Consider the following 71575-nt stretch of genomic DNA (forward strand, 5'->3'; position numbering starts at 1 on the left):
CAAACAAATGGTCCACCCATGTGGCATTCTTTTAAAAATTAGGTGCACAAATCTCACTGTAAATTGAATAGAAAGAATCTCTGCTGCTATCACTGTTGATTTTTGTTGTTTTTTTTCAAGCTTTATTTTGATAGAGACAGCTGAAGAGTGACAGGAATGTGGGGAGAGCCACAGGTCAGATTCGAACTCTGGGCTTCCACAGCAAGGACCGAGCCTTCGCACATGGGGCGGCTGCTCTACCAACTGAGCTAAACGCCACCCTCACTGTTGATTTTTTTTTTTTTCAAGTACCCACAGCTGAATATAATGAGTTCATAGCTGCATTGTGAAGGCTGTTGGAGGTCAGAGAGAGTTGCATGAATAAAACTTGAAGGTCTGTAAGATTTACGGGACTCTATTTACAGAATATGGCAGAAATGGAATACAATATGCAATAATTATGTTTCATTAGTGTATAATAACCTGAAAATAAAAATCATAATACTTTTGTTACTTGAGAATGAGTCCTTAATGGTCATGCTTGTAAGCAGAAGGTGAGGCAAGGAATATTCAGTTGATTGCAGTCTGCAATGTTACTCACTAGATTCCAACAAATTTCATTAAAAGACCAAAACCTATATGACTGAACTATATCTATATAAAGATTTGTTTCTCTTGTCCAAAGCCTGATATTTCTAATTCATCTGTGCCAGAGAGCTTCATGGTTGTATACATCAATGAGCCACATCTTTATACTGTCTGACATCTGTTTTTAATCACAATAAACATGGGCACTGTAGTTTATTTTAAGTTGAACCCATACACGTGCACTCCTGTTTGAGTGCAGTTTGCTAAAAACTACAGTGCCCAGCTGTTTCAGAAAATTAATTTGCTTTTAATAAAAGTATATTTTGTAGCCTATTTTTAAATATTCCTTTATTCAATAACAAATAGGCTTGGGCCACAGATGTTGGATAGCAGTGATTTTGTTGGTCTTGGTCTTTGAAATGCTTTGGACATAACAGATAATTGCTATTATCCCACGATGACATAAAAAATGACATCATTGCTTACCTCAGTGCATTATATCAGCTTGGAGCAAATTAGACCACATCAGCAGTGATAGAGTATGACGCACGTTCTACTATGAGAATAAGTTAGTCAAGCAACTGGGATCGAGTTCACCCAGCAACTTGCGTTTTGTTGTCACTGTGACATTCAAAATAAGTGAAGTGGATACAATAGAAACACGAGGACTCTAACCAGATAATGTGACTGTCTGCACAAACAATTGTGCCACTATTAACAATCTCAGTTCTAGGTTCAGTTTCCTTGGAGGAGACCCTTGACTTCATCAGTAGAAATATATATATACGAAAAGAGAAAAGAGGAACATAAAAGCTTCCTCTGTGCTATTTTTGGACTTTCATATTGTCACAGAATGAAATGCGTCTGTCTGTGGGCAGAGTCTGAATAATACCAGTAGCCAAATTCAAATCTCTGTGGCCTATTCTCCATGTAGGGTGTGTAAGTTTTGACAGGAGCACTTTAAAAACAACTTTTAAACAGTGCGTATGTGTGTAAGTATACTGTATGTGTTCTCGTGTAGGTGTGGGGTGGTGATAATACTCTGATAAGGGGAAATTCAGTTCACTAAATGCCAGATCTTGCTATATGACAGGGGAATTCAGATTGATGTTAATGCCATCTCTTAGGAGAGAAAATGTTTACAGTAAATTTACAGTTGTGTGATTGTAAGGTTTCCACCTACAGACAGTGACACAAATGCAATGACATTCAGACACACAAGTAAAACATCTAACATAACATCAAATCTTTAAAATGTCTTTTTCCACTCACTTTGTTTTGCACTTGTGGTAGCTGGTTTGTGTCTGTGCATGGGAATCCCCATTTGTCTCCCATATCACCTTTGACTCCAACTTTGTCCTCAAATCAACTTAGCCAAAGAATGTGTGGCAGAGAGGAGAGCGTGGGAGAGAAAATCTGTGAGATGAGTCGACTTTCATTTTGTAAGAAAGTTGAACAGGTGTCTGAGGAGGAGGAGTGGTTCATGTGTGTGTGTGTGTGTGTGTGTGTGCGTGTGTGTGTGTGTGTGTGTGGTTGGAGAATGATGAGACCAGACCAGCGTGATGGAAAGCCCACCCGACTGCTAACACAAACACACCAGTGGGAGAGAATGAGAAAAGGGGCCAGGGAGGTTAAAAAAGGTGGGGGAGGAAGGCCAGAGAGGAAGAGTGTTTTGTGTCAGCTTTACAAAGATGACAACTCATCACGATGCTGATGCTGAGCAGTATTGACAGACCTAAAAGAGTGTTTACACTAGAGTCCATTATCAAGTTTATCAGCGGAGGGCTGATCCAAATTTTGTCCTCCAGACCCTCCTCCTAACTCTCCCTGCCACCTGAGCCCCAAAGAGGAGAGACTTGGCCTGGGTAGAGAAGGGTCTACGACGGGAAGGGCTAAGAATCTGGATTTTTGGAAGTGTTTCACACACTTGAGAGAAAAGAGTGGTGGTGTGTGTTTGCATCATTACCATAATTGAGAGTGACTGCTGAGAGGGCACGAATGGGGAGGTGTTGGCACTCCCCCTCTAAAATTCCCATTTGACAAATTATGTGAATGAATAAGAGGAGAGGCGAAGCTGGCTGTGCTCCAGGCTCCTGAACGATGGACGGGGTCACCCAGAGTAGATAAGGAACTTGAGTGAGTTTAGTGCTGTGGGACTGTTGGTATACTCTCACTGTTTAGGCTGCATGCCAAGCAAAACACATCCACTTTAACCGGCCTACCTCTACGGGAGACGAGCATTGGATCATGCCAAAGATGGTAGGACTATTGTGTCTTTTCTCCTTGCGTGGCTGTTTTCTCAAGCTTAAAATGTTGGGTTGTTTAGTAAGTCTTTGGCTCCTGCTCAGCGAAGCAGCCGGCGAGGCGAGGTTACTCCATGTCATTGGAATCTGTGCACAATAGACCCAAACCCCCCTTTCCTCCTACTTAGCACCAGCTTGTGAACCCCTCTGCAAGAACTCTGGTTTTATTGACCCCCACCCCCACCCCCTTCTACTCCTTTTACCCCAACATCCATCCTCACACAATTTAGGTCCCCACATGCACACAGGAGCCCTCAGTGCTGTTAAACGGCTCCCTGAAGAAGCAATATAAACATCCGTGCTCAATTCAAGGCTATGTACTTGGAATGTACCCCACCGCAACTCCTTCTTGTGAACGCTATCCCCCCCTTCACTCTCTCTCTCTCTCTCCTTATTTGTCTCTCTCTCCTCCCTCTTTAACTCTCTCACCCCCTCTCTGATTCAGTGAGGACAGTGCGTCGTTGCCATGGCAGTACAGCGGTTTAAACACGGTCACTCTCCTGGCTTTAGTGTGGGATGTTCAGTCGGCATGTTGGTGCGCACCGGCTGAACGCAGCACTGACTTGGTGCTACGCCGTGTGTGTGTGTGTGTGTGTGTGCGTGTGTTTGTAACTCAGCTCCGCGCTGTCCCGGAGTGAGACTTCACCATCAGCTGTGAGACGAGGTTCATCGCTGTAAAGTACGCTTGGACACGTCGCACACCTGCGGCTGGACGGAAATAGATGGAGGAACTTGCGCCGCAGCCGCAGTCGCCGCACTCAGCCGATTGCTTCACCTCCTCTCGTGGTCCACGGGGGAGCGCGCTCGTAAGCTGATTTAACCCGGGGGATGTGAATACCTCTCCGGGATTAGAAGGTTATTAGGTGAACGACAATGCCCCGCGGCTCGGTCCTGCACTCCCGGCTATTGTTCGTGCGGCGGTGGACGCACGGTGCCCGGTCTCCCCCGGTTCAGTAGCTGTGCTACAGCATCTGCTCCTCCTGCGCCTCCTCCTCGCTGCTTCGCTCAGGTCGCCCTCCCGGTGTGGATAGGATAATATGACTTCTTGGCTCGGGACATACGGCAGCGTCCCCCTGTGTCTCCTGCTCTGCTGCTTGGTGGTTTCTCTCTGCGCAGAAGCCTCCGGTGCCGGTGAGTGGAGGCTCATTAAGGCCAATTAGGCCTACATCATATCCCTGCAATTAGCCCACATATTTGTATCTTGTCAAGACATCACTGCGCAACATCAGCCCCCCCTGACTCCCAGGTGTCTCATGTAATGGACCCCTCCTACATCATCCCTACTGAAGAATCATCTTCATGAGCGTTTTAGGGTCATATTTCCTGTCATTATCACATGTTTTAGAAGGACTATGAAGTATTCATTCACTTTTGAATGGAAACCTGTAAACCCACAATCAGGGAGCCCACTGGAACAGCCCACAACACACCCACCTCTTGTCTGAGCATGTATTGATCAGTTATAATTAGGGGTTTAAAAGCTTCACCTATTCAGGAGATTGCCAGAGGACAGGAGTGCTAATTGGGTCACAGTGGCTTGCTGTTAGTGATGGACCTGCAGCCTTTTCTCTGTCCTATATTCCAGCCCTGTAGCTCACAGAAATGGCTCTGGAAAAATTGGATCTCAGCAGATAAATCACTTCAATGAATCATTAATCCGACTACATACAGCCCCAGGTCCTTTCTGCCCCCTTTGTCACCTCGTAATAATCTTCAGCTCATATCTTTGCTGTATTTTTCTGCTAACGCTGCATAAAAGTATTTTTGCCCTGAGTGATTTGTCACAGTGTCACTTCACATTGCTTTTGTGCACATTAAGCGTTTGCTGATTGACTCATGATTAGATGTCCTCCTTGTGCGTACGTGTGGATGTGTGAGTGTGCGCAGATGTGAGAAATGATCCATTGCACCACTCCAGCAACTCAAGCACCTGTTTCCACACTCCCAGCCATTTCTCCACCAAATGACCGGCTGATGCGTACTGGATAGCCTCATATGGGATGCTAAGTGGTGCTTCCATCATCAAAAGTGTGCATGAGATCTTTAACTATCCACAGGGGCTCGGCTGCATGGCTAATGAGTGTTGACACACACATTCTTTCATATGCTAATCACAGATTCTTCTCCTCGTCTCATTCCTTCTCCATCTTTGGCTGACTGTCTCTGTTTTCTCTGTCTTTCTTTCTCCTCCGTCTCTCCTCTTCCAGGTGACAGTGTGTGTTGGTCTCCTGGTGTCACTTCTTGTACAGAGTGTCTCAGACGTGGACCACAGTGCGCCTGGTGCTTCAAGGAGGTAGGAATGTGTGTGTTTGTCTGTGATGGAGCTAGAGAGACAGAGGGAAAAAAGAGAGAACGTGGCAGACATTCAGCAGCATTCCTCAGATGACACACACCAAAGCTTTGATGCCTCCACAGATGTGAATATAATGTGGATGTTTGAGCTTAGTGGCTTGCCCTTTGACCTATGTGAGACTGCGTGTGTTTCCATGCATGCTTTCTCATGTGTCAGCAAGAGACAGAGCCACTTTCTATCCATGTGTTTAGTCTAGGCACTCGCTCACACATATCACTGCATTTCTCTCAAAGTGTGCATCCGCCCGTCTTTCCATTCTGGGTGTCTATCTCATAAAGAGCCCACCCTGAATCAGCTTTGAGAAGCTGTAAATCTCTTCCAGAGCCATCGCCAGTCACAACACTCAAATAAATCACACGAGACAATCGACATGTGTGTGTTTACAGACTTCAGGTGCTTTCCCACCATTTAAACCCTAATCCTAACTGACATCATTAAGTGGGGCTGGGCTCACTGGTGTGTGAAAGCATTTAAACACCACCTCTCTATGCTCCTTCACACACAGAGTCAAGTAAGCAGGTACACAGCTTGTGAATATGTTTGAGGGCTTAGGGGCAAAACAGTGTAAGGAAAGTCCGGGGAAGTTGCTGTGACACTCTGGTTTTGGAGTTGTTACAGGACAAATTATACCCACAGGGACAGCCATAAATAAACCAAATTCAGTATAGTTTTCAGGTTCAGGCCGTGGTCACATATTCAGTTACTGTTACTGTTTTGTTCTTGTGCTGTTTCTGATTTAAAATTTGTAGTTATTCCAGCTAATTGAGCATTGATTTTCATTCCTTATTTGCATGATTTTGTTGGTCATGTGACACTCTTTAAATGGACTCATAGCAATCAGGCTCATGACATTATGTAAAAAGGCACATTTACTGGACTAGTGTTATGTTTCCAGTGCTAGACACAGAAAGCTGAAGTGCCAAAGGTCATTAATCCACTCCAAATCTGTAAGGCATGATGCTGTTGTACTGTTGTCGAGCAACTGGCTATTGGCAGCGGAGGGGTCATTTAGAGCAAGATTCATTCAGTGAAGTTATTCCTAAATCATATTCTAAATAAGAAAAAGCCAGTTGGAGCATCTCTTGTCTCTATCATTAGAAAGTAGATCTGGACATGGTTGAGTAAACACAAAGAGGACACCTGATATTATAAACTAATGAGTAATTTTAGGATCGCATAATATTATGGTAATGGTTTTCATCAGTGTAACTACACTGTGAATCAGTAAAACATCATAAAAATGACGAAGCGAAAGCTGAGTAATCATGAAACCGTTACAAATGTGCTATGTTGTTTTCTGAGAAATGAGCCAAAGACCTTTTAACTTTGCTCACGCTGTGCTCTACAGAGAATAGAGATTAGGAAAGTGACTCTGATGTGCTTGTGTGTGTGCTCATGCATTTATAAACTGATCCAGTGAGCAAGAGCATCTTTTTCTGTGCCTCGTTCATCTTTTTTATTTTGTTCTCTAGATCGAAAACTGCACTTAAAAAAATTACGATTAGAGGGGATGAAGGGTATTTTTCATTCATTCCTTTTTTTTTTTTACCTTGTGTGACTGACTCTAGGACTTTCTGGATGGGACGGGCCAGAGCCAGCGCTGCGACCTGCCAGTGAAGCTGCTCAGGAGGGGCTGTGAAGCGGAGTTCATGGAGCAATCAGAGATCAAGGTGGAGGTCAACGCCACCATCAGCAGCACCCAAGTGTCACCACAAGACATCAGTGTCACCCTCAGACCAGGTATGTACCGTCTAAGAATAAAATAGTGGCTCTCTGACTGATGTTTAAAATTAATTAATGATATCTTTGTGTGTGTGTGTCCAGGTTCAGAGGCCAGCATCGTAGTGGCTGTGAAGCAGCTGGAGCGTTATCCCGTGGATCTGTACTACCTGGTTGATGTATCGGCGTCTATGCAGGAGAACCTTGATCATGTAGGTGTAGCTCTCAGTGTTCCGCTCAGTGAGTCAGTGGTGAAGTATTTCACTTGTTTTTCTTTAAAGGAAAGAGAGTATTTCCAAGGCTTAAACCAAACTTTTTTTACACAAGCTTCTAGGTTGTTTTTAACATAGTTGGGGGAAAAAACAAGTCTTATAAACACAGTTACATTTGGCATGGGAATGAATTTACTTCAATAAGGAATCTCTCTGTTTTCTTCTCTGTCTTCCCCTCTTTTCATTTCTTCCTCTAATTTTTTAATCTATTCTTTCTTCTTCTCTTCCTGTGTACCGTCCTTTACCTGCCCTTGGGTTTTCCTGTGTTTTTTTTTTGTGGTGCAGCTGAAGACAGTGGGCGTGGCTCTGTCTCTTCGTATGACGGAGCACTCTTCAGACCTTTGGCTTGGTTTTGGCTCATTTGTGGACAAACCAGTCTCCCCTTACATCAACGTCCATCCCTCCAAGATCCACAACCCCTGCAGGCAAGACACAGAGTTTGCTGGCTGGATTATTGATGGCTTTTTTGTGTGTGTTCTCCATGTACTATAGCTCATTTCGTGAATTTTCTTGCTACTTTAATTTTTCTTCTTTTACTGAGACTAAAAGGGTGGTGTGGTGATCTGAGTGATTAATTGTAAATGCATTTCAGGAAGCTGCCTAATTTTGTGTGACTCAGGCAGAGATTCGTCAGTTACGAGGGGGCAACATTGTTTTGATGAAAATCTGCCCTTGGAGACTCAGACAGGCTCTTGAGGTTAATTTGTCTGGTGTTTTTTTTTCTAATGTTGCAATTAAAAACTTTCTGGACTATTTCTGTCTGTCAACAGCGATTTTGAGATCCGCTGTCGTCCAGCCCACGGCTTCCACCATGTCTTAAGCATGATGGGAAATGTGAGCGAGTTCACGCGTGTGATCAAACGTCAGCGCATCTCCGGAAACATGGACACACCTGAGGGAGGACTGGATGCTATGCTGCAAGCTGCTGTCTGCCAGGTGGGTATATACAGATTCAGATTCAGGCTCACAAATGCTAAGTGTGTGTGCAACAAAGAGAGTTACCAACAGACTTTAAGATAAGATTTTTTTTCAGTTTACTTGAATACATTCAGGAAAATGAGGTATAGGCCCAATAGTATTAGTAAGTCAGTATGCTGGTGAGAGAGGCATTCATTCTGGGAGTAGGGTAGCTCTCTAACTCAGCATTGGATAATACCACTGGAATCCCACTAAGTAATGATAACACTGCTGAGGTATGGGAGACACATACACACAGAGTTGCTTATACTATGGCTGCAGGAGGGCCGTGAGTCACGCTGTGCAGGGGTCCTGAGTAACCAGTCTGCGGGGAAACACCACAGTGGTCATAACTCTAGAAATAGACTCTCCATTATGTCAAGGCTACTTATAAGCTCACTGGGTTTCCTAAAATATACATGTGCACACATACAGAACCATGTTTTTCTCACACTCACTGACGACTCATAGACATAAAGGAGACTCTGTGACTCGTGGAACTAATGGGAACTAATGTAGTTCAGATGGGTAAAACGTTTGAATTAGCAGTTTCTTACCACATGTGTAAAGCTTTCAAATATAACGCATATTTCCCACATAAGTCTGGTGTAAATGTTGCTGACTAGTGACATAAGTGAATCAAAATGAGAAAAACAGAGCACACCAGTAAACACTTTGTCACTTATCTCTGATGAGTTCTACATCTTTCTGATTCAAACACATTACACAATGTCCTCTCTCTGTCCTTTAGAGAGCAGTAGGTTGGCGACCAGAGGCCAAGCGTCTGTTGCTCCTGATGACCGACCAGCCGTCTCACCTGGCCCTGGACAGCCGGCTGGCAGGGATCGTCACGCCCCACGATGGCCTGTGTCACCTGGAAAACAATGTCTACACAGGAAGCACTCAGATGGTGAGAGGGGCAGGAAACATGTACTGGAAAGCCAGGCTTAAAAGAGCTGAACCTTTTAACTGGGCATTCAGTGCATCTCAAAGTCCACATGGTCTTTACCTTTGGACAGAGCAACATTAAATGTTTCCCTCTGTTTCCAGTCTTTGTGCTAAGATAAGCCAGCTGGCTTCTAGCTGTAGCTTCATATTTACCATACAGAGTAATATTAACCTTCTTATCTAACTTTTATTTCCCCAACTGCACACTAATAAGGACTGTGTACTCTATTATTTGCACACACTTGGATTGTCAACCATGTATGGACATCAAAGTTGATAGTTAATCATAGATTCCAAAGGCACATTGTCATTTTAAGATCATACAACAGAAAACTGTCTACTAATAATAGAAAACTTAAGCTTGATTTGGTAGATTGTATTGAGTTTGTTGGGTGTCTCGTTTTCAGGACCATCCCAGTCTGGGTCAGTTGTCAGATAAGCTGCTGGAAAACCATATCTACTCCATCTTCGCTGTGGAGAAGCAGCAGTACCAGTGGTACCAGGTAATCTCTTCCACACAAGAGCATATAACAACATAGGCCTACAGTAAGTGAGAAAACAACAACAGAGTAGTTAAGTCAGAGATAAAACAAAAGAACATGCAACAACAACAACAACAGTAAATATATTGACATGTGTGCGTCAATGGCAACTGCTTTATCTCACCTCTAGTTTCTTTAATTTAACTATGTAATCAATCATATCGCCCCAGACAGACTTAAACCTTCCATATGACCCACCTAAAGGTTTAAGAGCATCTTGAGCCATAGAGATGTGTTAGGGGCAGTTTTTCCAACAAGGGGGAAGGGTTAAAGTTAAAAGCATTGAAGTATTTCTCTTCTTTTATCTCTGTTTGCTTCTTTAGGAGTTGGTACGCCTGCTACCCGGCTCCTTTCTGGGAAAGTTAGGCCTCTTCCAGGCTCCAAACCTTATCGAGCTGGTGGTTGATGCTTACAAGGTAAAGAGCCCTATAACTTCTTTATAACTTCTTTCTCATTTCAAATTCTGTTGTCCTCCCTTTGGTAAATATTCACCCTTTAGACAAGAAAGAGAAAGGCAGGGACAAGTGAAAGGTTAGAAAGAAGAGAGCAGGAACACAGCATGAGCTGAATTCATAAGCCCACGCAGTTATTAGCTCAAAAGTGTTGAAACATAAGTCTGCTGATCTGTTAAGGCAACATGAACACACTTTTCTGTTAGCCTTGTTTAGTCATAAAAGCTTACTTAATTCCTGTGTGCAAAAGGAAGGCCTCTAAATCAGTCACACTATTACTATTTATCTTTTGCCGAGTACACACGCTTGTAATGCAAACTTAAAATCTGAAGTTGGGAAAACAGAAGATTGGAGATGTTTTTGATCACCAAAGGCCTAACGAAACAGAAAAACACTGACAAGAACAGGAGGTTATGAAAGGGTAAGGCCTCATGTGTGTGTGTTTGTGTGTGTGTGTGTGGTTCGTTCAGTTGGCAGCAATCTAGGCTATAATCTTGCCTCAGGCACAGCACTCCATTGTTTGCTTCGAGAATCTGCCGAATCCACAGATCTGTGTGCACAACCACGCATGTGTGCAGACACATACGCAGACACACACATGCATGCATACACAAGCTGCGGAGCTCAGAACAGAAGCTGGCTTTATAATAGCTATCAGATCCCCACGGAAACCATGTGTCCTAATCAAGGGATGAATACAAAGATGCTATTTTTGGTCCCACCTCCTTGTTCCCATAAACCCCCCCATGTTTTTCAGAATGAAAGAATGGACAACAATGAGGGCTTTCTGGGGACATGTGACAACTTTAATTAATCACACTTTCCCTTTCTGTCTCTCTTACTGGCACTTGCCTCATTACTTTACATTTCGCGCAGATTATATTCATTAAAATTTTAAGCCCCCCCTGATAGCCTACTTCCTTTTCTCTCCCTCGCGACCAGTATAAGACATTGGCTTATGGAATATGTTGACCCCAGGTGTTAAACTTAATGTTGCATTTTCATCTCTTTCATCTCCTCACTACATCCAGAGGTTGTTGTCAGAGGTGGAAGTATCAGTGTCAGTGGAGGACAAGGCAGTCAGCAGGTACTGGGTGTCTGTATCACCTCTCTGTCCTGATGGATCCACCGCTAAAGGCCAGAGCTGCTCGGGAGTGCAGCCTAACCAGACGGTAACCAGCATACCTTCAGTTTCGAACTTAGCAAAATGTTAGTGTTTATGTGGGAGGATTAACTCCCAGATGTCACAGCATATTTATTGGTTGTATTGGATTACTTTGGCACATGCAAACACACTCTCCCACACACACACAACACTGAGCAAAAGATTTGGTAAATAATCTGAGTTAAGCGGATTACAGGCTGTGTTTAACAGGAAAACATTTCCATGTGATTCCCTGACATTTCTCCCCTTAAATCCTTATCTTGCCTAGCTTTTATGCAAATAGGACATTTATATTTAGAAATAGGCCGTTGGACATCCACTGCTCTCATACCTGTTCCAAGAAAAGCCACTGCAGAGATCTCTTTTCTGTAGAATTTCTGTAGCAAACCGAAGCGACCCCCTTTTGGTACTATTCAGAACATTTCCAGTACGTTTGGAAATATTGTTTTAAACTGCTGATGAGACTCCTCTCCATAACCTTTTGGGACTTGTCAAACACCAAGATGCTTATTCACTGCTCGACAGTTACTTCTTTGTACAAAGGACTTAAGTTCAGCCCTTTAATCCATGAGTGGATTTAAGTGGATTTTGGAAAGTACCCACATTTACCAGAATGGTGATAAAGATCAAGAACATAGGGCCCACATAGATTCAAAGCTTTGTTATGCACAATTTTCCACCCACACCAACAGAATAAGTCTTCAGGTTCATCATGTCTCATTTAGAACTTTATCATCTTATTATAGATTGCTATGACTAACTCTATCATCTTATTATAGATTGCTATGAGATGTAGTTTCATGTTTCATTCGTCTTTGTAGGCTACTTAGTTTCTTTGGAACTGTAGAGGCTCTCTAAGACAACAGCAGACACAGAGAAAAACAAATGTTGTTAGAGTGTCAGACATTAATCTCTGTAGTTGGTATATGTTATAGCCTGTCTTGAATGTCTGTCACCCAACAGAAATAAGCGATAACATATATTATGTATCTATAGATTTAATGTCAGGACTGGGTGATTGTAGTCTGATATGATATGTAGCTCTAACAATGTCGAATAAATCTAGCCATTTATCTACCAACAAGACTACAACCATGCTAGCAGCTCTGAGAGGTTGTGCTCAGGCACTGTGGTATACTGAGTAAATGCCAACATGCTAATGTTTGGCTTTACCATGTTCACAGTGTTAGTTTAGTCTTAGCACTAAACACAGTTTAGCTCTGCGGGTGTATTTTTGGATTAATTGAAATTTTGACCTGATGATGTAAAAAAGTCAGGGTATCACTAAAGTTATTAGGATTCATCCTCAGGGCACTATGCATGTCTGTCTATTCAATAGTAGTTTAATCTAGGCCAAAGTGATGAACCAACTAATTGACCTCCATTGCCATCCATGGAGCCACTCTGCTTTAGCATGTCTAAAAATCACTTAAACATCACTGAGATATTCCCTTATTTATCTTCCCATGCAGGTTTACTTTAACATCACTATCGGCCTACGCTCTTGTCCTGAGGATGGTGAAGATGAAGATGTAACAGTATTGGTTCGCCCTGTGGGTTACAATGAATCCACTGTTGTCAGGATCCACTCAAAATGTCGCTGCAGTTGTGGACCAACAAAGCAGTGCAATGATGACAACCAATCACCATGCAGTGGAATACAAGACAGCCCCAATCAGGAGCAGTGGCAGGGTCACGGACTAATTATGGACTCAAATAGAGATTCAAACTGGAATTGCAGGGCAGATGGGACTGATGTGGACTGCAGTGGTCGGGGAGTGTGTGAGTGTGGGAGGTGTGTGTGTGATCAGAGCAGGCTTGGGCCAATATATGGGAAATACTGCGAGATGGACGACTTCTCCTGCCCGTATGACGGTGGACTGACGTGTGGAGGTGAGGAGGGCGCTCTTCAAAAAATAATCACAAGATCAAATCAAAAAGTCATAAGATGAGTCCACATTTTTTTTCGTTTACGTCTCTAACACCCTTTTTTTCTTTCCAGGACGGGGTGTGTGTGTGTCAGGTGAGTGTGTGTGCGATGACGGCTGGACAGGCGATAGCTGTGGGTGTACCGTCTCCACAGCAAGCTGCAAATCAGCCAACGGCTTGCTTTGCAGCGGGCGGGGAAGATGTGTGTGTGGCATGTGTGTGTGTGACGACCCCCAATACTCTGGAGACTTCTGTGAGAGATGTCCTGCTTGCCAAAGCTCCTGCCAATCATACTGGTACTTGTCAGTTTTTGTTTGCTACCACAAAGCATGATGGAAACTCTTACAGAAGTGATTATAGTCAAAGCTGGCACTGATGTACTCTGTTTCTGTCTCTGTCTTTCAGGGAGTGTGTGGACTGCCACCTTTCTCATGGTTTCGCTCAAAAAGAGGCAGGACACTGCAACAGCACCTGTGCCCCATTGGTGGGCTACATGGATGATGTATCAGGTACTGCCAGTTTAATCAATAGAGACCATTTGCAGTTTTGTGGATCTGAGGAAAGTTGATGTAACAAAGGGGCTTTGATGGGTTTTAGTTATTTTTTATTAAATGTATGGACGCTATTTGGGCTTCAGCTTCTTATTTACCATTTAACTTAGATCCTAAAGAGTAACTTAGCACCTGGTTGTAAAGCAGTATCATCTTTGGTGTAAAGTTTCAAGTCTGTTGCACGTCACACCACACCACACACAACCACGCCCAACATTGATGTCATGGTGTATTTATACACTTTGGAATACACCATGACATCACTGCAGCAACATGAGTCAAAGGCTCTGGATGTCAGCAAAAACTCAATTTTCAGCTAGTGTTTAGTTGCTCTTTAAACCTGTATTAAGTATTTGATTATTTTTCGACCTTTGCAGGCAGAATGTAAACACAACACTCACCTTTTTAATATATATATATATATATAAAGCTATTAGCAAGCAGTTAGCAAATGGTTGCCTATTTACTCATCCAGCAACAACAACAACATTAGTATTCATTTGGAGTCGTGTTTCTGACTTGAATAATATAACCTCCAATATGCACTCTCCTTTTAGCTCCCCACCACCTCCTGAAAAACTGGCGTTATCAGTTAATGCTCCACAGCTAGTCCCTAACTGTGTGCTGTTTGGTGCTGGGCAGGCAGTCTACAGCAGGTTTAGCAGAGCTTTTTTTTTTTTTTTTTTTTTTTTTTGCTGAAAACAGCTGCAATAACACCTGAACTAAAATGAGCTCAAAAAGACAAAAATGCTCTGTAGAACTTATGTAGAAAGGAGGACAGACTGCAGAGTCAGGTGATAATTTTGTGGATTTTGTCACTACCTCTTTCATTGCTCATAGCAATTTGATCCATTGTTACAGCCGTATAAAAATATTGATGAGTGCAGCTTTAAGGCAGCAGCAGCGCAACACAGCAGATCTCTTGTAATTCTACTCTCATTGATTCTTTTGTTTTTAGAAATCCTGGAGGATTTTCACTGAGGTTTTGTAGCTTAACATGCCTGGACTGAACAACATCTCCCTCCCTCTGTCTCTATTCTCAGGTCAAGCAGAGGAGATGTGGATTCAGTGTATGTACATCAGTAATGACAGCTGTCGCTACCGGTTTCAAACGAGCTCCCGTTCTGGTCAGACCCAACTTCACATTAGCAAAAGACCAGGTATAATGTCAATACACACACACACACACCACACACACACACACACACACACGTAAACACATGCCTTCATTCGAGGTCACTTCCGTTGCTACCATTGCTGCACTACTGCACCCTGGTGTATTTGAGTCAGCAAGCCTGCTGTCAGTGTTACAGCTGTATTTCACATTTCCCATCTGTTCCCAGCTCACATTCTTGATTTCCACAGCCATACACACGTATGCAAAAAAAAAAAAAAAAAACCCACACGTACACTCACATACATAATTTAAAACCCACAGGTTTACACATGCCCTGGGTTACACACACACACACACACACACATTACTGCACATCCAAGTGTTACAGTTCATTCCCGCCTTCCCAATTTTTTGGAACAGCACTCCTCATTGTGCGTCCCCCCCCCCCACCTCCTCTGACCCCATCACCCCCCTCCTCCCTCCACCCAACGGGACACTCTCTTCCTGCTCACGCCCACTCCTCCCGGGTGCAGCAGGAGCCAGGTCTCCATGGTAACCCTGTTACAAAATGTCATAGCACTCTTTGGGCTCTTTGTGTTGAGCGATGAGCCCGTCATCCACACATGCTCCCCAGCAGATTCGTAGCCAGCTGACTCTTCAGTACAGCACCGCTGGCACAGCTGCCGCAGATGTGTAATTTGTTTGTGTGAAAAGTAATAAGTAATATATAAGTAGTTTAATAGTAAGTATGTTTACTCAAGTATTGTACTTAAATACAATATTTCTGCAGCGAACTTCTTATATATATATAATATAATATATATATATATAATAGTATAGTATATGTAATTATATAATATATTTATGTACATACTTTTTAATTTATACTTTGACTTCATTGGTCATTAATTATTTTTACATTGTGCATTATTAATTTAGAAAAACATATTTTTGTGATGTTGCATCCCCCGTGTGCAATACCACTGCTAAATGTGGACGGTTGTACACATTTATTTGTTCTGATTATATTATTTATGATCGAAAATATGGAGTCGACAACTTTGCTAACAGTTAAACCTCAAGCAGGAGCAACAACACAACACAAGACATAGCAGCTAGCTGATATTGCTTACTAGTCCAACAGCAAGAAGCCTAGCTCCGCAACTGTTTTTATTTCACTACTATTGTCCTTAGGCTTCTTGCTCAGTCACTGTCTTTTTCTCTTCTTAGCTTCCTCTGTCAAAGTCCCCTTAGGTGTTTTCTCCTCTGACATCATGTTCATCAGAAGTTGCTGAGCCTGGTTACATTGCCCATTTACCCAGTTTTGGTATGATAAACGGCTCCGCGCCCTGGGCCTGAAAACCTCTTCTTCCCAGTGCTCCAAAACACCTGTGGTACAAACACTAACACTCCCCTGGTGCTCGAAGCTCATAGCCCCAGCAGCTCAGCTAACAAACTGAGCTAACATGAGCTAACAGCAGCTATAGCTGGCAGCATTTTACTTTACTGTCCATCAGGCTCACTGAGAATTGATGATTGGAGTGAAGGGAACTTTTTTTTCTCCATAAAATATGATCCACTTTTACCAAAATGAGTGAAATAGTTGGTGGTGTGTGACTTAGTGCTGTGAAGTGTTACCTGGTGTCCAAAGTAACACAGTGGGAATGAAAGACACTATTCACCTAATTACACATCAATACACTATCAAAATGATTAAATGTGTTATTTATTGGTATAAAAGTTATACAATGTTGCTCAGGAACTGAATACTCAGCTGTTGCTCAGGTATGTCTATCTTTGTGAGGACTAATTTGAGTTTTGTCATTATTTTGTCTTCTTTAAATGGTGGTTTGAGGAATACGACTGGATTGGTGTCCTCAAAATTATAGAAGTAAACACCTGTCTTTCATGCAGCACTCTCGTTTCTAAACTTTTTATCCATCACAATGAAACCTTATGTTTGCGCCCACAGAGTGCGGCAGCAGCAGCAGCCGGCTGGTGGGAACATTTCTAAGTGTGTGTGCTCTGACGGTGCTGTGTGGCCTGGTGGTGGTTGCCGTGTCTCGGCTGCTGTTACAGAAGAGAGACAGGTCACCAGGGGGCACTGCTGAGGATGGAGGCTACCACTGCACCGAAAAAGTGAGCTCTCAAAAGTCAAGTATACTATATAGGCGATGATGACAGCAGGGTTTTAATTGAATGGAAGCTAATGTGTCCCCGGAGCCCTCAGAAGCATTACGGACCCCTTAAATCTTTAGAATGTTTTTGTTAATGGGTACCGTCTGCTGAAACCTGGAGTAAGAAATCTGAGTCTGCTTTTAGAGGTACAGCTGTATTTTACATTTCCTCTCAACTCCCAGCACACCATCTACAATATCCAGATTTGTGACCTTACAATGATGTACAGCACCTTCGAGAAGAAGGAAATGATGGAAATTTTAACATGGGGGGATTTTCTGGAGATATGTTTGTCTGACCTGTTTGAATTGCTTATAAGTGTTTAACTGTGTAAAAACTAATGTATCTGTTTTGGTAATATTTGAATTCAGACGTTGCAGATGTAACATGATGCTCTCAGGGGAAATCTTGTACATATTTATATTATGTGGGAGTTTTGCAAGCTGCACACACTTCCTCAACGTTTACATAATGTAACAAACACTTCTTTTTCTACCTAGTTGGATCTGCTGATATTAAAAGGGGTACTCCACTGGTTTTATAAGTCAAAGTCACTTTATTAGTCACAGTGAAAACAGCTGTATAATGTCTTCATCAAGACTGGGAAATATCAGACAGGTGACATCACTTCTTGGATGTAGTGTTGATATTGTCAATAGACAGTATTTTTAGCCCTCACAAGACCAACTTTTCAGTTATGCAAACATCTTGAGTCCTAAGCACTCACGAGATGTAAACATCCGCAACATGAAACAAAACATGCTGTTGAGTTGCATTGTGGGAAGTGTAGGATCCTGTCTTTTTGGAGAAATATAACATTTGATCTCTCATGATTCCCCACATAAGAAATGCAACGCTAAATCGAGTTTTTCTGTATACATACAATACATATCTACAAGTGTATGTGCGTCGCAGTTACTTACCGTATATTTCTGTCACCCTTCAGGACCTGTCGTACATCCCCACAACCAATGAGAAGACAGTTACTTACAGGAGGGATCGTCCACCTGACCGCTCCGTGGAGATGCACATCCAGGTTTCCAAGATGCCCCTTGGCGACCCCTGGCAGTACTAGGCAGAGGTCAAAGGTCAAGAAGAAAGTTGAGTAGAGACATATAGAAGGAGAGTCAACTTAAGGCTTCTTGTCTGCTGCATAACCTTCATAAAACTTCAACCAGCTGTATGTGGAGACTGTGATAATGGTAGATTAAACTCTGAAACCTCCATGGGATCACAATTGTAAAATGAACTGACCAAACCCTCATAGACTGTGTGACTAATGTGGCCAGTATCCTGGAGATTGATATGAAACAAAGAGCACAAATCCTCCACCTCTTTTTCCTCTGTAGCAGCAAGGAGGCTGCTCCGCAGAGTAAAGGGTGATCATTCCTCGCTTTTTAGCCATGCAGCAATTACTGCTCTAACTTATGGGTGTATGTGTGTGTGTGGTGTGTGTGTGTGAGAGAGAGAGACGGGGGGTACAGGTAGATGCATTTATCTAGGCTTCTATTTATGATTTTATAGTAAAAAAAACACTACATGTTTTAGGTTTATGTGATTGTGTGATGCTCCAAACTGTGCTTTCTCGCTGTCTTGTCTGCCCTCCTGTGGCCAGATTGAGGTATGACATGTTTTTTTTTTTTTCCCATTACTGACCTCGGCTGAATGTTCGTTGGGATTTAGTTCATCAGGCACACCAGTGACTCTGGATGCCTTTTTATTTTTTTAATCGGATTAGGTTCATAGAGATGTGTGGCATACATTGCCTTCTAGTGTTTTTCAGTGCATCTTTATTGCATTATGTTTTTGGTAACCAATCAGTTGTGTTTAGTGTTTTATAGTATGTTTTATGGCATTTTTCTATCATGATAGGTGAGAATATAGTTTCATATGATTGTCTGTTGTTAATAATATGGTTAAACTTGCACTAGAACAGTTGTTTTGCATTATACTACTGAAAACTGTGGTAGGCAGGAGAGCTTTACTGGAGGGTTTGAAATCAATGGTTTGCTATATGTTGGGCATTAGAAGGCATGTACACATTAAGAGCATTTGAAGCTAATGTAACACATCCACAACACTGGAATAACAATGGACTGAAAATTCATGTTAAAAAAAAAACAATTAACTGGAATAACTGTATGATCAAATGCCTGTACACAATGCCACTATAACAAAAAGAGTGTCTGCATGCATCTGCTGATAATCGCAGAGTCATAACTATGGAGACTGACAAGTTCAGACTGAAACTAACTCCAGTACAAAGGTACAAACCAGCTCTGAAGGTACTGAGATCAGAGGTGGACATACGCTCCTCACGCACTAGATCCTCTGGCTCCAGAGCGCCATTTGCATGGCATCTTGTGAGACTTTCGCTTGCCTTGTTCCAATCCTGTTCCTCTTTTTTTAATTGTATTTAACACACTATTGTTTACAGCAATACCTGCTCTATTTTACTGTAAGTCAGGAACACTAATTATTATTTATTGTGATTTTCTCCCCTTTTTATTTATGTATGTGGGATTTTATGATAAGGCTACTTGAGTTTCAGGTAGTGAGTACTGTTTGTGTTCATGAAGAGCGGTCTCTGTCTCTCTATAACTATGAGAATAATTCAGCAATAAAATAACAATCATCTCATGTAACTGGGCACTGAGCTCGGGGTAACAACAGCACTTTTCTTTATAGTTTTGCTGTCAATTAATGTAATTAGTTGTGTAGCATTTTCATCACAATAAAATGTGCACGTTTTTTTTTTAATTTTTTTTTTTTAAATCATTTCTTGAGTTGTTTAGTTTTTGTTCTGCACCAACAGATTTATGTTGTAGGCCACTAAAAATGTAGAAACTTTGTCGGGCCTAATGCTTGTTAATGTGATTAATTATTATTATTATTATGAAAGGGTCGACAAATATCAAGGAAGTGCAACATACAGAGGCGCATTTGTGAGCTAGCACATGCACATAGTGAAGGTTTTCATTTCAGCTGGTATCTGGAAAAGATTTGGCAAAAGTATGTTATGATGCAACCAAAACATGAAGGTGTGAGCAGCCCATGTGATTCAGTAAACCGGTGACTGCACAAAGTGAACACTAGGTGGAGATGCACACAAAGGCAACTCTTAGTATTTGAAGCAATAAGCAATCACATAAAGTGTGTAAAATACACTATTTGATACATTATAATTCTTTGTCAGCTGTGAAAGGTAAAAAGTAAAAATATTTCAATATTCTGATCAAGTAAATGTCTTCTTCTTTTTTCTTTTCTTTTTTTTTTTACCCCAACTCAACTATATTTAAGTTGAGTAAAATGTGTGGTTTATTTTATTTAATGGAGCATGTCTGTAGTAATTGTTTGCTCCAATGTACATTTAGCCTGACAGCACAAATTAGTTCCAGATGCCTGATATATATATATATATATATATAAATATATATATATATATATATTGTTATTCATTTTAATTTGGTTTAGAATAGTCTAGACAACTTTTAAATTTGTAATTCTCCGGAAAAAAATACACCTAAGTCATAAATTATAATATACATGAGAGGTGTAGGCTAAATGAAATGTCTAACGAGAATCGAAAATTGTCCCGTTTTATTGGTCAGTTTAGTTATAATCGTGATTTACAGATAGAGATAAATCATACGAATTTAATCTTTCAACCAAACACATTTTAAAATACCCTATAACGATATGCAATAATCTTAAATTAAAATTTAGCGCGATGATGTCAGGAAATAGCCCACAGAATGATTCAACAGAGCACTCCTGAACAAAAGTAGATGTAGAATAAATTAGGCGCTTATAACATGTCTTCAAATAACAGTCTGATTAACTGTAGAGTAAAAATTTATTTTTAAAGAAGGCTACAAATAAGATAGATGAGGTAAAGACACAGTGTTCATCATAAAGTGCCATTTGAGTTTTTAGGTGTCCAATAACACACACTGCATACAGGCTGGTACAGTGTCATCAAATGCCCACGTGTTGCTTTGTTCCAGTTTTTCTTTGTAAATTATTCCACCGCACTCTGGCCCTTCGTGCCTTGGACAATCTCGCGCGCTTGTAGCCCCGGAGACTGGCTTGGGCTACCGGAGAGGCTATTGTCCGTGTCGCTGCTCCCTTTCCCGAGTCCCGGTTCTCCGCCATCCTCTGAGCCATCTGCGTTGTGCGTCCTGGTGTGCTTGCTGAGGTGGTCGGAGCGCATGAACCGTTTGTGGCACACGGAGCACTCGAATCGCTTCTCCCCGGTGTGCGTGCGCAAATGCCGCTGGAGCTCATCGGAGCGCGTGAAGCGTTTCCCACAGAAGAGCCAGTTGCAGACAAACGGCCTCTCCCCGGTGTGCCAGCGCAGGTGAGCCTTCAGGTGAGAGGTCTTGCCGTAAACTTTACCACAACCCGGGATGTGGCAGCTGTGCAAGCCCCTCCGTCGCGGGCTCGTGCCTCCTTGGCCAGGGCTTTCCGCCTCCTGACAGTTCGGACAGTCGCACGTGGCTCTACCGGAGTAGCGCCGTGATGAGGAACGGGAAGATGCCGGGAGAGAAACAACGGGGTTTCCTGTAGCAGGTGTCCCCGTTGTCGTAGACTCTGCGTAAGGAGTCGGCACAGGTGGTCTGAAGCCGTCAAACAGGTGCTGTGTGGCGGGGAGCAGGTGCTGAGAGGTGGCGGGGCTGAAGGCAGAGCCATAGTCAGTGCTGTAGCCGTTTAGAGGAGAGGGTAACCCGGCCGGGTTCTGTGTGTCCATCCAGCTGGTCCCTATGTCCCACCAGGCAGTGGACGCGTTACTGACATCTCCCATGGGCTTGAACCATGACTCATAGGGATGCGCGTGCATCCTCGGATATATTCCAGCTATGCTCTCCACAGAGGAGGGGAACTTGGTCAGAAACATGGACCGCTGTGTGTGCGCGGGGTCAGGAACACTGTTGTCTGATGGCACAGCGGTCTGGTACATCGAATAATCATTTCCAAAATGAGAATGGGCAGAGGTCACTGCGAAAGCGCTGGAGGTCTCTGTCAGTCCAGTCCCGTTACTCCTAGAGACTCCAGAGGGGACCCCGAGAGATGTGAGGCACGCACCTAGGTTGCTGGTGCCTGGTGCGCCTCTTTTCCACGGGTGGAAGCCTTTGACGGATCCCGGGGCTCCATCAGAAAGAGCAGGGGAACACGACGGGCTGGGGTCACCGATTCTGCTGCAGGTGGCGGCCAGCATGGCCAGTGGTGTACTGCCCAGGCGGGGCTCTTCCTTTTGGGGGAACACACAGACATTTTACGATCAGAGCCATGGCTAAACATGGTGTGCGTAAAGACGCACAAAACAGCCTGTAAACATAATGTGTGCGTGCAAAACCTCCTCTTACATTAAAGTAATGTAAATTAATAACGTGACAAGAAGTTTCAGAGAGAATGGAGGTGTATACAAGAGATTTGTCAGCTTACAGAACTTTTTCATATTAGGAAACACAACACACTACCGTAACTACAAGCATTTTAACGTAGACCTACACACAGAGCCCTGTGTATGAATATTAAAATCATAATACACACATATTTTAGCAGCTTCTTGGATGTAAATGTTATATGAAATACATAGGAATGTAAACTTACCCCTAGCAGCGTAGCAGCCATGTCCTGTGCTGTGATATCTTCCTCCGTGTCTGTGCGCTCGCAGGGACTGGATGTGTTTCCTCTCCTCGCCGCTTTTGTAGTTGTATCTTCTTCGTGGCTTTGAAGTGGCGCTGAGAGCCCGAGGACCAATCAGAGAGCAGTCCCTAAACATCTGCGCTCGAGGACGTCGTAAATTTTTAAAAGTCAGGTCTCGCGAGTGGCGCGCTCCAAATTGCAACAAGCAGGAGACAACATGAAGAAAAAGATATTAAATTTCAAGTGGTGATTTTTGACCAGGACAATCAGAAATTAATCAGAAAAGGTGACTAACATGGCCACCACTAGCTCCAGTAACAGTTATGTTGCTGCGCATGTGATTGCCACTATTTGGTTAATAAATAAAGCCGCATTTTTTTTTATCAGTTTCTTAACCATGTGCAAAAAGTTTTATCACTGTTGATTTATTTATTTTCAGAGCTCAAACACTGCAAGTCTCCATGAAGCATGCAAGCAAAAAAAAAAGTGGACAAAATACAAGAGCTCTCAACAATCCAGATCACTGTGACGCTCAATTCACTTTAAATATGTGTGGAGGATTTGCACAATTTAAAAGGTCGCCACTTTAGGACTGTTTTCGGGTAAAAAGGAAACTACACTTTAAGGTCTTGAATGTTTAAAGCCAGCTGGCCTGATGTGACAGGCAGAAACGCTTTGTTTCATCCTGATGTTGTGAAGCCATGCAGAGAGGGAGAGAGGCTGATGAATGAGAGGCTGGCCCGGTCCGTCCCATCCTGTCCCTGGGGCGTTTCCAGTCAGCCCTGGGGGAGGGAGGGGAGGACACCACCACTGCCTCCTCAATTTCATTTCATTCAACACAAAACAAACGTTGGCTTTAAAAAAAAACACATCTCTTCCTGCGCTTTCCTCAGTTTTATAAATCATTTAAATACACATAAGGAATGTAAAGTAAATAGATAATTCTATTCTTAAATCATGGATGGTTAACCAATATGATGACTCACACCCTAGAAATAATCCAGAATGATCCTCAGCCTCTTAATATATGAGCAAAACCGCATAGGTAGCATTTCATTTGAATTTCAAATTTAATAAAACAGTAGGATTTAATCCATTCCCTTCATTTGTTTGGTATTAACTGCTTCCCTGCTCTTTCTTCATCTCCCTTGTTCTAGGAGCAGCCTCAATGAAGTCAGCTGGACACACACAGACAAAAAAAAGTTAATCACATTCTTCATCCACTCAACACCTCCACACCACACACCAACCTGACATGTGCTCCAGGTGATTGATAGTGAGGAAGATTAATTTTGGTGATGCTATGCAAAGACAAACAGTTCACTCCATCAAAGATGCTCAGATTTTTAAAAATAGTTTTAGGACATATTTTTCAATAGGTATTAAAAAAATGGGTGGGGTTGTAGGTCATGTACTGTATTCTATATTGTTTTTAGGGGCTAAAATAAGATAAATTTAATGTCTGCTGTACAGTGCCATTACATTTTGCACTTTGGGAACAGATTTTGCCATTGCACTTGTTGCACTTTGTGCCACGGACAACTAAAGCAAGGGATCTATGTCAAAAGGAAGGTATCTGGTCAGATAGCCACAGCCTTTGGCTAAAAAAAATGTACTTTTTTTTTTATTATCTGTAAATGAAAAGTATCAATTTTGATTACCTCACATCTCTGTAATTCAGTTTATTAGCCATCGCCAAATGAGGCAGAAGCTAAATCATGATGTTGAAGAAAACCCAGTTAAACGCCTGCTAAAACTAACTAGCTCAGCAAATCCAAATATAGATGCTGTTAGCTTTTGACTTTAGTGGAATGCATACGATTTGGTGTGGTTAAACTTTCTTTAACGTTCTTAGATGAAAAAATAAAAAATGTGTTAAGTTAATTTATTAAGTTAAATTACTATTTATTAATTAATAGCAGGACAGACTGAAACATAGCAAAACAGAGATACATTAAATGGACTATAAACAATGAAAACAAAGATTATTTTCTGAAACAAGGTGGAAAAAATTTCCCACTTACATTCTGCATTCTTATATGAACCACAGACAGAATACAGTATCTGTATTTTTAGTGTATTGTCCAGCTTTATAGCCTTAAAGACATTACAATCTTTAGATTTGTCACAGTTTGCCAGCCAGACAAAAAAACTTTTAACCCTTTTCACTCAACTTTACTGCTTCTGTAATTACTGCTCTCTGCCTTTATAGGCCAACACAGTCCACAGTAGTTGTTACCATATCTTGAAATTTAAATTTGAAGATTTTAAAGTAATCAATATACATCAATAAACATCAATATATTATGGTCTTTTTATGAATTTGGGTGGCACACTAATACACACCTCCCAGCAGACAGGAGAAAATCACAGGGTTTCACGCTGCCGGGCCCTGATTTTCCCCCACAGCCCGAGGCATGGCCGTATGCACAGGTGGAGTTTACAGTAGGCCATCTTGCCATCCTCATGAGCCACCCAAACAGCTGTCCCTCTTTTAGATGCATTCTTTTCCCACACTGAAAGTGTGTGTGCGCGTGTGTGTTGTGTATGTGTGTGTGTGTGTGTGTGTGTGCTTTAAAGGCCCCCAATGAAACCCTGTCTGAGCCTCAACCTGTTCCTTTAGCAATGATAATGACCACATTATCACGCGCCATCGAACGTCAACAAAAAAAGATTGTCGTGTGCTTTCCATTCACTTTGTGGGCACTGAGACAGAAAAGGCAGAAAGAAAGGAGTGAAATAAAGATCTGGCACTTCTCGGGGAGAGGGATGGGTGAAGTATTTTATTTCTCCTTGGTGTTTTCCTCAGCTTCTCTTTTGTTGTTGGAGTATAGTCACAGTGATCCAGAGGGCAGGGCAGCCATCTTGTTCAGCTGCCCTGCTGAGACAATTAGCAGGAGAATCAGAGAGTCAAAAGACAAGCTGCTAAACATGACACAAAAAATATTCATCACAACCAGGGGGTAGGCCAATCAATTCCTATAAAGGAAAGGAAAAAAACAGAAAGGTTGCAGATTCTGTGCATTCCTGTGGTGACAATGTAGCTGCTAGGTGTTAAGATCCATGCTTTATCTTATTAGTGTCCCCATGAAGTCAAAATTAATATCAAAATGTAGAAAATTAGGGGGGTTATCACATATGTCAGGTGCTATATGTCACTAGATAAAAACAAAACAAAAAAAGTCACTTTTAAGGTATTTGTCATGATATAGTAGAGTTAGTCATTTCCTGAAAAACAATAAAATTGATGACTTTTCCTGTACTCAGTGGCATTAATATATGCCGCTGAGTACAGCAGCATATATTTGCTATTTGCAATGCTAAAGCAGTTAACTGCTACTTTAACTGATGCTGCTGCTCAGTGAATCTGCTCTTAACAGGCAGCAGAACTGGGCACAGCACCCGGGTTGGACTAGGTTAGAGTAGTGCCACTGAGCTCAACAAGAAAAAAACCACAGCTGGTTTCAGAGGTATGGATGAAAGGATGCTTTAATAAATGTAATCATATTATATCATATCAAATCATATCCAGAATATAAAAAATATTAGCAGTAAACAAATACAGTATTATGTGTCTTTTTAGTCACTGCTACATCTCTTTCCACAGATGTTCCTCTGACAGACTGACCTGAATTTGTCTTTTAATGCCCTTTAAACTCCAACACTAACACAAATTGAGAGGAAAAAAGTCATCCAGGTGAGCGGCATGCCAGGATGTGCCTGGAGCAGCTCCTCCTTGGCTTCCTGTAATTACTGTGTGGAGAGGGCACGTCCGCCGTCTGTCAGCACAGGGCTGATGGACGACTGTGGCAGCAGAGCAGGGAAAACGTGTTCGGGTTGCTGTGATGAAAACTTTCACGTAAGCGATTTACAAGATCCCTTTTCATTTGCACTTACAATAAGTACTAAAACTCCTCTTTTTCCTCTCACACACAAACACAAACACACACATTCACTCTCCATCTATTTTCCTATATGCATTTTGTGCACACTGTCTTGCAAGTTCTCTTAAATCCCATCAAATAAGCTTCATTAGCATGTTGACATTACATTGTTTCACAGTGGTGGAGGTATAAACTATAATCAGAAAAATGTAAATAAAGCATTAAATGTAAAACTACTCAATTTACTATAGTCACAAATGTTCCCTGTGACTGGTATACTAATATATTATATAATTAGATTACTCATGCATTATGTAAATGCAGGATTTTACTCTTGTAGGTGGCTGAGTGTGAGTGTGAGTGAGGCTAACTCTAATGTTCAACTATTTTGTATAGGACTGCAGCTAATAATCATTTGTCCTTATGGATTAATCTGCTGATTGATTGGTTTGTAAAAAGGTACACATAGTGACACCTTCACAAATTCAAAACTACTCAAAATAAATTCAAATTATTAAAATAATGAAAAGGAAAAGTAGCAAATCCTTACATTTGAGAGTCTGGAAGCATGAAATGTTTTTACATGAAACTACTATGAATTATCAAAATAGCTGCTAATTAATGTTCTGTAGTCATTTAAGCTGTACTTGTATACAGTGTTGGGTAGTATAATTTAAAATAAAACATCATATTTTATAAGCTATTGATATGTTTTGTATGCAGATATCTTAATTTGTAAAGTAACTAAAGCTGTCAGATAAATGAGTATATGCAGAAAGCTACATAAAGTGAAGTACTTCAAACTTATACTGAAGTACAGTACTTGAGTGAATGTACAGAAAATAAGTAAAACAGCAGCGGTCTTACGGGTTCCCTTAGGTGGCATGAAAATACATATTTTCCAGTGAGATCTGTTTCGCCAATCTCTTCCTCTCTCGCACACACACACACACACACACACACACACACACACACACACGGGTCAGAAAGGGCATCTCTCATCAGTATATCTATGCAGCAGACTGGGGCAATACTGGCCAAAGTAATTACACTGTTGAACCGCTTCATTCACATTCATGTATACAGCACATCTACATACACCAGCAGAGACCCTCATTCATGAAATGGTGGGATGGATTCATGGGTGAGGAGAGGAGAGGCCTCTGCTGTGTGTTTGTCAGGCATAAGTTTGGGCTGAAGGTGAATTGAAATTGCACTTTATGAGCAAGATCGCTCTCTCTTTTTTACACACACACACACACACACACACACACACACACACACACACTTAGGTTAGGGTTGATGGATGCCTGGGGTTTGTTAAGCCATACATCACAGAGGTCATTTAACCTGCCAACACATCTGCTGTCTCTGCCCTCAGAAAGAGAGGAAGAGGTGGAGAGAGAAGAAAGATTTATAAAGGCGAGGGGGAGAATTATGCAGGGTGAGAGAGAGAATGAGACTGTGATTAGTAACTGGAGTGGATGAAAAGCTCTAATTCTGTCTCTCCCTCACAGACATACACACACATACACACACATACACACACTGCAAAGTGGTATCTTTTTAACAAGCGTCTTTGCCGAAGCTGCTTGCGTTATGAGTTTCTGTGCTCCTCCATCAACTTTTGTCTTGTCTCTCTTAACTACTGACAATAAAGTTGCTGATTTATGCCGAGCAGTCGTTCTGCGCGCCAAGATATTAATGAGATGCATCTGAAGGAGGAGTCTTCATTGATTTCTTTGAATGAGGTTGACGTTTGTGAGGTGGCTTTATCTCAGACGTTTCAAATGGAGCGTGTGTGTGTGTGTGTGTGTGTGTGTGTGTGTTAATTGCAGATCAATAGATTTTATCCACTCATGCTGCACCCTGTTGACTTACCATAGCTGCCTCCTAGAGCGTGTGTTATCTCCTCTTTTACGTTTACTGCAGATGCCATGAGGTCTCCACTGAAATGAGGAATATTATACTTAAATTTATGAAATAGATGCAAGCAGAAAGAGAGAACATGAATCAAGACTCTGGCTTTAAATCTTATTCTTCCAAAGTTAAATTTTGTCACCTGCTATTAAGACATTTTTCACATGATGACCAGTTAGTTTGCAGAACATCACAATTTTTCTGATGACACACATCTATCCCCCTCCTCTTCCTCCTCCTCCTACTCACCTTGCTCTCTTTGTTTTCTTCTCTTAGCTTCTTTCTTGGTGTTTTAGCAATCATTTATCTCCTTGGATTGACACAGTTTATGTTTTTCATGGCAACAGACCTGTGTGACAACAGAACATGTTTAAATGTACTACTTATGACACTTATGACATGAACTTACTCAGGAAATCTAAATGTATTTCTCCACCATTCAACACTTTCATTATTTCTATATAATATGAAATTCAATTTCAGCACTCTTGATAACTTTAACATTTTTGTCAAATTGTATTATTGTTGTATTTGAGGTAACGTAGTGCAGACTTTTCATATCAATCAGCACCTACGCTGCATTACTATGTGGATATTATGTAACACTGGCAAAACGTACACAGACTTGATGTGGAGTGGGACAGGTTGCACAGCTCAAGCAAGTTTCAGATACCTGAAATTTTATATCCAGTGGAAAGAAATTGTAAGGTAAGAGCGTACATCAACAAGTCTCACACTATGCAAGTGTTACACAAGAACATAAAGTACACACATACTCCATTTACAGAATATGCTAGAAATGGAATATAATACGCGTATCTTGGTTTTCATTAGTGTATAATCACCTGAAAATCATTTTCTTCTTCTGCAGTACTGTTAAACTGGACTGCACTACAGTATATTGATATTCTAATATTCAGGTCATCCTATTTGCATACATGAACAATTTGATAAAATACTATTCATCAAAATAAACACCCCACTTTGGAAATTAGTTCTTTTTCTTCTTCTTTGAACCTATATGAGGTCTCCTATTTGACATATGAAGAGAGGAACTAGAGGCACTTTATTATGTAGCATGTGGTGATGGTCGTAGGGGTTAACATGACAAATAATAGGGGATGTGGCATTTAAAGTATGTTATTATGGTCTATTTGCCACAGCTGGCTGTGACACACAAATTCAGACACTTCCAACACGCACGCACGCACGCACGCACCACAATGTCTGAATTTCACACACTCCAAGAGCGCTGCACACAAAGAAGGAGGGGTGATGAGAGGGAGAGAAGGAGATGAGGAGCAAGGGATGAAGGCATGAGAACAGAAAGGCTGGTGATTCCAGACGTGTCACACGTGTTTTGATTTCTCAAATTTCTTTTAAAGCTTCTGTAAGATTTTTTCACTCACTCACTCACTGACTGAAGCTGCTGGTGAAGCTCAGATGAAGCTCACTGCACTCACTCTCACATACACAAACTCTCCTTGATTAAATCCTGCTCTGACCATGATCTTTCTTCTCTTCACCAATAACACTGTTCATCCCTCTTTCTGCTCCACAACACACACACACCCACCCACACACACACACACACACACACACACACACACACACACACACACACACACACACACACACACACACACACTTCTCAGACAAGGAGATTAATTTACTCTCGTTCATTTTTCAAGTTCTGCGTCTTGTCTGTGTTTAATGTGTGGTCGAATGTGTGTGTGTGTGTGTGTGTCCGCTGATTGATGTGCAGAAGCCCAGTAGCATAATCATACACTTCCAGACGTCATTTTTCACTTCCAGTCTTGATGGATGGATTTGAGGCATCTGATCACTGCTACCTCAGCGTGGGGGGTCTAGGTCAATTTTGAGGTGTGTCTGTACGTGCTTATGTGTCTTGTTGGCCAGCGGTCCATCTGTCTGTCTAAGGCGAGTAGTGATTGAGTGGACTTTCCCATCCCCACCAGAGGGCCTGTTTGTGGGGTTTCTTCTCCCCTCATTACCCCGAGGACAATCATCCATGGTGGCCAACTGTGTGTTTTTTTTAAAAAAGTGTTTGCTATTTAAGCGTGATTTTTAAAGGGAAATTCCACTGTTTGTCAGCCAGGGTCTTATACTTGCATTTTTGTTTATCATGACAATTGGTCATGATAACGTTAAGTTTTCCAAAAGCCTTAAACACAGAAAATAGACCCTGGAAATCCCTGGTTGTTGCTTTATCTCTTCAGCTGACTTCCATTCAACAGTTTTTAAGTTCTTCTTCTTGCACGCCTACTAGCATATCAGCTGCCATCAGTGCTTACGCGTAAACTCACACTTCAGATGTTTTAAGTGCATACACAATTACCTCCAGTGCTTCCACTTCAACTACAATAAACAGCCACTTTCACAGCTTCCATGCCAGCTGACAATTCACTTGCCTTAAGCACTGACAAGCCAACAGGCATTTTAAGTGTCCTTAGGGTTTTCACTTCAACTCTTGTACAGAGTATTCTATATAGTAACATAAACATCACAGTATGTGATATTATGTATACATATACAGATGGGTAATCAATTGAAAGAAAAGTCTGAATAACTGAAAGACAGATGTGTCCGTGGCCATCAGGAATCACTGAATAATTTGTTTAGTTTGAAATTTATATAAATTATATACTATTTATTTATTTTCTGGTTTATTTAACAGGGACAGTGTACATTAATAACATTTCTCTAAATGTGCCAGAGGTATCCAAGAGGCTTTTTTTAAATTTTTTATCTCTAGTCCTTAGACAGATGTTACAAAGTCACACTAAAAAAAGACTGAAATTACAAAGTTATTGAGATCATGTAAAAGCAGAATAATATTAAAAAGCAAAGAAAATATTAGCGTGAAGGAAACATTGTTAGACACTAACTAAAACATGCAAAGCAGAAGCATGGGTATAAAAAGTATGCACAGTGTATAAAATATGGCCTATGGAGTAAATGAAGGAAGAGTTTGTTCCTCTTGTAGTAGTCCAAAGATAATTTACGCCAAGGCGCATTGAAGCTTGTGGTGGCTCAACACCTTACTAAGACACTTACTAAGTTTTTCCTTGAATTTGTCATCCGTCTTTACATATACACATTCTATACATATATGTATTATAGCTTTTTTTAAAGTTTCGCATCTGTTCTTATAGTTCCGCTTCAATAACACTTCAGTTTCCTGTGTGAAATCAATAAAGCATGCCTTATCTTATCTTGTATGACATGTGACCAGCAAATAATTACAATTTTTTAAATATTTTAACCTGTTCACACTGTTTTAAAATTTAAAATGACCATCATTTCCAGTCATTCAACAGGGTTTAAATATATTCCAGTGCCATTTTTCAGTGGTAAAGCGCCATAGTAAGTTTCCTTCAGAAAGAATCTGTACTTGGATTTTTATGTGTGATCTTTGAAAAGGGTTACCATGACTGAACCAAAGCACTTTTTTAGCACAAACCCATGCAATAACACTCAGACATGCACATACATATGCATGTAGAGAGATACATACAACCCCACACACACACACACACACACGCTATTCATCCTATGTTCCTGGTTAACTACTGCTCCTCCCACTCATTGCGCTTCACCTCGCCACAATGACCGCCATAAAATTCGGGGTCTGAGAGAGCAAAAGAAGAGAGGGGGTTAAGAAAAGGACTGAGAGATGGTTTGACGTTAAATTGACTGGAAAAAAGCTGCTTGCTTTTTCATGCTAATTGCCGTGCAACAAATTGTTAATTTATTCCACAAAGAAATGCAAAACAGCCCCAGATTTGGCTGAAAATGTGTGCACTTTACAAGGCGAGCTTAAATTGAACATATCATCTTTGCATGTGATAATAACATATGTACACTATCACCATCTCTGCAAACACACACACACACAAAATCCTGCTTTACGTGGTCATCAATCAGGTTAGGGCGGATGGAGACGCTAAACAGATTCGAGAAAAGAAGGTCAACACACATCCTCTACTCTCCTGTAGTCTCATTCACACTCACACACACATTCCTACACACTTTCTCGGACCAGGTTCAGGTGGTTTCGAGGTGAGGTTTCATGGTTGCCGCTTTATTGATGGTTCCCGTCAAACATGAAACACTTCTTTTCCCATCTAACCACACACACATGCACTGCCTCTGGGCTGTCATTCAGGACATACACAGACAGCCAGAAACAAGGAGTTGGCGTCAGCTCTACCAGACCCGCAAGTCGTGTCAGGTCCTGCACTGAACTACACACATACACATTTACACACTTATCTTGGATCTTTATGGTGTGCTGCACCCTCCACTTAGCACTGCTGTAAAGGTCTTCCTGAACTCATGCAAGAGTAGCACCTTCAAAGAGGTGCATGCACGCTCACACAAACACACACTGAAGAGCCGCGCAGACTTCTAAGCGGACTTAATCATTTCACATTTAGCTTCAAAGAGACTGTTTAAACACATGCTTGCTCACTGTCTGAGAGCACAGCATGGGTCCCGTCCTCTTTAATAGTCTTTCAATTCAGCTTAATTCTGCGTCCTTGTTTTCAGCTGGGTTGGGAAATTATAGCGGCGAAACAACTGAGATAATGAAGAGCACATTTCCTTTTCAATGCATCTCTTAATAACTGCTGTGAACTATGAATTGCATCAGTAGGAATCGTCTTGCAAAATACAGCTAAACTGATGGAAATGTATTTTTGCAACCTCTAATTTGAATCATTCCGAAGTGTAAATTTGACTGTCTTGTTTGCCAACAGCCAAATCAATCATTATAAATTTTCAGCATCGTATAAAAGAGCTCAGCACATGATATATGGGATCACAGTTCAACTCAGAGTTCAGTCTCAGTTCAAGATTTCTCTTCCTCAGTGATGTTACATCTAAGAGCATCTCATTGCCTGTGCTCAGGAGCTCTTTGTTGTGACCTTTGAGCCTCTGGGGTCATATACCTCTGGAGGCTGACCGCAGGTTGACTTTTCCCCTCTCTTGGTACACAGCAAATGTGCTCTCTGTGGTAGATGAACATGATAAAGTGACCTCTTCGGTGGCACAATGTGTAAGAAAATGTGCCTTCCGGTTGCCTTTTCAGTGGAGAAATCATGAGTAAGTGGACTAATAGGTGCCATTAAAAATGGAGAAAAAGCAATGCAGTGAATGAAGTTCCAGTCCTTTAGACAGTCCGCCACTGTACATATGTAATGTCTCCTGTAGAAGATAACAGAAAGTACCTGACGCGCTGTATGAACACACACACCTACTGTAGACTGAGAACATTGTCGCCAGCGTACGCATTCTGCACATTCTAGCCATTCAGACTCAGTGTTTGAAGGTGTCTTCTGAGTCTTGAGACTTGTAATTACACTGGAACAAAGAGTTATAGACCAAACAGTAAATACTTTTTAAGTATTTGAAGTCCTTTGTGTAGTGTTTGCTTGCGCACTAGTAGAAAGCAGCAGTTCATGTAATTGACTTATGTCATTCAAAGACATCATCTGTTGGCCGCCAATATTTCACTCCTACAGTAACTAACTGTCAGCGATAAATAAGTTGCTAAAGTGATGACACTAATTGTGGTTTAAGTATGGATGGTGGGGCTACAAATATGTAGTATTTTTATTATTGATGAATTGTACTTACAGCAGCATGAGGTCATTTAGGTTTATATGGATCGTTGTTATGGAATACATGAATGAAGCGGTTTTCCTGTTTATGGTTAAATCCATCTGGATTAGGCCTACCTACTTGGATTTTCTGTTGTCAATTTACAAGTTGCTTTTATGATTTAAAAAGAAGATTGAATAACTTATAGTAAATCTTCAGAAATGTGATCTGATATTTGTTCTTTCTATTTGTTCTTATAACATCATTAAAATTCAGTGGGGTCTGACAAACTGAAGTCGTCATTTACACAAAGTGTAATTTCCAATTAAAGCCCTGCAGAGAGTCCTAGTTAAATCATTACTAAACAGCCTGACATTAAAGTTAGTGGCAGAAAGCGGACAAGGGGACATCTTGTCATAAAGACAGACTGAAAGCATACACGCCTTCAGGTTGTCTTTGGTGGTGTCAGGGGGATGCTGCGTGGAGTTTGACCCGACGAACAAAAGTTGTAAGATTTTTGGGAAGTTAAGAATGAACTGATGAAGATGCTTTTTTCTCCACGGAGGTCTTCAAGAGTTTCATTTTAAATCAGAGTTGATGCTCAGCCTTCTGTGATGGGTTGCTATCCTGCCACTGATTAGCTTTTTCTCTCTTGGCTACCATGGAAACCGTGGTTAACATTCTGCTCTGCACTCTGGTGTTCTGGGTGAATCTCTCCAGAAAGACTTTTGAGTTTAGACTGGCACACCCATCACAAACACGCAAACTCAGAAACATTTATTTTCGAGGATTAAATGATTATTATTCCAGATAACCAATCATATTTTATGTTTTGGGCAGTGAGAAACACAACACACACACACCTGCCAGCCTTATAAGATAGTCTTTAACATTCTCAATAGAGACATACAATTATGGAAGGAAACCAACTTTTAATATTCATTTCACTTTAAATTATATGTTGCTATGGAACATTTTCTATATTATTATTATTATTATTATCATCATTACCATCATCATTATTATTAATATTATTTGGCACTCCCAGCCCTATAAGTATAACCTGTCCTCAGATTTACAACTATCATCAGTGACACTCAAAATGTTCTTAATATTGATATTGATATTAGAAAAATAAGAAAACTTTGATTATGGTATGAAGTGAAATAATATTTATTTCGTATTCTGGGACTTCCTGAGTAGTTTCAAGATAAATTTGAAATGTCAAATGATTAAAGGAATAAAAAAAATCACACAAAATTATGTGTATATCAGACTTTTTCTCTAATTGTTGCTTGACTGGATACGTTCAGTAGAATCTGCAGAAGTTTTAGTATATTGGCAGGTAGTATCCCAAGTTAATGAGAAATGAAAATAAAATGTACTTGCAAGAATATGTGGCCACTCTGTATCACTTTTGAGCTGGCGTGTCAAAACAAAAACAGGTGATACACTCTGTATTGTAGCATGTGTGCTAACCAGAGCCAGAGAGAAAGAAAATCACCTTGACAAAAGGTGTTTCTTCTTGTGGTTTAGATGTCATGTCCCACCCACACCCTGAACTGGCACCATGCCCACTGAGACACACCGGTTGTTTTCCACTTGATCCAAACACCATCAAACACCATCACTCATTCAACTATCATTAAAGTGTGACACTGCCAACTTTCACAGAGCTTAATGCACGTCCAGCTCGGTTTAATGTGATGTGTCATGTTTACAGGAATCAAAAGAAAAATATATTTTATCACGCTAGGATATTTGTCCTCAGGTTTGTGTGTTAGAGAGTGCAAAGGTAATAAAAAAAATCTAGAGCTACGGTTTCCAAATAATCCAAGATTGTGTGTGTGTGTGTGTGTGTGTGTGTGTGTGTGTGTGTGTGTGTGTGTGTGTGTGTGTGTGTGTGTGTACATCTGCTGTAGTGTACACCAATAGGAAGTTTTGATGATAAGCTATAGCAAAACAGTGACATCACCTGTTCTCATTCACATTTACACAATGGCAGGAAAGGATGACTACAGAATGACTATCTACTGTATCTATATAATCACAGCTTGTAGCTTGTTTGGATGAAAGTTATGTGAAGCATGTCTGTTATTACTTGTCAACAAGTTCTCCAGGTCTGTGCACATGCACACACACGCACACACACACACATGGTATGAACATCAGAGGCATCTGCCAAAACATTAACTCATGGTAGAAGTCATAAATCTCTGTCTTTACAACTTAACCTTTAGGAAAGGGAGACATCCTGACGCCGAGCCCGTGTGTGACAAATGTACACCTACGCATGAGTGTGTGTGTAAAAAGCTTGGAGATGACACGCAAAAAAAACATAACTGCACGCAACATGCACTGACTCACACATGCCAACAAGCTCATGCATTGATGTGCCAACCTGAAATTCCAGTCCACACGCACAAACCCTCATATTTCGGAATCAATAGTCAGCTCCAGCATACAAATCAAATCTGTAAGAGCTGTTTGAAATGATACTCTGAATTAAAGGCGGCAACATGTCTGAAGTCAAATGTTGATGTTACCCTCAGAACATTTCGTTGTTCCACTTTGATTTGGGCTGACAATAATTTTATTTTTATGAATAAAACTAAAACTGGGTACAAAACAACCTTGATCGACCTTCATGTCAAGGTTGTAAAGCATGCAAAAAAACACACATTATCTTATGCTGATGTTCAGCTTGAACATTATATTTCACTGCTATATTTCAACCAACTCTGGGCACTTAACACATCAGGATGATATTTAACTTTTTCAGTTAAATCCAGGCAATTTGGCTCTGATCTAATTTGAAGTTTACATGTAAGAAAAGTGCCTGAGACCGAGGCGGCACAGCTTTAAAGATAACAAGTAAAAGCCTATTCTTCAAATCTACTCACACAATTGTTTTTGTGAGCTCAAAGCGTTTAAATTATCCGAAGGCAGACTGTGCTGCTCTGTTCTTGCACATTCACAAAACTTTACCTGCAGATTTGTTTTCATACTAAGTTATAGTTTTGTGCTGTTTTAATAGTTTTGTCAATGTATTTCTTAGTCTAACGAGTTGTACTAATGGCAACACTAATACGTACTGTATATGTGCTTATATTGTAAAGTCACCATAACGTTAGTGGTAATTAAAAACCACATACAGAATAGAAGACAGTGATAATGTGAATGAGAAAAACTATTTCATTTATCAGTTCCTCAAAATTTAAACAGAGATGTGAGATGTTCATTTAAATATTTTATTTTGAATGAAGTACTAAAAAGTACTTGAACTCTTAACTACTTTTGTAGAGTTTTGGGAACTTGTACTTTACTTGAACATTTGCATTTTTATGCATATACATCATACTACATTTCAGATGGGAATATTGACACCAATAAATAAAACATACAAACCTATTTAACAGTATTAAAAAATTGCTCTGTTGTGATTAGATCTAACATTGACATTGCTACTTACATATTAATGATCATTTACAATAATAAAGTTGAAATAATCCAATAATATAAAATACATAATAATTATGTATAACAAGCTTTATGTTTGTAATTATGTGTCTCATACGTGCAATGCAGAACTTCCATTTGTAGGATAGTATTTTTACATTGTGGTATTTATACTTCAATTAAAGATTGAAATACTTCTACCACTGAGAAAGGTGCATGTAGATTATAGAGTCTATGGAAATACCAGATGAAGCCCCATCTGGTATGTGGCGCTATCTAGTGGCAGCAGCTGGAAAACAAATGTCACAACCACTTCCTCTTTCCTCACACTGTAGGAATATTCATTTCTGGTTATTTCTATGAATCTTATACTGATCCTAAATTCAAATTAATTTGTAGAGCCCCTTCAGGACTTTTGTTTCCAGTGGGACCACTAAAGGATAAATGTAACTTTAAATGTAAATGTTGTGATAATAAACTCCTCACTTCAAACATTCAGTACTATAGCACTGAATACTAGAAATGAGCTTTTCTTATGTGCTGTGTAGACGTATCTCTACCACACCCGCTTCCATCATCACCTCCACCTCCACCACCACCACCATACATGCTCACACACACATACACAGACAACAACCCTTCTTCAGACCAGACCCCGTTGCCTAGCAACTTCCTTCCGAGTGGCCCAGGGGGCGGGAACAAGGCACTTGGCTTCCGCAGTAATTACAGTGTGTGTGTGTGTGTGTGTGTAGACCTATATGTATGTTTCTGGGCCTCCCTGTGTGTGTGTGTGTGTGGTTCAGCTGTGAGAACATGCTTAGAGTACTAGCAGTCTCATGACCAAAAAGAAACCACAGCAGCAGCCATGTTCAACACAGATATTTCCATTTAGGCCTCACGTGAGATTTTCAAACTCATTAAGTCTAGATGAGAAGTATTTTAACATGACACCAAATCTATATCACTACTGAACAACTTTCAGTTTCCTCCTGTCTTGGTGTTATAAGGCTAAATATTTCCCTTGTGTGCCAGGGGCATATCCTCAGTTGGCTGCCTGCTAATGATGTTTTCTGCTTGGTGAACCGGGGCTGTGACTCCACTTGGCTAAAGTCACTCCTTGCTCAGGGAGGGTCTCTATGAAGGCCTGCTATATTAACGTGCCAGAATGACTTTAACAAAACAAAAAAAAAAAAAAAGGTCCCTTTGGGAGATAAAAAGTGGTTTTGGTGCGTGGGTGAGAGACATGATGTATGTTCAAAACTGGTACAGAAACAAGTAACCTCTCTGCGTAATTGCCGTTTCTTCAACAAATTACTTTTCTCAGTTATGTTCTTCGTTGCTCTTCTGCGAAATACCTGTGATTCAACCCTCTCGGCCTGAATCCTCTCCAAATGTATTTATTGAGCAGCCAAATATTATTGTGGGAAGCTACTTTTTATATTTCATACATCATCTACAGGTTGATATGTCAGTTAACCTGTTGATTATTTTGCCCATTAATCTATTAACATAAACATTTTTAGGAGCTGGAATCAGTGAACTCTATATTCTTTCAATAGAGCCCACTAAATCTTACACACTGGACCTTTAAAATTCAATCGAAATTGCTGCCAAATTTCTAATTACTAATTGGTAAATTGACTGAAAATTTCACCTCTAACCCATATCATCTTGAAATGTCCTCTTATTTGTCAGATAGTGAATTCACAATGAAGTAAAACTGAGAAGGCATCACATCCTTATATTTGGGAGGTTGGAACCAAGCAGCAACCTCCGGTGCTGGGAAATGAAGCCAATGCGAGAGTGCTAAAAACTGAAATTCCTCGACTGGCTGCTTGAGACAGGCTGCAGAAGTGAGTCAACCTTTATAAGAGCCCGTTTTAAAATGTCCAACTTCACAGCAGAAATAAACATGTTTACACCCTGGTACAAAAAACAGGTTTGATCTTTATAGTTAATTTCCATTCGTGACAACTGTACTGAGGGTGAATTATTTTTTTTTAACTCACCCATTTGTGGCTTATTTCAGCACCCAGGTGTCATTCAAAGGTTTGCAGATGAGCCATGTCTTTGATAAATATATATTTAGATTAACTGGGAGGTAGAAGAAGCAGTACATTCAAAATGGCGGTCTCCAGCGCCACATATTTTTGGCTTCAAAATTCACAGTTGACATTCACTCATGCTCATTCTTTAGAAATCAGCATTTGTGCTCGATAAATATCTTTAATTATGAATATAATTGTTTTGAAGTAGTTGGCAGTTCATTTTACTGTAATCACTGTAATTGTTTCACAGTCATGGGAACAAGTAAAACATGTTAGAGGCAAATAAATAATAAAGTATTTGAGCATAGAGGCAGCACTGTGATCAAATATATCCCATGGTGATTCAAACTAAATGACACTTTAGTTGCTTTATCTTATTTTCTGTTTCTGTTGTTCGACCAGAGCTGTCACCTTGTGACACCACTGTGTACAGAAAGTGGAAACACACACACACACACACACACACACACACACACACACACGCCTCCCTTTCCCGTTCGCCCAACCCCCCACAGCACAGAAGTCACCGCCCTTCCCTTTCGCTCTCTCACACCAACATGACTACCAACACCGCCGCTCGCTCCAGCCCGCCCCGGAGCATCATGGGAGCTGTAGTCCCGGCTACCCAATCCGGTTCGAGAAGGCGAGGCCTCATCAAAATACAACTCCCATCTCGACCCTCGCACGCCGAGCCCCGTCGTCCAATCTGAATATGTGGGAGGAGCGCGTCCGCCCACAAAAGCCACAGCTATCTCCCCGTATCTCCCCCTTATAAAAAAAAAATCAATTGTGCAGGCAAAAAAGGGGAATACGCGTAAAATACAAACACAGCTGACGGTTTGTTTTCGGTGCACGACGGACGGCGACGAGGCGTCCCCACGTCGTGCGGCGGGGAGAGACGGCTGCGACAGGCAGGAGCAGCGAAGAGGGTGTTGTCCTGATGCTTAAATGGAAGTGGGTGGGCCTCCACGGTCACACACCGCCAACTTCTCTGTGGATATCATTCTGACAAGCGCTATTTTACTCGTTTATGGACTGGCTATCCGGTAAAAGAGACATACGACGGGGCTGCGAGGGGGCCGACGGGCCGGGGACGGTCACTGTGTTCTCCCTTATTTCCGTTATTTGGGCTTGCTTGATTGTGCCTGCGCTTGGCACCGCCCTTCCTGGCCGGTGGGTGGTTTCGTCAAACGGGCAGATCCGCCACGGCCCAGCGCCGAACATATAGGCCGTCCTCCGCCTCTGTACCCGGCCGGCCTTCTACCGTGAACTACACCCTCTCCCTCTCGGTATATTAATGCGTTATGAGTGGTAGGTACCCTCCCCCCTCTCCGTCTCCACCCCTCACTCTCTCTCTCTGTGTCTGACAGATAGGAGGCTCCAAGCCCCCCTTTGATATTGATGATGAGGTTACTGGTTTGTGCTCTACCTTTATTGATCACCTTTGTTATGCTATATCTGCGTTATGATCAGGTTTTTATTGGTGCCTACATGACTGTGCCCTGTGCCTGGGACTTTGCACAGTTCATAAATACCCATGTGGTGATATTATAAGAGGAAATATTCTCACATTTCACTCTCTTTATCACAGACTCGAAGAAGGAATCATCTGGAACTGAAGGCGGGAAAGCATCTAAAAAGGGGAAAAGTTCTGGATCGCAGGTAAAACAAACAAAAAAAAGGAGAAGAAATAAGAGTTTATTATAGTTCATTACTTGTGCTTTTCCTGTAGGCCAAAAATGTACTCCCTCCCCTACTCAGCCAGCCAGACACCTCTGGGGGCGTTTCTCTGGTGGATTCCACTTCCTGCTTCTGTGCAGCCCTGCTGAGAGCCAGCCCAGAGCTTCTTGAATAGGCTTATATGGCTGTCACACTTCAACTACTGTACTTTTGAATTTGACTTTGAAATAGGGTCAGAATGATTTAATTCTGCATGTGGATTAATTTTGAAGACGTGCAGCGTTGGTATGTGACTCTACAACTGTGGAACTTCTATTGTTAGCTGCTCTTTTTTTATAGGTTGTATATGTCTTGGAGATTAATTTTGTCTGAGGAGTTATTCTTAAGTGCTTGTTCTGTTGTTAAACGTGCATGACAAGCATTGTTTTCATGACACGCTGTTGTATTTGTTACAGAATCTAGGCTGTTTCCGTGCAGTGTTGAGAAGAGTATAGCATTAAAAATTTGCCTGCGACCTAGTTCCTTTGAAAGGGAGGAGAGCACGAGAGAGAGAGAGAGAGAGAGAGAGAGAGAGAGTGAGAGAGAGTGAGAGAGAGAGTGAGAGAGAGAGAAGGCGGCATTTTCTTCCAGTGTTCTGAGAAAAGAGAAATGTGGTTCTCACACGCCCACCCACTCGCTTCCTGTAATACCGCCCACTTCCACTGACAGCTCTCTCTCTCTCTCTCTCTCTCTCCCTCTCTCAGCTTTTTGCGTTTCTTTTTTTCTGTTTTTTTTTCCCTTCCACCAGTCGCTCTTTTACTCGTTCTCTTTATTCTTTCAAATTATGTGTTTATTGTGTGAGTGTGCAAAATGATACCTCAACCCTTCCGGCTCTTTTCCCCCCTTACATGTTGGACTTTCTTGTTTGTGTATGTATATGAGCTCTCAGTGTCTCTTGACTGGTTTCTCCTCCCTCCCTCCCTCCCTCCTGTTTAACCGATTCTCTCCCTGTCTCTGCCCATTCCTCCCCCGCCCTCACTCCTACCCTGTATCCTTCAGGATTCCTCTCAGCCCTCTCCGTTGGCTCTGCTAGCGGCCACCTGCAGTAAGATCGGAGGGCAGGGGGGAGCGGAGGGGGCCCAGGCCCAGGCAGGGGCCCAGCAGATCCAAGTCCAGGCTGGTCAGATCCAGCTGCAGTCAGGTCAGCTCCAGGGTCAGATTGTGGTGGACACAGCTGGAGGTCAGGCCCTGGTGCCCCAGCAGCTGGAACTGGTCCCAGCTCAGTTCACAGGAAACGGCTGGCAGATCATTACAACAGCGCCTACTATGGCCAAGGAGAACGCCAATCAGCCTGTTGCTGTGACAGTGGCCACCACCTTGGCTAACGACAGCTCACCTTGCGGACGCAAGGTAAAGGACGCAGTGGGTTTGACTTTTTTTTTTTTTGGTCTGTCAATGTTTGTCCTCTTAACTGTATCACTACTCTTTTCCTGTGGGACAGGTGAAGTCAGTGAGTGGGAGCAACAGCATCGTGGCCAATCAGCAACAGCAGCAGTTCCAGATCATCCAGGTTCAAAACCTGCCCAATGCCGGGGGCGGGGTCCAGTATCAGGTCATCCCTCACCTGCAGACTGCAGATGGACAGCAGATCCATATCAGCCCAGCTCACACAGCCTCCATTGGAGGTTTACCGGAGCAGGTCCAGCTCATCCAGACCCAGAGTCCAAGCCAGACCCAGGCTATCCTCCAGCCAGCCAACCAGCAGACCATCCTGACGAGTACAGCCAATCAGACGGTCCCGCTGCAGATCCGCCCCGCACAGTCATTCCCACTGCAGCTGCAGACTCTACAGGGCTCCCAGACTCCTGTCATGACCACTGTACCCATAAACCTTGGTGGCATGACCCTGGCTTTGCCTGTGATAAATAATGTTGGAGGGGGTGGGGCTGTGCAGCTTATCCAATCAGCAGATGGCACATTCTCTGTTGCTAATGGCAACCAGCTGGTGACAACAGCAGTGTCTGGGGCAGCTCCTGCTACAGCATCAAGTGGCTCGACGGCAGTGGCCGAAGGTGACAGCGTGTCTGATGGGACACAAATGGTTTCTGTTGGATCCGAGGGTGGGCCAGCTGACACCCAAGTGCAGAGCAGTGAGGCGGACTCTCAGAGCCAGAACCAGGCTAACGGGCTGCAGAACCAGACAGATACAGCAGGAACCATTCAGCAGGTGATTGTGGGCCAGGTGGGGCACCAGTTGGTGCAGCAGATCCAGCTGCAGCCCCAGGCTCAAAGTCAGGGTCAAGTCCCAGGCCAGCAGCCACCTCAGCACATTCAGACCCTCCAGCTGGCCCCAGGACAAACCCTGCAGCCCATCCAGGCCTTCCAGAACCCAGCCCAGGTCCTTATTCGTACCCCTACCCTTTCCCCATCTGGGCAAATCACCTGGCAAACACTGCAGCTGCCCGGTGGGGTCTCCCTGCAAGGTGGCCTCGGGGCAGCCATGCCACAGCAGCTAACACTGGCCCCAGTGGCCGGTGGGACGACAGTGGGGAGTGGAGGGCTGGTCTCCCTTAGTGGAGCCCCCCTGACGCTGAGCGCAGCACAGATCAACCCAGGGTCTGGGGTACAGACGGTCAGCATCGCAGGGCTCGGCACTGCTGGGGTTCAGGTGCAGGGAGTTCCTCTCACCATTACTGGTCTACAGGGTAAGAGCGCACTGAATGTGCAGTGACTAAATCATTACTGATCCATTAATTACCATAAACAAACATGTGGTTAAAACAAAGTGGTTCACTAAAGGAAGCATTATAAGTTAAATATGACTTCTGCAGTTGTGTGGTACGCCACTTCATTAATTTACTATTCAAAGTTGAACTATACCAGGATGTCCTGCTGGACTACCCCACAGACAATACAACACTTGTTTCTGATGACACGTTTTGTCATGTTCAATCACCTTTCAGGTCAACCACAGGGTCAGGATGGGGTCAAAGTTCAGTCGTCTCCTGTCACGGTCACCGTGGGCAACGTGGCATCAGGCTCATCAATGAGTCCAGACCAGCTGGGCTCCGTACAGAGTTCTTCAGACCAGGAGGGACCGCCCAGCAAGAGGCTTCGCCGCGTCGCCTGCTCTTGTCCGAACTGCAGGGATGGAGAAGGAAGGTTAGAATAAATTAGAAATGCAGAGCACCGTGCTCGGGCGCAGAAAGAACTCGGGAGTTAAACATGTACTCAAATAAGTAGCACAGTATTCTAGGCACACAGTACTTTTTTTTTTAAAGCTGCACTAGGCAGTATGATGCTACCTAGAGTATTACACTAGTGTATTACACAGAATTTACAAGTTTATGATTATTCCAAAATTATTGATGACCGTCAAGTCATGATGGGACAACTGGTTGGACAGATGGTCAGAACACAGTGCAGCTTGTATCCTAAAGTGAGAGATCTGACTTCTCAGCACAGAGCACTTCACATTGTAATGAGGAGCTGGCACACAAAACATACACTGAGAATATTCATACACCAGTCAAATGTATTCAGCTTTGCTAGAATAATTAGTAAGTACATTTAAAAAAAAAAGTCTGAATCCAAAAACCTAACTCAAGTGCGTGTTGCAGGAACAGTGGGGACCCCACAAAAAAGAAACAGCACATCTGCCATATGGAGGGCTGTGGGAAGGTGTACGGCAAGACGTCCCACCTGAGGGCCCACCTACGTTGGCACACCGGTGAGAGGCCGTTCGTTTGTAACTGGATCTTCTGTGGCAAGAGGTTCACCAGGAGCGACGAGCTGCAGAGACACCGGAGAACACACACAGGTAGGAAACAAAAACTGGAATGTAGACCGGTGAAGGTAATCACCCTAGTCACGTTGGTTGAGTTGGGGTTAGATAGCATTTTACTGAATTGGATTCCAAGGGCAAAGATTTCATCTTCAAATGTTTTGTTTGACAGTCGAAAACTCCAGATATTCCGTTAATGATATATGACAAGGTAAAGCACCTCAGATGGATAGATGCTCATTATTTTTTCTATCGATAGACTAATTGTTTAATTTTGAATCCAAACTCCTTTTAGATCCTTATTTAAACTATTTTGGATTGGAATTTCATAATTTACAGTTTGACACTAGTTGTAATAACTAGCGAGGCCATTCTCAAAGGCACTAACAAAAGCAGATTTTTTTATACGTATCTGTAGAAAACCAGGAGTCCCTTTCTTTAATAATATTTCTCAAATTCTTTGTCTTCTCCCTTCTAGGGGAAAAGCGCTTCGAGTGTCCCGAATGCTCCAAGCGCTTCATGCGAAGTGACCACCTCTCAAAGCACATCAAGACCCACCAGAACAAGAAGGGTGGCGCTGCGGTGGCAATCATCACCACTGATGATATGGAGGAAGACGCTCCTGAAGGCCTGGGCGCCTCACCCCAGATTGTTGCTGTGGCAACCCTCTCGCGTGACTCTGACCCTGCTACACCCACCACCTCTAATCACCTGGAGGAAGAGGAGGAGGAAGAGGAGGAGTTTGAATAGGCAACATGACACCTGTCTCTTTGTCGAAGGCTGACTTCCTGTTTTTTGGGAGTCTTTGCAGGGACTGTGAGGGTGGCTGCTTTTACTTTGACTTTTTTTTTTAACCTTTAATTTTACATAATTTTGAAAATGTTGTTGTTCTCTCATAAAAAAAAGGGACTCAAAAGAGACGGGATCATGCAATGAACAGAAACCTAAAAAATATAAACATCACAATCTAAAAAAAAACTAACAGATATAACTAAAATGTTATCTAAACGTATGAAGATTAGTTTGGCATTTATAAAAGTGAATCTATAATAATTCCATGTCTGGTGGGAAAAAGAATGAAAGTAGTGTCTATATTAGCACAAGACAGGGGGACCTGCTGAATCTAAAACCAACCAACATTGAGCAACATTTTCCTAATCGCAACAGAATCTAACTCTATGCACAAAGTTGTGTTCCTGTTTCATACCTGTCAGACAGTGCTGAGGGTCAATCATGGTACAGGACTGTTGCAGAGCAGTGACAGAGCAGGGGGTCAGTCTTGGGATGATGCGCGTCTGTTTGTGTGACCCGTACGAATGAGTGTGCGTCTGTATTCCCATGCTGTCATGGAGAGGATCTACCTAATTTGAGTTTTATTCATGGTTCAGGTTTAGTCCTCAGATCAGATTCAGGTGTTGAGTCCTTCGAGACCAGTCAACAAATAAAGTTATTGAAGAAGAGAGGATGATTCTACAAAAAAATAAAATAAAAAAAAATAAAAAAGAGAGAGTAGAAAAAAGCACATATAAAAAGATTTATAAATAATGCATTCCTATTGAGGCGCAGTGGCCATTAGAAAAAAGGTTTCTATAGAGAAAAAACAATCTAGCTTTCTACAACTTTGTTTGTGTAGTGAAAGCAATACTATAATGACAATCCTAGTGAAACCATGTTTACATTGTCAGGGGAAGTTTTCTCTGTTAATAAAACAAGCCAGTTCGCTCTAAGATTAGGGAAAACGTCTGAAAGCCGTGCTGTCGTCTGATGGAATCCAGTTACTTTGCAGGTACCACACGGTGGCTTTAACATCACAGCTGCACACAGTGCGAGTTTATAATTTTTATATGATTGACTACCATCGGCTGGTACCTGGTAGATGTAACGACAGATTCATCAAATGGCAGCACCATCGCCGGTAACTCTTTTGCCTTCTGTGCTCTGGTGACGACTCCCTCTCCACCTCTAACCCTGCTGCGTGACTGATGTACCACAATTGCCTTAACACAAGCTGTCGTACAGAAGGAACTCCAGAGTTAGGCGGATGGACACAGAGGGGTGCTCTCTTGCACTATTAGGGGGTGACATGGAGAGCAGACCACAGCACAGAAAGGTAAAGAGACGGAGTGGTAAAAGCTATGGGTGGGAGTGGGTCGGGCTATTTAGCTGTGTGGATATTACAAGATGTTTTCTGGTGGTGTTGCTCTGTGTTAGTTCAGTGCGTACATTCTTTTTAAATTAAAAGATACATTTATTTTATAGAATTTATGAGTTGTTTTTAAAAAAGTCCCCCCGCCCAGTATGTTAACACACAGGACCCCCAGTGTGTGTATGGCTAATTTATTATTTATCCTTGATTTGTACTATTTGCCTTTTGCTGGACTTGTATTTGTGTGCTTTGATTCTGAGGTTGTGTACAGCATGTTTCAGTTTTTTGCCGTAGTGCTGCTTCTTTCTTCTTTACTCTTTGTGCTTTGTTTTTTTTCTTTTTCTATGTCTGACCATTGCTGTTCATTTCTTCTTCTCTTTGCGCCATAAACGTGTTTTTTTGGGAGAAAAATAAATAACAAAAGAAGAAAGAAAGCAAAAAAAGTTACTATTTGTTAAAGTGGAAAAGGTTGATACCAAACAAATTTAGATGTTTTTGGTAATATTTTGTGTGACAACCAACTTTTCTTTCTTTGATATTTTGTAGTGACATCTCATTTGTAAATCTTTTTCTAAAAGATGTTTGTTCGTCTCCATGACATTTGATAATGGGTTTTTTGCCAGGTTAGCCTCAAAGGCTCCAGTTTATTGATATTTTTAAAACTGGTTTGTACAAACGTGTTATGTCAATAAAAAAAAAAAAAAAAATTAAAAAAGGACGACTTCAAGCAGAAAAGATGCTTTGCCTGCATAACACTTGACAATAAAGTGATTAAAACTGTCTTAAATTCCCTTCTGCTGCTCTGGCATTTATATCAATCAAATGGAACCAATAGAAAAAAAAAACACATCTACACATGGTACGCTTTGACTTCAACACACACACACACACACACACACACTATAACTTCTCCCACCCCCTTATTACTGGATAATCGCTCAGCTGTGTTGTGACAACAGTGATGACAGAGTATCTGTGCTTCCTTTGGGAACAATTAATTCCCAGTTACTGTTTATGTTGCGAGGATCTAACCTGTGACCACTCACTGATCTGTTACCACTCAAAAACACACATCTGACGAGCCAATAAACTCCACTTCAGAAAACACGAACATGATCACAAAGAAGCGTATCTCAGCTATGATCAAAATGCGACTCTGGGGGAGTTCACAACCAGGTCCCTCACATTACAAGAGCATCACGTAGTGTGTAGCTCACTTGTCTGACGTGTCACTCCTTTCAAGCACTTCAAAAAACATCTGAATCTACAACCTCTGTGTTTAATGGAGTTTTTAAAAATCACTTTGGAAGCTGAATGACACACAACCACCAAGAAAATAATCAACGCAATGTAAAAGACTGTCACTGAAGATATCTAATTAAAACATCAGTGATTACATCAAAATTCTATTTCTGACTCTCATTGCATACCAGTGATGCCTCATGAAGGCCCAGTGACCTCAGGTTGACCCCTGCCCTGCAGCAATGGTACCTGGTCATTACATGAGATCAGCTGATTACACCTCAGGAGTAAAGACTTGACCTGGATCTGACCCAACTCCTCTGGGTATATTAGCAGCTGCAGCCACACACACGCACACGCGCACACACACATTGAAAAAAAAAAAGTGGCAAATCGTCAGGATAACGCCATACTTTATTCAAATTTACAGTGAACTGACAAGAATGCTGCAAACTTTTAGAAAAGCAGTTGGTATAAGAGGCCCCCTTTGCACCATAGAAAATAGTTACATTTGTTCTAGTGAACATCGAGAGTAGAAATATTCAAATGAAAATATACAACTCAAAAAGTGAGTACTGACTTTAGAACAACAAAAACATCCCTGCATCTTATGCAGCCTTAAATCAGGACATATAAAACATATAAACAGTATATGTGCCTTATGTTAAGGTGATATAAAAAAAAAAAAACTTTTTGCTTGTTTCTCTAGTTAGATAAAAGGTTGATCTAAACCTAAAAATGTGCTTTAAAATGAGTTCTACAGTACTGTGCAGCACGCCAGTCTGCTCCAGGTCCCAGCTGTACGAGCAGGTTCTCCTCTCTGGTCTCCTGTCTGGACTTTACTGAAGCTCCTTCTGAATGCTGCACCGGAGACAAAACAAGGCATGAGCTCCATCTGCTGTCAGTATAGCAACAACAGTAGGGCTGCAACTAATGACTGCTGGCATTCTTGATCTGTTAGTAATGTAATCCTTCCAATGCACCAACAAACACTTCTGTACAGTGAGGATGAGACAACATACCTCGCGAGATACTCGTGGACGTTGTCGTGGCCGTTGTAGCGGGCCAATCCGACCAGGATGCCGGTTGCACAGCGGCCCTCCTTCTTACGACACAGACTGCAGTTACACATCTCACGGCAGATGGGACACGACCAAGTCTGCAGAAAAGGTCTAAACTTAGTGTGGGCGACCTGCTGTTACTTTACTACGCTAGTGAAAAAACAATTCAAGTGGGTGCCAAAAAATAACCATATCCACATTGAGTAATCAGTATAAGGTACTAAAGTAAAGTTTTGTAAGGTGTGTGTTGATTTATTGTGAAATTTAAAATCAGTGTATTCAAGATGACAAAACATGACAGTTATTAAAGTTTACACTAAAACTCGCCACTTCATTAGCCCAGTCATTAATGATAGTTTTCTTAGTTCCTGACATATTATTTGCTTTTAAAGTCACTTCAGTAGGACTTTGGGATAGCTCTCTACATAAAGTGACAGGTAAAATCCAAAAAACAAATGAATAAATAAATAAAAATGGTTTATTAAAATGCCTGTCACTTGTCCCGCAATGCTTTGTGGTTTCCTGTCACTCACCGGGTCGAGCAGCACAGCACGTACATCCTCTCCATAGCGGTTCTTCAGACATGGTCCACAGAACTGACCTTTGGCTCCCACACAGAAACCACTGCGACACACCGTCTTGGTGTCCAGAGTCTTCTGTCTGCACTGGTGACACGAGCTGCCCTGAAAAAACAAAACAAAACAAAAAAAACACACACAGTAAAGAAGCGCACTGACTCAGGAAACCTGACAGCACAGTACAACGTTGGCAAAATGGGTAAAGGCCTGATGTGACTCACATTCTCCTTGTCCCAGATCTTGTCTTTGCTGCGGTACGCTATGTTGTCCAGGTCTTCTTTGGTAATCTCATCCACCGACCTCACCTCATACTGGCTCCTTCGTGAACTGTGGCTCTTCCTCTTTTTTCGTCCCTCAGTGACATGTTCCTCGTCCACCTGTCCAATCGAAAACAACATATTTAAAGTGAAACTGAGAGACCACACGCAGACCAGTGTGATGTAGCCAGTAAGGTTCTAATCAATAAAGATGTCATACATAAAAATAGAATTGTATAATTTGTATAATTCTAAAGATTAGCGTTGACCACTAATTGGTGTCTATAATTGTATATTTAAGTACATAAATGACTTTACTGATGATGTGGGGTGGACGCAGTGATCAGTGTGTATTGCACATTGTACCTCCACCAGCCTCCTGATGTCTACAGTCCTAGGGCTTCTGTGGGTGAGTGGCTCGCTCTTTTCCTCCACTGCAAAGTTCTCTGGCGGACGAGCCTTACGAGACGGGTTCCTCCTTTCTGACCCAATCTCTGGTTCAAACTTGCGTTTCCGTGGCATTACCTTTTCTGATGCCCGCTTCTTTTTCTGCAGAAGACAGACAAAATCAGTCACTGTAAAAAATAAATGAATAATAATAAGCTGGGGAATGCACTCACTAGAGGGGTTGTGGGCAGAGTCAGGTCAGCCATGGTGCTCAGATCAGCAAACAGCTTAGCCAGCTGAAAGACAACAGAGAAGACTGCGTCAAAGGACATCTGACAAAGGATGGACTGATATAACTGTAGTATACACATCATAGAGTGGGTTCACTACCATAGCCTTGTTTTCCTTGATGTTCTTGTCTCTTTTCTTTAGACTCTGAGACAGGACCTCCTCTTTGTCTTCCTCCTCCTCCTCCACCTCCTCGTCCTCCTTCTCATCCTGTTGCTGCTTCATCTTTTGTCTTCTACTTGCTCTCTGTGGCGGAGGAGTTTCTTTGGCTGGTTTCTTGACGTTACTCTCTTGCGGTTCCTGTTTCGGGGTAGACAGTCTTTTGACTGGAAACCTGAGGAGTAACATTAAAATAAGATTGTCGTTCAATCACTGGAAAAAAATCAATGAAATTGTCATACAACATGTGTTTCCTTAGATCCCTTAATGATTCAAAATGTAATTTCTTAATACTAGTATTGTCTCAAAGTTTAAAATAAATGGTATCATGATAACCTTTACACAGAGACACACACCTCAGGGCTACTAAAAGACTCTTCCTCTTTGCTGGGGCGGCCTCCTCGCCATCAGAGTAGAAGCCTGTGTCCATGTCGCTGTCCTCTTCTGATTCCACCATCTGATTAAAAAACAAATAGAAAAAGCCTTTAGTCTGATGCTGTGCTAATGTTTTCATCGAATAATACAGCCAACAATAGTTTCGTACCTTGGTCTTTAGCCGTTTGTTAAAACATCCCCTGTCTTCTTCCTCTTCTTCCTCGCTGAAACCTTCAAACTCCTCCTCACTGTCTGACTGGCTGAACAGGTGAGCCAGCTCCGCAGTGATAAACTTGGACTTGAAACATGGAGCCTGTTAGCAGACATAGAGCATCACATGGTTTGGTGGAATAGATGACATGTCCCACGTGTAGCCTTGGCGTCATCATCGCAACTCAGAACTACTTCAAATCAGCACAACGTGACATTACTGAGTGTGACAACGGTGCACTTCCTGTACACAAGAGTGTGAATGCATTGTTTTCTGAGGCAAGAGTAAATTACAACAGAGAATGTGCTGCAGGTATCAGCAACAAATCAAGAGCTGAACTCACTCAACAATGGTGCCAAGTTAAGGTACCAAATAGAGCTTCTGAGTTTCTATGGGTGGTGATACACGGTCGTACCAATGGCGTGACACTATACCACTGATCAACAACAGGTGGCGTTAACATGCCAAGATTTGCTGCAATGCACAAAAGAAGACTGCAAACTAGAAAACATGGTTGTTCACAAAGTAGGATATTGAATACTTTGTTTTGTAAATGTTTTATGAGACATTTGCTAGATCACAAGTGAGACCCTCCCGTTTCTTTACAGGATGCAGTCTGGTTCTGTCTGTTTTCTTAATAGTGTTGACCAGTCAGGTTTGTGCAGGCATTGTGCAGGTAAACAGTCCACATGGAGAGCAGAAGAGGCTGAACACACCGGCTGAAAAACAGTCTCAGAACACGTCAGCGATCACCTGACGATTAATTAGCTTTTAACGTGCACTTGCAAATATTTGTTAGCCGAAATGTGTCTCTCCCATTATTCTCACGCATGAAATTGCTAATCAGACTGCAGATGGATGAAGTCTAGGCCCGGATCTCTGTTATTAATTTTTCCCGGATATCCATTAGCGACACAGCAGGCTCAGAAATATTGGCCATTTCCCAAACTGCAGGAAACCTACACAGGGTACACTTAAGTCACAGGATTATACCCGAGAAAGAAAGACAGCAGCCTGGCTGTCATCAAAGTCAACTTGTCTTCTTGAGTTTACATCAGCTCATACCAAGCCAAGCTCAAGGTCAATGCTACTTATCACCACAGGCCTGTGCAACGTCTCAGACACAGTAAGGATACACTTAACCCTTGACCTACTTTTACTTTTTTTTTTACTTTTTCTTCAGACTTATTTAAAACCCAAAATGTGGCCTGGGAACACCTTGGGATTTCTCAGGAGGATTGGTTTGGAGAGCGACATCTTAAACTACTAAACGGGAAACCCCCTGCCATCAAGACCCAGCCCTAGAAAAGCAGGAAATGGATGGATGGATATTTCAGTAAGTAGTTATATGTTTATGTTTATAGTTTTAAGTTGCACTATGGCCTATATATGAATTAATATTTGTGATTTGCTTTATAAAAAAAGTACTGTCCACACCTTGACAGGTGTAGAACATAACTTTAATGCAGAAAATAACTTCAGTATGGGGGTTTATAAACATGTCATAAGATCTGTCTCATCTTTAGAAAATTAAAAGTAGGTAAAGCAATGATGTATCAAGTCGATGGACAAAAAAACAAAACAATGTTGTTGTTGCTTCTTTGAGCTGTTGGAGAGGTCCCAAACAGAAACACACTTTTTTTCTTCTTTTATGACAACCTATGACAGCAGTGTACAAGCATTTATCTTGGTACAGGACTGAATTACCAGGCCCTGAATCTAAGATGTGTCATTTTTAGGAGTGTAAATTGTGTCTGATCCATGTAGTTGATGGCCCTGGTCTTCCCCTTCTGCCTAAAGGTTGCTGACCTCTCTGACCTCCCATAGGAGGGTGACACACCAACCAAACCCCTTGACAAAAACACTGAACCTCAGTCAGTCACTTTGAACACATGTACCAACCTGAACTGCGATGTGAGCAGATCACGTGTAAGCTAGCTGGTTACCCAGATCAAAACAAAGACGGCAGACTGACTTTGCTACGTGTTCAATTCAAAACAATATGAGATGGTGTCCGAGCTACAGCCCAAATCACCTTACTCGAAGAAGAAAGAAAGATATAAATCCAGTTTAACAATGGAGGCCAACAACGTTACATCCTAACAATGGTGGTCGTTTTTGACTCATTGTGACTTTTCTCCGCCACAAAAAAAACACCGTGGAAAAAAAAAAAGAAAAGGAAACACTTGCATGCATTGCTTTGCCGCTTACCTTCGACTTGAGCGTCATTTTATCTCCGTTTAGCGGTAAAAGTCCAACACAAAGTTTTGTTTTCTAACTTAAAGAAGCTCGGTGAGTAACGCTGGAGGTGGATTTAAAAAATTAACCGCTAGAAAATCCGATGATTGCAAAAGTAGGGATTTCGTCGTTGGTCGTTTTGTTGTTGTTGTTGTTGATAAGTCCGATAATTGTATTTATTGGATTGTGCCAACGATCGTACAGCATAAAAAATGCCTTGTCTCACTTTCAGTGTTTGAGAAAGGCGTTTGTCTCTATGTTTAGGAGTAGTCTCTCTCCTGGGTCCCCCCTACGCACTCACAATGGTACGGTCTGTCCTTTCGCGCGAAAACGGCATATGGGCGTGGTCATGCCGTGGAGCCAGAGAAGCTGCTGAAGCCACACAGTAACTGGACTGCAGTGGATATACCCTCATGTCTGCTGACTGATATTTTAATGTTTCTGTCATATGTGCAGTTTAAACAGGTGGAATATAACGCCCAATTGATGGGACAAGCAAACATGTTACATGTTGATTTTTTTCATTCATTTGTACATGGGGTACTGTCATACTCATCCTTACTTGTGTCATACTGTCTTACCTGTGTACCCCATTACTGTCTTAATGTATGTATGTACATAATTAACAGTATATGTATTAATTAAAACCACTATGATCATGTATTCCAGTATAAATCCGGGTGTGTGACACCAAACCAAACAAAAGCAGTGGCTGCAGCAGCAAGGGCAAAAGAGCGCTCTGCAGTATGGACAGGCTTATACAGGCTTTCTCTGAGTTTACACTCTTCCTTTTGGACGCAGCCCTCAAAAGCCAGTGCATCGCATAAGATTCGAACCCACGACTTCACTGCTTACAGGCTGTGTTCTACCAATCTGCACTATCGGCCCACACAGGCAGAGATGTTTTTTTCTGGCAGTTCACACTCTTTATTTTGGACGCAGACGTCAAAAGCCAGTGCACCTCATAAGACTGGAACTCACAACCTTACGACTTAGAAGCAGCGCTCTACCAACCTGAGCTATCGGCCCACATACACATACACACACATACATATGAACATATACACACATACATATGAACATACAAACACATACATATGAACATAGATAGATACATAGATACATTCATTCATATGAAGGTCATGTCTTTGTGGTTTTCACTCTTTCTTTTGGACAGAGACCTAAAAATACACAGCTCTCATAAGGTTTAAACCCATGACTTCAGATCCTCAAACAAACACTCTAACCTAATGAGCTATTGGCTCACATAGCTCACCATAAGTTCTTGGCAGTTTTCACTCTTTCTTTTGGACAGACACCTCAAAAGTGTCCAACATCTCACAGGTTTTGAACCCATGACATCTGAAGCTCAAAGGAGCGTTCTAACAACTTGAGCTATTGCCTTACAGAGCTACCTTTCATGTCTTTGTGGTTTTCACTCTTCTTTTGGACAGAGACCTAAAAATCCACATCTATCATAAGGTTTGAACCCATGACTTCAGAACCTTAAAGGAGCCCCCGCAAAGTCTATTGAATCTATTGATACCAAACATGTCATGTTATTATACTGGGAAAGTTGTCTTTACCACGAGGTCTGTGACCCCTCAGTGTTTTCTTGTAATATTTGCTTTGCTGTTGGAAGTTTTAAAATTAGCACTGAATTAAAAGGTTGTCTGACAGCAAGGTTAAGCATGAAAATATTCTTAATATGGTGTACACTTAAACAGATAGTGATTTTTTTTTTTGGCAAAAATATATTTTTTGTGCTGACCCTGTCGACAGCAGTGCATAGCATAGCTACTGCAGTTAAAACCGCACTTTGAAACACCACAACTATAGCTTTGAATGTGTCATATGTCAGATTCTGAGGCATTCTATGTTTTTATGTTATAACCAGTTTTTATTGTTAATGGGTGAACTGGTTGTAATGTAGCTTAAAGAACGAATGCATGAATCCATGAATTCCCAGTTGCCATTGACTGTGAAGGACAAAAAATATATTTAGCATAAACAGTTAATTTAAATTAAAAAAATAAATATTTGAATAAATATTATCTTTTTATATTCACTTAGGATATTAGATCATTTTATGTTTCTGTGATGTCATCTTAAATCAGAATAAGACACAGACAGAGGATGTTTCTGTAAAAAGGCCCAAGAACTGTGCAACTACAAAAACTATGAAATATAACAATGTCTGAACTTTGAACTTTTTTTTTTTTTTTTTTTAATTTTTTTTTTTTTTTTGCGTTTTTTTGCGTCCTTGGACGCAGGGGAAACCAGAGCACCTGGAGAAAACCCGGAGAACTCGATGTTCTTTAGTTCTCCCTCCTCCTCTTCCACCTCGCTGGTTTCCTCAACCCCAGAAAGTGACGGGTCCTCTTCCAGACAGAAGGTGGTGTCCTGTCTGGAAGATTTCCCTGAGCCTCTCTCTGGGATTCGAGGGCCAGTGCAGGACTGATGGTCGCCTGCTGCTCGCACTGCTTGTCCTCAGCCTGCTTCGGTGGTTCGAGGGCCAGTGCAGGACTGATGGTCTCTTCCTGCTCACACTGCTTGTCCTCAGTGGCTTCAGCCTCCTTTGGTGGTTGGTGTCATTATTGCTGTGATTTTTTGGAGAGCCTCTCTCTCAGCCGTGAACTCAGTGGATAGCTTCAGGCTGAGTGAGATCTGAACACTGAGCTCAGTTTTCAGGTTGTCCAGCTCGCTCTCAAAAATCTTCTTGCTCTCATGGGCATTTTGCTGCAGGACAGTGATCTCCTCTGCCATCTGTTGACGGATGGCTTCTGCTCAGCCCTCACGTTTGGGTCATACGGAAGCCTCCTGACACTGAGACTGCATGAGACTTGACTTCGTTTCAAGCTCACGCTGCAGGGTCTCGGCCTGCTCCTGACGCGTGGTGACTTCGGCTTCATACTTCTGGGTAGTCGTGCATCTTGTCCAGTTCCTTCTCTAGAGTCATGTTCTTTTCCTTTTCAGCTTCAATCTCGGCAGAGAACTTGTCCTGACTGAGCTGTGTGTCTCTTGCAGCTCCTCATAACTTTTCTGCAGGAGTTTCTTCTCTGCTCAAGCTCCTTCTAAGGTCAAACCTCAGGGTGTCAGCCTGCTGCTGACCTCATGGAGTGACACACTCGCCTGCTCCAGTTGTTTTGGAGAGTCTTGTTCTTTCTGTCTCTCTTTCCTGGGATGCCTTAAGGCTTCTTCGTAGTCAGACTGCACGAGCTGCTTCTGCAAGATCTCATTACAAGATCCTGCTGAAGGTAAAAGGCTTGCTTTTGAGCTTGGGGACATCATTTTCATACTGGCGTTGAGCACTTGGTAAGAAATGTGGAGGCCGTTCCAGTTCCTCCTGAAGAAGCTTCTTGTTTTGCTCTGCCTGGAACTTTTCCTCATTAATGGTGGAGCCACCTGCAGCTCTCATGTCCACCTGCAAGAGTTTCTTTTTCTTCTCTTGGTGTTGTCGCTGACTTGGTTGGCGATCTTTGCGGTGCTGAGAGTTTCTGGATTGGTGTACTCTTGAGTCTCTCTAGCTCCCCTTGTCTCTTTTTCCTTGTTGATGAACGACTCCTTCAAGGATTTTTGTCTCTTCAGCTGTGCTTTTGTTTCCTCCCAACTCTTGGTTGAGTTGGCAGCTGGTCTCACAAAAGCAGCCGCGTACGGTCTGCTCTTCATCGCTCTTCTGGTTACCACTGGGGTTCCTGGGCGCTGCATTTCTTTCTTTGGCTGGTAGTCAGTCACAAAAGTATGCTTGTAGGTGCAGTTGTAGATCTCTGACGAACAGTTGTATTCTGTATCAGTCGTTGTCTCTTTGCAAATTGTCTTTTCTGGCTCTTTCTCACTGTGGTATCACGATTTGAAAGGTCTGAAAGGATCTGACTGACTGAAGCGTCGTGGCCTTATAACCGTCCTGATGATGTCACAATGCATGTGCTTTGATGTGTGGTTTTGCTCTGATCTGTAAAGTTCCATTTGTCCCGCCCCTTTTTCTCTGATTTGTTTACATTCTAAGTCACATGGTGTAATTCAAACGTAAACACATGGTTGCACTGCCAATATGGCGGCAGCCAGAGCCACCACACTCTTCAGAAACCTGTAGGTGACGTCGTGGATACTACATCCATTGTATACTGTCTATGGTCTGCCTCAGAGTACGATGCTGGTCTGCACCATGGTGCAAGATCATTCAGTTATTTGCGTACACTCTGTAAATCAAAGACACGTGAATGAGCAAATAAAAAAATGTCATAAGAAATATTTACTATTTAGTTTCTCCTTCACGTTTGGAGAGAGATAGCATAGATAAATACTGGATTCTCGCCCAATTATGGGACAGCAACAAATGTTAACTGTTGATTTTTTCATTCATTTGTACATGGGGTACTGTCATACTCATCCTTACTTGTGTCATACTGTCTTACCTGTGTACCCCATTACTGTCTTAATGTATGTATGTACATAATTAACAGTATATGTATTAATTAAAACCACTATGATCATGTATTCCAGTATAAATCCGGGTGTGTGACACCAAACCAAACAAAAGCAGTGGCTGCAGCAGCAAGGGCAAAAGAGCGCTCTGCAGTATGGACAGGCTTATACAGGCTTTCTCGGAGTTTACACTCTTCCTTTTGGACGCAGCCCTCAAAAGCCAGTGCATCGCATAAGATTCGACCCACGACTTCACTGCTTACAGCGGTGTTCTACCAATCTGCACTATCAGCCCACAAGGCAGAGATGTTTTTTCTGGCAGTTCACACTCTTATTTTGGACGCAGACGTCAAAAGCCAGTGCACCTCATAAGACTGGAACTCACAACCTTACGACTTAGAAGCAGCGCTCTACCAACTGAGCTATCGGCCCATACAAAAAACATACACAACACACACATACATATGAACATATACACACATACATATGAACATAGATAGATACATAGATACATTCATTCATATGAAGGTCATGTCTTTGTGGTTTTCACTCTTTCTTTTGGACAGAAACCTAAAAATACACAGCTCTCATAAGGTTTAAACCCATACTTCAGCTCCCAAACAAACACTCTAACCTAATGAGCTATTGGCTCACATAGCTCACCATAGTTCTTGGCAGTTTTCACTCTTTCTTTGGACAGACACCTCAAAAGTGTCCAACATCCAAGGTTTTGAACCCATGACATCTGAAGCTCAAAGGAGCATTCTACAACTTGAGCCATGCTTCACAGACTACCTTTCATGTCTTTGTGGTTTCACTCTCTTTTGGACAGAGACCTAAAAATCCACATCTATCATAAGGTTTGAACCCATCCTTCAGAACCTTAAAGGAGCCCCCGCAAAGTCTATTGAATCTATTGATACCAAACATGTCATGTTATTATACTGGGAAAGTTGTCTTTACCACGAGGTCTGTGACCCCTCAGTGTTTTCTTGTAATATTTGCTTTGCTGTCAGACAGCTGTTGGAAGTTTTAAAGTTAGCACTGAATTAAAAGGTTGTCTGACAGCAAGGTTAAGCATGAAAATATTCTTAATATGGTGTACACTTAAACAGATAGTGATTTTTTTTTTTGGCAAAAATATATTTTTTGTGCTGACCCTGTCGACAGCAGTGCATGCATAGCTACTGCAGGTAAAACCCCACTTTGAAACACACAACTATAGCTTTGAATGTGTCATATGTCAGATTCTGAGGCATTCTACGTTTTTATGTTAAACAGTTTTTATGTTAATGGGTGACTGGTTGAATGTAGCTTAAAGAACGAATGCATGAATCCATGAATTCCCAGTTGCCATTGACTGTGAAGGACAAAAAATTAATTTAGCATAAACAGTTAATTTAAATTAAAAAAAATAAATATTTGAATAAATATTATCTTTTTATATTCACTTAGGATATTATCAGCTACATTCAAACCCTGAGAACATTTTATGTTTCTGTGATGTCATCTTAATTAGAATGACACAGACAGAGGATGTTTCTGTAAAAAGGCCCAGAAACTGTGCAACACAAAAACTATGAAATATAACAATGTCGAAACTTGAACTTTTTTTTTTGTTTGTTTAATTTTTTTTTTTTTTTTTTTTTTGCGTTTTTTTTGCGTTTTTTTGCGTCCTTGGACGCAGGGGAAACCAGAAAACCCGGAGAACTGATGTTCTTTAGTTCTCCCCTCCTCCTCTTCCACCTCTGTGGGTTCCTCAACCCAGAGAAGTGACGGGTCCTCTTCCAGACAGAAGGGGGTCTGCTGTCCTGTCTGGAAGATTCCCTGAGCCTCTCTCTGGGATTCGAGGGCCAGTGCAGGACTGATGGTCGCCTGCTGCTCGCACTGCTTGTCCTCAGCCTGCTTCGGTGGTTCGAGGGCCAGTGCAGGACTGATGGTCTCTTCCTGCTCACACTGCTTGTCCTCAGTGGCTTCAGCCCCTTTGGTGGTTGGTTGTCATATTGTCTGTGATTTTTTGGAGAGCCTCTCTCCAGCCGTGAACTCAGTGGATAGCTTCAGGCTGAGTGAGATCTGAACACTGAGCTCATTTTCAGGTTGTCCAGCCGCTCTCAAAAATCTTTTTGCTCTCATGGCATTTTGCGCAGGACAGTGATCCCTCTGCCATCTGTTGACGGATGGCTTCCTGCTCAGCCCTCACGTTTGGGTCATACGGAAGCCCTCTGACACGGAGACGGCATGAGACTGACTTCCGTTTCAAGCTCACGCTGCAGGGTCTCGCGCCTGCTCTCTGACCGTGGTGACTCGGCTTCATACTCTGTGGTAGTCTCGTGCATCTTGTCCAGTTCCTCTCTAGAGTCATGTTCTTTTCCTTTTCAGCTTCAATCTCGGCAGAAGACTTGTCCTGACTGAGCTGTGTGTCTCTTGCAGCTCCTCATAACTTTTCTGCAGGAGTTTCTTCTGCTCAAGCCCCTTCTCAAGGTCAAACCTCAGGGTGTCAGCCTGCTGCTTGACCTCATGGAGTGCACACTCGCCTGCTCCAGTTGTTCTTGGAGAGTCTTGTTCTTGTCTCTCTCTTCCTGGAGGGCCTTGAAGGCTTCTTCGTAGTCAGACTGCACGAGCTGCTTCTGCAAGATCTCATTATTAAGTATCCTCGCAAAAAAAAAAAAAAATTAAAACAAACAAAAAAAAAGTTCAAAGTCAGACATGTTTATACATAGTTTTTGTAGTTGCACAGTTTCTGGGCCTTTTTACAGAAACATCCCTGTCTGTGTCATCAATTTAAGATGACATCACAGAACATAAAATGTTCTCAGGGTTTGAATGTAGCTGATAATATCCTAAGTGAATATAAAAAGATAATATTTATTCAAATATTTATTTTTTTAATTTAAATTAACTGTTTATGCTAAATTAATTTTGTCCTTCACAGTCAATGGCAACTGGGAATCATGGATTCATGCATTCGTTCTTAAGCTACATTACAACCAGTTCACCCATTAACAATAAAACTGGTAAATAAAAACGTAGAATGCCTCAGAATCTGACATATGACACATTCAAAGCTATAGTTGTGGTGTTCAAAGTGGGGTTTTACCTGCAGTAGCTATGCATGCACTGCTGTCGACAGGGCATCAACAAAAATATATTTTTGCCAAAAAAAAAAATCACTATCTGTTTAAGTGTACACCATATTAAGAATATTTTCATGCTTAACCTTGCTGTCAGACAACCTTTTAATTCAGTGCTAACTTTAAAACTTCCAACAGCTGTCTGACAGCAAAGCAAATTATCAAGAAAACACTGAGGGGTCACAGACCTCGTGGTAAAGACAACTTTCCCAGTATAATAACATGACATGTTTGGTATCAATAGATTCAATAGACTTTGCGGGGGCTCCTTTAAGGTCTGAAGCATGGGTTCAAACCTTATGATAGATGTGGATTTTTAGGTCTCTGTCCAAAAGAAGAGTGAAAACCACAAAGACATGAAAGGTAGTCTGTGAAGCGATGGCTCAAGTTGATGAATGCCCTTTGAGCTTCAGATGTCATGGGTTTCAAAACTGTGAGATGTTGGACACTTTTGAGGTGTCTGTCCAAAAAAAGAGTGAAAACTGCAAAGAACTTATGGTGAGCTAGTGAGCCAAGACGCATTAGGTTAGAGTGTTGTGTTGAGGAGCTGAAGTCATGGTTTTAAACCTTATGAGAGCTGGATTTTAGGTCTCTGTCCAAAAGAAAGAGTGAAAACCACAAAGACATGACCTTCATATGAATGAATGTATCTATGTATCTATCTATGTTCATATGTATTGTGTTTGTAAGTGTATGTCATATGTATGTGTGTGTATGGTGTATGTGGGCCAATAGCTCAGGTTGGAGAGCGCTGCTTCTAAGTCGTAAGGTTGTGAGTTCCAGCTTATGAGTGCACTGGCTTTGACGCTGCGCCAAAATAAAGAGTGTGAACTGCCAGAAAAAAACATCTCTGCTGTGTGGGCGCGATAGTGCAGATGGGTAGAACACAGCCTGTAAGCAGTGAAGTCATGGGTTCGAATCTTATGCGATGCACTGGCTTTTGAGGGCTGCGTCCAAAAGGAAGAGTGTAAACTCCGAGAAAGCCTGTATAAGCCTGTCCATACTGCAGAGCGCTCTTTTGCCCTGCTGCTGCAGCCACTGCTTTTGTTTGGTTGGGGTCACACACCCGGATTTATACTGGAATACATGACATAGTGGTTTTAATTAATACATACGTTAATTATGTACATACATACATAAGACAGTAATGGGGGTACACAGGTAAGACAGTATGACACAAGTAAGGATGAGTATGACAGTACCCCATGTACAAATGAATGAAAAAAATCAACATGTAACATGTTTGCTTGTCCCATCAATTGGGCGTAATCCAGTATTTATCTATGCTATCTCTCTCCAAACGTGAAGGAGAAACTAAATAGTAAATATTTCTTATGACATTTTTTTATTTGCTCATTCACGTGTCTTTGATTTACAGAGTGTACGCAAATAACTGAATGATCTTGCACCATGGTGCAGACCAGCATCGTACTCTGAGGCAGACCATAGACAGTATACAATGGATGTAGTATCCACGACGTCACCTACAGGTTTCTGAAGAGTGTGGTGGCTCGGCTGCGCCGCCATATTGGCAGTGCAACCATGTGTTTACGTTTGAATTACACCATGTGACTTAGAATGTAAACAAATCAGAGAAAAAGGGGCGGGACAAATGGACTGACAGATCAGAGCAAAACCACACATCAAAGGCACATGCATTGTGACATCATCAGGACGGTATATAGCCACGACGCTTCAGTCAGTCAGATCTTTTCAGACCTTTCAAATCGTGATACCACAGTGGAAAGAGCCAGAAAAGAAAATTTGCAAAAGAGACAACGACTGATACAGAATACAACTGTTCGTCAGAGATCTACAACGCAACCTACAAGCATTACTTTGTGACTGACTACAGCCAAAGAAGAAAATGCAGCGCCCAGGGAACCCCAGTGGTAACCAGAAGAGCGATGAAGAGCAGACCGTACGCGGCTGCTTTTGTGAGACCAGCTGCCAACTCAACCAAGAGTTGGAGGAAACAAAAGCACAGCTGAAGAGACAAAAATCCTGAAGGAGTCGTTCATCACAAGGAAAAAGAGACAAGGAAGGAGCTAGAGAGACTCAAGAAGTACACCAATCCAGAAACTCCAGCACGCAAAGATCGCCAACCAAGTCAGCGACAACACCAAGAGGAAGAAAAAGAAACTCTTGCAGGTGACTATGAGTGCAGGTGGCTCACATCATTAAGGAGGAAAAGTTCCAGGCAGAGCAAAACAAGAATAAGCTTCTCAGGAGGAACTGGAACGGCCCCACATTCTTACCAAGTGCTCAACGCCAGGTATGAAAATGATGTCCCCAAGCTCAAAAAGCAAGCCTTTTACCTTCAGCAGGATCTTGATAATGAGATCTGCAGAAGCAGCTCGGCAGCTGACTACGAAGAAGCCTTCAAGGCACTCCAGGAAGAGAGAGACAAGAACAAGACTCTCCAAGAACAACTGGAGCAGGCGAGTGTGTCACCCATGAGGCAAGCAGCAGGCTGACACCCTGAGGTTTGACCTTGAGAAGGAGCTTGAGCAGAAGAAACTCCTGCAGAAAAGTTATGAGGAGCTGCAAGAGACACACAAGCTCAGTCAGGACAATCTCTGCCGAGATTGAAGCTGAAAAGGAAAAGAACATGACTCTAGAGAAGGAACTGGACAAGATGCACGAGACTACCCAGAAGTATGAAGCCGAAGTCACCACGGTCAGAGAGCAGGCCGAGACCCTGCAGCGTGAGCTTGAAACGGAAGTCAAGTCTCATGCAGTCTCAGTGTCAGAGGGCTCCGTATGACCCAAAACGTGAGGGCTGAGCAGGAAGCCATCCGTCACAGATGGCAGAGGAGATCACTGTCCGCAGCAAAATGCCCATGAGAGCAAGAAGATTTTGAGAGCGAGCTGGACAACCGAAAACTGAGCTCAGTGTTCGATCTCACTCAGCCTGAAGCTATCCACTGAGTTCACGGCTGAGAGAGAGGCTCTCCAAAAAATCACAGACAATAATGACAACCAACCACCAAAGGAGGCTGAAGCCACTGAGGACAAGCAGTGGAGCAGGAAGAGACCACATTCCGCACTGGCCCTCGAACCACCGAAGCAGGCTGAGGACAAGCAGTGCGAGCAGCAGGCGACCATCAGTCCTGCACTGGCCCTCGAATCCCAGAGAGAGCTCAGGGAAATCTCCAGACAGGACAGCAGAACCACTCTGTCGGGAAGAGGACCGTCACTTTCTGGGGTTGAGGAAACCACAGAGGTGGAAGAGGAGGAGGGAGAACTAAAGAACATCGAGTTCTCCGGGTTTTCTCCTGCGTCCAAGGACGCAAAAAAACGCAAAAAAACGCAAAAAAAAAAAAAAAATTAAAACAAACAAAAAAAAAAAGTTCAAAGTTCAGACATTGTTATATTACATAGTTTTGTAGTTGCACAGTTCTTGGGCCTTTTTACAGAAACATCCTGTCTGTGTCATTCTAATTTAAGATGACATCACAGAAAATAAAATGTTCTCAGGGTTTGAATGTAGCTGATAATATCCTAAGTGAATAAAAAAAGATAATATTTATTCAAATATTTATTTTTTAATTTAAATTAACTGTTTATGCTAAATAATTTTTTGTCCTCAAGTCAATGGCAACTGGGAATTCATGGATTCATGCATTCGTTCTTAAGCTACATTACAACCAGTTCACCCATTAACAATAAAAACTGGTTAAACATAAAAACGTAGAATGCCTCAGAATCTGACATATGACACATTCAAAGCTATAGTTGTGGTGTTTCAAAGTGGGGTTTTACCTGCAGTAGCTATGCTATGCACTGCTGTCGACAGGGTCAGCACAAAAAATATATTTTTGCCAAAAAAAAAAATCACTATCTGTTTAAGTGTACACATATTAAGAAATTTTCATGCTTAACCTTGCTGTCAGAACACCTTTTAATTCAGTGCTAACTTTAAAACTTCCAACAGCTGTCTGACAGCAAAGCAAATATACAAGAAAACATGAGGGGTCACAGACCTCGTGGAAAGACAACTTTCCCAGTATAATAACATGACATGTTTGGTATCAATAGATTCAATAGACTTTGCGGGGGCCCTTTAAGGTTCTGAAGTCATGGGTTCAAACCTTATGATAGATGTGGATTTTTAGGTCTCGTCCAAAAGAAGAGTGAAAACCACAAGACATGAAAGGTAGTCTGTAAGGCATAGCTCAAGTTGTAGAAGCTCCTTTGAGCTTCAGATGTCATGGGTTCAAAACCTGTGAGATGTTGGACACTTTTGAGGTGCTGTCCAAAAGAAAGAGTGAAAACTGCCAAGAACTTATGGTGAGCTATGTGAGCCAATAGCTCATTAGGTTAGAGTGTTTGTTTGAGGAGCTGAAGTCATGGGTTTAAACCTTATGAGAGCTGTGTATTTTTAGGTCTCTGTCCAAAAGAAAGAGTGAAAACCACAAAGACATGACCTTCATATGAATGAATGTATCTAGTATCTATCTATGTTCATATGTATGTGTTTGTATGTTCATATGTAGTGTGTTAGTTATGTATGTATGTGTGTGTTGTGTGTGTGTGTATGTGGGCCATAGCTCAGGTTGGTAGAGCGCTGCTTCTAAGTCGTAAGGTTGTGAGTTCCAGTCTTAGAGGTGCACGGGCTTTTGACGTCTGCGTCCAAAATAAAGAGTGTGAACTGCCAGAAAAAAACATCTCTGCCTGTGTGGGCCGATAGTGCAGATTGGTAGAACACAGCCTGTAAGCAGTGAAGTCGTGGGTTTGAATCTTATGCGATGCACTGGCTTTTGAGGGCTGCGTCCAAAAGGAAGAGTGTAAACTCCGAGAAAGCCTGTAAACCTGTCCATACTGCAGAGCGCTCTTTTGCCCTTGCTGCTGCAGCCCTGCTTTTGTTTGGTTTGGTGTCACACACCCGGATTATACGGGAATACATGATCATAGTGGTTTAAATTAATACATATACTGTTAATTATGTACATACATACATTAAGACAGTAATGGGGTACACAGGTAAGACAGTATGACACAAGTAAGGATGAGTATGACAGTACCCCATGTACAAATGAATGAAAAAAATCAACATGTAACATGTTTGCTTGTCCCATCAATTGGGCGTAATCCAGTATTTATCTATGCTATCTCTCTCCAAACGTGAAGGAGAAACTAAATAGTAAATATTTCTTATGACATTTTTTATTTGCTCATTCACGTGTCTATGATTTACAGAGTGTACGCAAATAACTGAATGATCTTGCACCATGGTGCAGACCAGCATCGTACTCGGAGGAAGACCATAGACAGTATACAATGGATGTAGTATCCACGACGTCACCTACAGGTCTGAAGAGTGTGGTGGCTCTGGCTGCCGCCATATTGGCAGTGCAACCATGTGTTTACGTTTGAATTACACCATGTGACTTAGAATGTAAACAAATCAGAGAAAAAGGGGCGGGACAAATGGAACTGTACAGATCAAACAAAACCACACACAAAGGCACATGCATTGTGACATCATCAGGACGGTATATAAGGCCACGACGCTTCAGTCAGTCAGATCATTCAGACCTTTCAAATCGTGAACCACAGTGAGAAAGAGCCAGAAAAGACAATTTGCAAAGAGACAACGACTGATACAGAATACAACTGTTGTCAGAGATCTACAACTGCAACCTACAGCATTACTTTGTGACTGACTACCAGCCAAAGAAAGAAAATGCAGCGCCCAGGGAACCCCAGTGGTAACCAGAAGAGCGATGAAGAGCAGACCGTACGCGGCTGCTTTTGTGAGACCAGCTGCCAACTCAACCAAGAGTTGGAGGAAACAAAAGCACAGCTGAAGAGACAAAAATCCTTGAAGGAGCGTTCATCAACAAGGAAAAAGAGACAAGGAAGGAGCTAGAGAGACTCAAGAAGTACACCAATCCAGAAACTCTCAGCACCGCAAAGATCGCCAACCAAGTCAGCGACAACACCAAGGGAAGAAAAAGAAACTCTTGCAGGTCGACTATGAGGAGCTGCAGGTGGCTCACACATAATGAGGAAAAGTTCCAGGCAGAGCAAAACAAGAATAAGCTCTTCAGGAGGAACTGGAACGGCTCCACATTTCTTACCAAGTGCTCAACGCAGGTATGAAAATGATGTCCCCAAGCTCAAAAAGCAAGCCTTTTACCTTCAGCAGGATCTTGATAATGAGATCTTGCAGAAGCAGCTCGTGCAGTCTGACTACGAAGAAGCCTTCAAGGCACTCCAGGAAGAGAGAGACAAGAACAAGACTCTCCAAAGACAACTGGAGCAGGCGAGTGTGTCACTCCATGAGGTCAAGCAGCAGGCGACACCCTGAGGTTTGACCTTGAGAAGGAGCTTGAGCAGAAGAAACTCCTGCAGAAAAGTTATGAGGAGCTGCAAGAGACACACAAGCAGTCAGGACAAGTTCTCTGCCGAGATGAAGCTGAAAAGGAAAAGAACATGACTCTAGAGAAGGAACTGGACAAGATGCACGAGACTACCCAGAAGTATGAAGCCGAAGTCCCACGGTCAGAGAGCAGGCCGAGACCCTGCAGCGTGAGCTTGAAACGGAATCAAGTCTCATGCAGTCTCAGTGTCAGAGGGCTTCCGATGACCCAAACGTGAGGGCTGAGCAGAAGCCATCCGTCAACAGATGGCAGAGAAGATCACTGTCCTGCAGCAAAATGCCCATGAGAGCAAGAAGATTTTTGAGAGCGAGCTGGACAACCTGAAAACTGAGCTCAGTGTTCAGATCTCACTCAGCCTGAAGCTATCCACTGAGTCACGGCGGAGAGAGAGGCTCTCCAAAAAATCACAGACAATAATGACAACCAACCACCAAAGGAGGCTGAAGCCACTGAGGACAAGCATGTGAGCAGGAAAGACCATCAGTCCTGCACTGGCCCTCGAACCACCGAAGCAGGCGAGGACAAGCAGTGCGAGCAGCAGGCGACCATCAGTCCTGCACTGGCCCTGAATCCCAGAGAGAGGCTCAGGGAAATCTCCAGACAGGACAGCAGAACCACCTTCTGTCGGGAGAGGACCCGTCACTTTCTGGGGTTGAGGAAACCACAGAGGTGGAAGAGGAGGAGGGAGAACTAAAGAACATCGAGTTCTCCGGGTTTTCTGGTTTCCCCTGCGTCCAAGGACGCAAAAAAACGCAAAAAAACGCAAAAAAAAAAAAAAAAAAAAAATTAAAACAACAAAAAAAAAAGTTCAAAGTTCAGACATTGTTATATTTCATAGTTTTTGTAGTTGCACAGTTCTTGGGCCTTTTTACAGAAACATCCTCTGTCTGTGTCATTCTAATTTAAGATGACATCACAGAAACATAAAATGTTCTCAGGGTTGAATGTAGCTGATAATATCTAAGTGAATATAAAAAGATAATATTTATTCAAATATTTTATTTTTTAATTTAAATTAACTGTTTATGCTAAATTATTTTTTTGTCCTCACATCAATGGCAACTGGGAATTCATGGATTCATGCATTCGTTCTTTAAGCTACATTACAACCAGTTCACCCATTAACAATAAAAACTGGTTATAACATAAAAACGTAGAATGCCTCAGAATCTGACATATGACACATTCAAAGCTATAGTTGTGGTGTTTCAAAGTGGGGTTTTACCTGCAGTAGCTATGCTATGCACTGCTGTCGACAGGGTCAGCACAAAAAATATATTTTTGCCAAAAAAAAAAATCCTATCTGTTTAATGTACACCATATTAAGAATATTTTCATGCTTAACTTGCTGTCAGACAACCTTTTAATTCAGTGCTAACTTTAAAACTTCCAACAGCTGTCTGACAGCAAAGCAAATATTACAAGAAACATTGAGGGGTCACAGCCCTCGTGGTAAAGACAACTTTCCCAGTATAAAATACATGACATGTTTGGTATCAATAGATTCAATAGACTTTGCGGGGCTCCTTAAGGTTCTGAAGTCATGGGTTCAAACCTTATGATAGATGTGCATTTTGAGGTCTCTGTCCAAAAGAAGAGTGAAAACCACAAAGACATGAAAGGTAGCTCTGTAAGGCAATAGCTCAAGTTGTTAGAACCTCCTTTGAGCTCAGATGTCATGGGTTCAAAACCTGTGAGATGTTGGACACTTTTGAGGTGTCTGTCCAAAAGAAGGAGTGAAACTGCCAAGAACATGGTGACTATGTGAGCCAATAGCTCATTAGGTTAGAGTGTTTGTTTGAGGAGCTGAAGCATGGGTTTAAACCTTATGAGAGCTGTGTATTTTTAGGCTCTGTCCAAAAGAAAGATGAAAACCACAAAGACATGACCTTCATATGAATGAATGTATCTATGTATCTATCTATGTTCAGTATGTGTGTGTATGTGTCATATGATGTGTGATATGTTCATAGTATGTGTGTGTATGTGTAGGTGGGCAAAGCTCAGGTTGGTAGAGCCTGCTTCTAAGTCGTAAGGTTGTGAGTTCCAGTCTTATGAGGTGCACTGGCTTTTGACGTCTGCGTCCAAAATAAAGAGTGTGAACTGCCAGAAAAAAAACATCTCTGCCGTGTGGCGATAGTGCAGATTGGTAGAACACAGCCTGTAAGCAGTGAAGTCGTGGTTGTAATCTTATGCGATGCACTGGCTTTTGAGGGCTGGCGTCCAAAGGAAGAGTGTAACTCGAGAAAGCCTGTATAAGCCTGTCCATACTGCAGAGCGCTCTTTTGCCCTTGCTGCTGCAGCCACTGCTTTTGTTTGGTTTGGTGTCACACACCCGGATTTACTGGAATACATGATCATAGTGGTTTTAATTAATACAAACTTAATATGTACATACATACATTAAGACAGTAATGGGGTACACAGGTAAGACAGTATGACACAAAGTAAGGATGAGTATGACAGTACCCCATGTAACAATGAATGAAAAAAATCAAACTGTAACATGTTTGCTTGTCCCATCAATTGGGCGTAATCCAGTATTTATCTAGCTATCTCTCTCCAAACGTGAAGGAGAAACTAAATAGTAAATATTTCTTAGACATTTTTTTATTTGCTCATTCAGTGTCTTGATTTACAGAGTGTCGCACAATAACGAATGATCTTGCACCATGGTGCAGACCAGCATCGTACTCTGAGGCAGACCATAGACAGTATACAATGGATGGTATCCACGACGTCACCTACAGGTTTCTGAAGAGTGTGGTGGCTCTGGCTGCCGCCATATTGGCAGTGCAACCATGTGTTTACGTTTGAATTACACCATGTGACTTAGAATGTAAACAAATCAGAGAAAAAGGGGCGGGACAAATGGAACTGTACAGATCAGAGCAAAACCACACATCAAAGGCACATGCATGTGACATCATCAGGAGGTATATAAGGCCACGACGCTTCAGTCAGTCAGATCATTTAGACCTTTCAAATCGTGATACACAGTGAGAAAGAGCCAGAAAAGACAATTTGCAAAGAGACAACGACTGATACAGAATACAACTGTTCGTCGTCAGAGATCTACAACTGCAACCTACAAGCATTACTTTGTGACTGACTACCAGCCAAAGAAAGAAAATGCAGCGCCCGGGAACCCCAGTGGTAACCAGAAGAGCGATGAAGAGCAGACCGTACGCGGCTGCTTTTGTGAGACCAGCTGCCAACTCAACCAAGAGTTGGAGGAAACAAAAGCACAGCTGAAGAGACAAAAATCCTTGAAGGAGTCGTCATCAACAAGGAAAAAGAGACAAGGAAGGACGAGAGAGACTCAAGAAGTAACACAATCCAGAAACTCTCAGCACCGCAAAGATCGCCAACCAAGTCAGCGACAACACCAAGAGGAAGAAAAAGAAACTCTGCAGGTCGACTAGGAGGAGCTGCAGGTGGCTCACATCATTAATGAGGAAAAGTTCCAGGCAGAGCAAAACAAGAATAAGCCTTTCAGGAGGAACTGGAACGGCTCCACATTTCTTACCAAGTGCTCAAGCGCAGGTATGAAAATGATGTCCCCAAGCTCAAAAAGCAAGCCTTTACCTTCAGCAGGATCTGATAA

The 71575-nt window shown here is 42.1% G+C and overlaps 4 protein-coding genes across 5 annotated transcripts; 2 read left to right on the forward strand and 2 right to left on the reverse strand.

Annotated features, from left to right (window-relative positions):
* The first annotated feature begins 3310 nt into the window (after positions 1-3310).
* Positions 3311-20282, forward strand: itgb8 (integrin, beta 8). Its single transcript, XM_019262683.2, has 16 exons — positions 3311-4001; positions 5078-5163; positions 6792-6963; positions 7048-7154; positions 7500-7639; positions 7985-8150; positions 8923-9081; positions 9527-9622; positions 9985-10077; positions 11145-11285; positions 12751-13171; positions 13281-13503; positions 13613-13716; positions 14802-14918; positions 16848-17014; positions 18000-20282. The coding sequence occupies exons 1-16, from the start codon at positions 3908-3910 to the stop codon at positions 18126-18128; spliced, it is 2415 nt and encodes an 804-aa protein (XP_019118228.1). The 5' UTR covers positions 3311-3907; the 3' UTR covers positions 18129-20282.
* Positions 20283-20890: 608 nt separating this feature from the next.
* Positions 20891-22980, reverse strand: sp8a (sp8 transcription factor a). The gene is made up of 2 exons (XM_010752929.3): positions 22667-22980; positions 20891-22304 (listed from the first exon to the last, which is right to left on the reverse strand). Exons 1-2 carry the CDS (start codon positions 22685-22687, stop codon positions 21075-21077), a joined length of 1251 nt encoding a protein of 416 aa, XP_010751231.2. The 5' UTR covers positions 22688-22980; the 3' UTR covers positions 20891-21074.
* A 17286-nt stretch (positions 22981-40266) lies between these two features.
* sp4 (sp4 transcription factor) lies at positions 40267-48014 on the forward strand. Of its 2 annotated transcripts, XM_010752928.3 has the most exons (7): positions 40267-40949; positions 41230-41300; positions 42357-42707; positions 42799-44002; positions 44261-44459; positions 44918-45117; positions 45560-48014. In XM_010752928.3, the coding sequence occupies exons 1-7, from the start codon at positions 40943-40945 to the stop codon at positions 45829-45831; spliced, it is 2304 nt and encodes a 767-aa protein (XP_010751230.2). In that variant the 5' UTR covers positions 40267-40942; the 3' UTR covers positions 45832-48014. The 2 variants fall into 2 exon arrangements, with proteins under 2 accessions (XP_010751230.2, XP_027142289.1); XM_027286488.1 differs by lacking the exons at positions 40267-40949; positions 41230-41300 and adding an exon at positions 41340-41603.
* Positions 48015-48865: 851 nt separating this feature from the next.
* cdca7b (cell division cycle associated 7b) lies at positions 48866-54323 on the reverse strand. Its single transcript, XM_010752926.3, has 10 exons — positions 53997-54323; positions 51744-51887; positions 51556-51656; positions 51143-51374; positions 50986-51048; positions 50732-50914; positions 50330-50485; positions 50064-50213; positions 49492-49628; positions 48866-49330 (listed from the first exon to the last, which is right to left on the reverse strand). The coding sequence occupies exons 1-10, from the start codon at positions 54012-54014 to the stop codon at positions 49309-49311; spliced, it is 1206 nt and encodes a 401-aa protein (XP_010751228.2). The 5' UTR covers positions 54015-54323; the 3' UTR covers positions 48866-49308.
* Between the last annotated feature and the right edge of the window lie 17252 nt (positions 54324-71575).

Source organism: Larimichthys crocea, chromosome XIII (assembly GCF_000972845.2).
Source record: "Larimichthys crocea isolate SSNF chromosome XIII, L_crocea_2.0, whole genome shotgun sequence".
Taxonomy (NCBI): Eukaryota; Metazoa; Chordata; class Actinopteri; family Sciaenidae; genus Larimichthys; species Larimichthys crocea.

Coding starts and splice junctions, on each gene's coding strand:
- itgb8 (XM_019262683.2), top strand. CDS start 3,908: ATGACTTCTTGGCTCGGGACATACGGCAGCGTCCCCCTGTGTCTCCTG. Junction 10,078..11,144: donor TGGTGGTTGATGCTTACAAG/GTAAAGAGCCCT, acceptor CACTACATCCAG/AGGTTGTTGTCAGAGGTGGA. Junction 13,504..13,612: donor AGCTCCTGCCAATCATACTG/GTACTTGTCAGT, acceptor TCTGTCTTTCAG/GGAGTGTGTGGACTGCCACC.
- sp8a (XM_010752929.3), bottom strand. CDS start 22,687: ATGGCTGCTACGCTGCTAGGG. Junction 22,305..22,666: donor TGGCTGCTACGCTGCTAGGG/GTAAGTTTACAT, acceptor TTCCCCCAAAAG/GAAGAGCCCCGCCTGGGCAG.
- sp4 (XM_010752928.3), top strand. Junction 42,708..42,798: donor GCTCACCTTGCGGACGCAAG/GTAAAGGACGCA, acceptor CCTGTGGGACAG/GTGAAGTCAGTGAGTGGGAG. Junction 44,460..44,917: donor TGCAGGGATGGAGAAGGAAG/GTTAGAATAAAT, acceptor TGCGTGTTGCAG/GAACAGTGGGGACCCCACAA.
- cdca7b (XM_010752926.3), bottom strand. Junction 51,657..51,743: donor ACAAACGGCTAAAGACCAAG/GTACGAAACTAT, acceptor TTTTTTAATCAG/ATGGTGGAATCAGAAGAGGA. Junction 49,629..50,063: donor GTGCTGTGCTGCTCGACCCG/GTGAGTGACAGG, acceptor CCTTTTCTGCAG/ACTTGGTCGTGTCCCATCTG.